General features: G+C 43.6%; 1 protein-coding gene across 2 annotated transcripts; it reads left to right on the forward strand.

Moving 5' to 3' along the window:
• Window positions 1–35,059: 35,059 nt before the first annotated feature.
• Window positions 35,060–47,847, forward strand: LOC100273924 (Histone acetyltransferase HAC1). 2 transcript variants are annotated; one of them, NM_001360492.1, is made up of 18 exons: window positions 35,311–35,660; window positions 35,765–36,009; window positions 36,376–36,481; window positions 36,619–36,775; window positions 36,854–36,895; window positions 37,209–37,697; window positions 38,721–40,507; window positions 41,373–41,669; window positions 41,770–42,048; window positions 42,956–43,084; window positions 43,179–43,379; window positions 43,532–43,674; window positions 43,747–44,059; window positions 44,212–44,351; window positions 45,944–46,022; window positions 46,102–46,491; window positions 46,630–46,847; window positions 46,960–47,422. In NM_001360492.1, the coding sequence occupies exons 2-18, from the start codon at window positions 35,807–35,809 to the stop codon at window positions 47,069–47,071; spliced, it is 5,085 nt and encodes a 1,694-aa protein (NP_001347421.1). In that variant the 5' UTR covers window positions 35,311–35,660; window positions 35,765–35,806; the 3' UTR covers window positions 47,072–47,422. The 2 variants fall into 2 exon arrangements, with proteins under 2 accessions (XP_008681502.1, NP_001347421.1); XM_008683280.3 differs by having other exon boundaries at window positions 35,060–35,660; window positions 36,619–36,895; window positions 46,960–47,847.
• Window positions 47,848–61,892: the final 14,045 nt, after the last annotated feature.

Below are 61,892 nucleotides of genomic sequence, written 5' to 3' on the forward strand. Positions count from 1 at the left end.
CTGATCGCTCCGTTAGTGTGGTTTAGTGGCCACCCCGAGTTAAGCAAGCGCGAGCATGTTGCACCGTCTTAAGTCATCGCCGACTTAAGTCGATTGCTCTGTTAGTAGGGTATAGTGGTCACCCTAAGTTAAGTAAGCGCGAGCATGTTGCACCGTCTTAAGTCATCGCCAACTTAAGCTGATTGCTCTGTTAGTAGGGTATAGTGGTCACCCTGAGTTAAGTAAGCGCGAGCATGTTGCACCGTCTTAAGTCATCGCTGACTTAAGCCGATTGCTCCGTTAGTAGGGTATAGTGGTCACCCTGAGTTAAGTAAGCGCGAGCATGTTGCACCGTCTTAAGTCATCACTGACTTAAGCCGATTGCTCCGTTAGTAGGGTATAGTGGTCACCCTGAGTTAAGTAAGCGCGAGCATGTTGCACCATCTTAAGTCATCGCCGACTTAAGTCGATTGCTCCGTTAGTAGGGTATACTGGTCACCCTGAGTTAAGTAAGCGCGAGCATGTTGCACCGTCTTAAGTCATCGCTGACTTAAGCTGATTGCTCCGTTAGTAGGGTATAGTGGTCACCCTAAGTTAAGTAAGCGCGAGCATGTTGCACCGTCTTAAGTCATCGCCGACTTAAGCCGATTGCTCCGTTAGTAGGATATAGTGGTCACTCCGAGTTAAGTAAGAATGCAGGTCGACAATGAATAATTTGAGCGCTCTTGAAGTCTTTTTATTGATGATATATTTCCCAGTTTACAGAGTACATTGTCGTCCCAATAGCTTTTGAAATACGGCTAGGGGTAAAACTTCCTGAGGTGTTCTATGTTCCATGAGTTCCCAATTTCCGTGCCGTCCATCTGAGTGAGGCGATATGATCCCGACCGAGTGACTTCTGCTACTATGAACGGTCCTTCCCATAGAGGTGACAACTTGTGTCATCCTTCCCCCGTTAGAATTCGGCGGAGGACGAGATCTCCTACTGTGAAGGATCGATGTCGCATGGTCTTATCGTGATAGCGCCTCAGAGTTTGTTGGTACCGTGCTGATTGAATTACCGTGTTCAGCCGTTCTTCTTCGAGTACATAAACATCCTCCAGCCTAGTAGCCTCGGCTTCTGCTATGTTTTCAAAGATCAACCTTGGCGCCCCAAACTTGAGATCAGCAGGTAGTACTGCTTCTGAACCGTAGACCATGAAGAAAGGAGTATTTCCATGCAGAGCTCGACTAGGTTGAGTTCTTAGGCTCCAAACGATGTAGGGCAACTCCCTTATCTATTTTCCTACGAACTTTTCATTTTTATCGAAGACTTTTTTCCTGAGTGCCTCCAATATCATCCTGTTAGCTCTTTCAACCTGCCCGTTGGCTCTTGGGTGTGCCACTGAAGCATATTTGATCTGAATGCTCTTTTGCTCACAGAAATCGAAGAACTCTGAACTTGTGAAGTTGGATCCTAGGTCAGTTATGATACTATTCGGTATTCCGAACCTGAATATTATGTCTTGTATGAATTCCATGGCCTTAGCTGAAGTTAAAGAAGCAATGGTTTGAACTCTATCCATTTAGTGAATTTGTCAATTGCTACCAGTATATGAGTGTATCCTCCTTGAGCTTTCTTGAAAGGTCCAATCATATCCAGTCCCCAGCATGTGAACGACCAAGTTACTGGTATGACCTGCAGTTGCTGCGCTGGTAGATGTTGTTTTGACAAGTACTGGCAGGCTTCGCACCTCTGAACTAACTCGACTGCATCATTTTTTGCTGTTGGCCAGTAGAATCCCGACCTGAAGACTTTCCCGACCAGTGTCCTGGATGCTGCGTGCACTCCACATTGTCCCGCATGGACCTCATTCAGAAGTTGCTTTCCAGTAGTTGAGAGAATACATTTCATGAGGACTCCTGATGCGCCTCTTCTGTATAGTGTTTCCCCGACGAGTGTGTAGTGAGCTGACGGTCTAGCAATGCGCTTGGCTGCATTTTTGTCATCTGGTTCCTCTTCATTCTTTATATATCTGATGATCGACTTCCTCCAGTCATCAGAATCTGACTCTGGTTGGCTCAAGGTATTACATTCTTCTGCCTGATCCAGTGAGATGCTTGGGTGTGGTATTTCTTGAACAAAGACTCTAGGTGGGACCTGAGTTCGACTGGATCCTAGCTTGGACAATACATCAGCTGCCGTGTTTCGATCTCTCTCTACATGGTGAAATTCCAGACCTTCAAATCTATCTTCTAGTTTCCGGACGGCAGTGCAGTATTTTCCCATTGAATCACCCGAACAATCTCATTCTTTGTTTATCTGACTTATGACTACCAGAGAATCTCCGTATACCATCAGTCTCTTGATGCCCAGTGATATAGCAATGTTCAGTCCATGAATCAGAGCTTCATATTCGGCCGCGTTGTTAGATGCCGGAAATAATAGTTGAAGAGCATACTTGAGTTGTTCACCTCCAGGTGCGATAAAGAGAATCCTTGCGCCTGCTCCCTGCAGCTTTAACGAGCCATCAAAATACATTTGCCATACTTCTGCAATTTCTGGGTTATCTGGTACTTGCTGTTCGGTCCACTCTGATATGAAGTCAACCAGTGCTTGAGTTTTAATGGCAGTGCGAGGTCGAAATTCAATGTCATGAGATCCCAGCTCGCAGGCCCACTTGGCTATTCTCCCGATGGCTTCTTTGTTGTGAAGAATATCTCCTATCGGAAATCTCGTGACTACTATGACTTTGTGGTCGTCAAACTAGTGACGGAGCTTGCGTGCAGTTAGAAGTACTGCATATAATAGCTTCTGAACTTGAGGGTATTTCTTTTCGAGGGACCTAGAACTTCACTGATGAAATAAACAGGATGCTGCACTGGGTATGCATGTCCTTCTTCTGCTCACTCGACTACCAACGCGATGCTCACCACGTGAGTCGTGCAAGAGATATATATAGCAGCAACTCTTTAGCTGGTTGAGTTGGTGTGGCTCGGTGTGGTGGTTTCAGTACTGGTGGTGTTGTCAAGGACTTTTTCAATGCGTCTAGGGCTTCTTGTGCCTCTGAAGTCCACTAAAACTTGTCCACCTTCTTGAGTAACTTATAAAATGGTAAGCCTTTTTCTCCCAGCCTGGATATGAATCTGCTCAGGGCTGCCATACATCCGGTAAGTCTTTGAACTTTCTTCTGTGATCGCGGTGCCTCCATCCTCATGATAGCTTCGATCTTTTTTGGATTAGCTTCAATTCCCCGGTGACTGACAATAAACCCGAGTAACTTTCCTGCTGGTACCCCGAAGACACATTTTTCGGGATTAAGCTTCCATCAATATCGCCGTAGGCTGTTGAAAACCAACTGTAAATCTTCAATGAAATTTTCTGAATTTTCTGTCTTGATTACCACATCATCCACATAAGCTTTCACACGCTTGCCCCAGTGATCAGCTAAGCATGTTTGAATAACTCTCTGATAAGTCGCTCCAGCATTTTTGAGGCCGAACGGTATGGAGGTATAGCAGAAAGCACTGAATGGAGTGATGAACGTTGTTTTTTCCTCGTCTTTTTTCGCCAGGCTAATCTGATGATACCCAGAGTAGCAATCCAAGAAGGACAGCACAGAGCATCCAGCGGTGGAATCTACCACTTGATCTATCCTAGGGAGCCCGAAGGGATCCTTTGGATAGTGTTTGTTGAGATCCGTATAGTCAACGCACATGCGCCAATCCACTTTATTCTTTTTGAGTACAAGAACAGGGTTGGCTAACCACTCGGGATGTAACACCTCTCTAATAAATCCAGCCGCGACCAAGCGAGCCAGCTCGGCGCGAATGGCCTCTCTCTTGTCGAGCGTGAAACGACGTAATTTTTGCCGAATCGGCCTCGCCTGGGGGTAGACCTTAAATTTGTGCTCGGCCAGTTCTCTCAGGACTCCCGGCATATCCGCAGGTTGCCATGCGAATACGTCTCGGTTATCTTGCAGGAACTGGACGAGCGCGCTTTCCTATTTATCATCCAGGCTGGAGCTAATGATGGCGGTCTTGCGTTCATCAGCGAACCCGAGGTTGATCCTTTTGGTTTCTTTAGTCGGCCGCATAGAGGTCGCAGCTTGAGCCTCGTTCGCGGGTACCGTGAGGTCTTCCTCAGGCTTAGAGTTTGCCTGTACAGAAGAAGTCGCCGATGGTTTGGTGGTGAGGGACGCCTGGATGGCCACTCTCAAACATTCTGCGGCGCCTTGGAAGTCAGCGCGCACAGTTATGATCCCTTGCGGCCCTGGCATCTTCAATATCATGTATTTGTAATGCGGAATGGCCATGAATTTCACCAATCCAGGCTTCCCGATGATGGCGTTGTACCCACAGTCGAAGTTTACCACTTCGAACCTTAGGAACTCGGTTCTGTAGTTCTCCGGAGTTCCGAAAGTGACCGGCATGTAGATGTGGCCCAGCGGGTATTCTCCTTCAGTTGGCACGATGCCGAAGAAAGGAGTATCTGACTCGTGGAGCTCTTTGAGGTGAACTCCCAAGCCTTGGAGTGTACGGGGGAAGGTGACGTTGATGCTGCTCCCCCCGTCCACTAATACCTTCTTCACCCTGCTCTCTCGGATCACCGAATCGACGAGGAGCGGGTATTTGCCTGGGTGGTCGAAGTTGAGCCACTGATCTGCCCGAGTGAAGGTGATCGGGTGCTCTGACCATCGGTATGGGGCGGGAGGACCGGTGGTCGCCACCAGTATTTGGTGATCATTGAGCTTTTGTTGTCTCTTGTTCTCCTGCGATCCATGTCCGCCGAAGATGACGTTGACCTCTCTGTCGACACGCGGGAAGGCTCCACCTCCTCCCTCCTCCTGTTGCTGGGGTTGTCGTGGTTCTCCTGGTCCTCCCCGCAGTGGAGGAGGAGGTAGAGGTTGGAAGGGTCGGCCGTGCCCGACGGAGTGCTTGAAGTCTCTGCAGCTCCGAAGGGTGTGGCGCATGTCCTTGTGGTACGGGCACTGGGCGTCGAGGATATCGTCCAGCGTGCGTTCGCCTCCACGAAGTCCTCTCCGGGCGCGAGAAGCAGGTGGTCCGGCGGCGTGGACTTCTTCGCGAGGTCTCTTCTCCCAACGCTTGTCAGGATGCTGATTCGTGTCGTGTCGCGGTGCCGCTGGTACTGGTTTTACTCCTCCAATGAGGTCCTGAGCTCGCTCGTCGGCGGTGATGTAGAGGTCGGCTTCCCGGAACAGTTGCTCGGAGGTAGTCGGTGCCTTCTGTAATATGGTGCAGACGAAGGCTGAGTCATTGGATCCTCTGTAGAAGTCCTCGATCACTGCCGCCTCCGTGACCTCGGGGATACGATTTCTCATGGTCTGGAACCTTTTGAGGTACGACCGGAGAGTTTCGTCCCCTCGACGCTTGATGGATTTGAGGTCCCATGGTTGCGCCGGTTTGTTGGAAAGGGACTGAAAGTTGGCGGCGAAGCGCTGACTGAAGTCGCTCCAGTCGTCGATGCAGTGTCGAGGTAGATGTCGCAGCCATTGCAGCGCGTCTTGCCCAAGGACAATGGGTAAGTACTCGGTCATTACGTCCTCGGTCGCCCCAGTAGCTTGAGCAGCGGTGGTGTAGACGGCCAACCAGCCTCCTGGATCCTGCTTAGGTTCATATTTGTCGACATTGGATACCTTGAAGTTAGGGGGCCACTAAATGGCCCTGAGGCGTGGAGTAAGTGCCGATACTCCACACGTTTCCTCCTGGCGTCGATGATGTTGTCTGTCCCGGGGAGAGGAGTGGTTGTCGTGGTGCCTCGACCGTCCTCGAGTGGTACCGCCAGTCGAAGCCGTTGTTGATTCAGTTCTGGTGGCCTGACTCCGGGCTAGGATGTCATGGTCCCTGTCGTACTCTTCCTGGCGGCGGATCTCGTTCTCGTATCTGCAATTAGCTGATGTTTGTATGCGGTCAACTTGATTAACCATTTGTTTTCAGTATGATATAGATTATTACAGAGAGCTTCGGATTCAGAATGAAAGTTTCTCTCCATAATAAAGGCATACGAGGTGAAGATATATTCGAAGGCGATAAGAATAAACGCTGAAGCTATGGCCAGAGAATAATAGCTTCGGCTTACAATGGTGATGAAGACTGAACATGATGCCGATCGAAAGGAGAAAAAGACTAGCTAGTCCTTAATGATTTATGTTATGATCATAAGTAAATGTCAGGGACATAAATGTACTTTTACCCGGGCTGCGTCCCGTGCCTATAAATAGGTGAACAGTATCATCGTACTATTCACGATGATTTGTAATCGCTCTCACGTCATCACCTTCGAGCAAGCCAAAGATATTAGTGTAATACAGATTCTATTAATACTTATGTACGTTCTATGGAATGCAAATATGAATGAGTTACATTCACTATCTTCATTTCCTTGTATTCTTGTTTATCTATAAGATGACGAGGACATATTTTTATGACATTCGTCTAATGATCATTATATCCTTGGGGAGATAATGTTTCGAAGGACGAAGGTCCTTAATACTTAACAATTGTGTTGCATTATTCTTGATTCAGAGTATTTGAGAACAAGTGATCAATATTGGCGCCCGTTGTCGGTGTTTTGGGTCCGACCGCGCACCCAGGGTAGCCCCTCGAGGTGCTTTTAGGAGTAGGACGGTGTTATCGACTGTAGCTCAATGGTTCGTGCCAGATGCACGAGAAACAGTGGACAACGGTTTACAAGTTCGGGCCGCTTTGAAATGCGTAACACCCTACGTCCTGGCGAGAGTGCTTTATGTGGCGGGTTACAAGAGGGTTCTCTAGCACCGAGAGCACAGAGAATTGGGTGGATGGCTAAGTACTGAGCATGTGTTCTGAAGGGGTGCCCCCTAGGCCTTATATATTCGACCATGGGGCAATACATCCAGGTATGATAACAATGTGCACCCAAGAAATAGTGAACTGATTGAGTCTATCTTCATACAGTTCCGCCGACCCATCCTCGCTCGGTTCCGTTGTACGGGGCTCCAGCGCGGGAAGGTCGGGTCACTGTTGTGATTACTTGCTCGAAGTCATTGGGTCGTCTGGGCTTGCACCGATCTGCCTTATGTCGATCTGCTTCACTGGTTGTCTCTCCCAGGCCCACAAGGGGATGACCTTACGAATTATGGGGCCCTTGGGCCTTTCGTGAGGTCTTTTATCCTTCTGGTGGACCCGGGGGATATCTGTCCCCCACACCCACCTCCGGTGAACTCACTTCCATAATCTTCAGCAAGCATTCGCCTTCGTCATACCACCGAAGAAGGCAACAGCGCCAGGGGCTGTCCTGTAGCCACTGGACACCAACCAAGAGACGCTCTCACTGAGAGAAGCTCGGAGCCAGAAAAGGAAGGCTACTAGCCCAACACTACAGGAAGAGAAGTTAGACCAGGAAATCAGAGACCTGGAAGCTATACATCAACATGTACAGAGGAAGACAGAGAAGATGTTTCGGCTAGCCGAACTTTAGAGGAAGATCGATGAAGCTGCTGAAGAAATGTGCCACATCACCCAAGATGATTAAGGACGAAGGCCTCAACATAGAGAGCTTCATCAAGAAAGTCCAACCAACGATGATGGATAGTATGATGACTTTTACCATGGTAACTTTGCTTTCAATGATGCTTCTCCTCTAGTAGCAGAGTTGCAGGCTACCCCATGGCCACTGAAAGTCGCCTAGAGGGGGTGAATAGGTGAAACCTGAAATTTATAAACTTAAACACACACTAATGTCAGGGTTAGCATTAGAGTTAAATCTGAGGCGGAAGATTGTTTCTCTTGCCATGAGTTGCTCAAATGATGCAGATGACGTTTGGGAGTAAACTCAAATTAATATTGGCAAGGAAACTTTAGAGAGAGGAAAGAGGGCAAACAAATCAAATGGAAATCAAGACAAGTGAATGCGGTGATTTGTTTTACTGAGGTTCGGTTCTAAATAACCTAGTCCCCGTTGAGGAGGCCACAAAGGTCGGGTCTATTCCAACCCTTTCCCTCTCTCAAACGGTCACTTAGACCGGATGATCCTTCTCCTTAATCAATCTGGTCACTAAGACCCCGCAAGGACCACCACACACTTAGGTGTCTCTTGCTAGCTTTACAAAGCACTTAAGAATTAGAATGGGAAAGAAAGAAGGCAATCCAAGCAACAAGAGCACAAATGAACACAAGTGATCCTCTCTCAAGTTTCTAAGCACTAGAGTTGATTTTGGAAACTTGGAGTGGATTGAATGCTTTGAATGTGTCTTTGAGTGGTTGGCTTTGCTCTTGTATTGGATGGGAAGTTCAGAATGCTTGGATGGCTTTGAATGAGGTGGTTGGGGGGTATTTATAGCCTCCAACCATTTTCTAGTCGTTGGCTGTTTCTGCTGGCGATGGGCACACCGGACAGTCCGGTGCCACACCGGACAACCACTGTTCATTGTCCGGTGCGCGCCACATCAGCACGCCCCTTGGGGTTTGGAGCTATTGACAGTTGGAACCCTTTGTCCTTTTGCTGCACCCGGTGCCACACCGGACATGTCCGGTGATGTCTGACTTCTGCGTGGCACTGTTCATCACTGTTCCTTTTGCAGTCGACCATTGACGCGCAATAGCCATTGCTCCGCTGGCTCACCGGACATGTTCGGTGCACACCGGACTGTCCGGTGCACACCGGACTGTCCGGTAAATTATAGTGGAGGGTGCCCAGAGAATTCCCGAGAGTGGTCTGTTCGTTCGCTCGCTGGCCTGGTGGTGCACACCGGATTGTCCGGTGAATTATAGCGGAGGGTGCCCAGAGAATTCCCGAGAGTGGCATGTTCGTTCGCTCGCTAGCCTGGTGCACCGGACAGTGTCCGGTGCGCCAAAGACACCACACTCTCATTTCTTGCTCCAATTTTTGATTGTGTCCCTAACTGAATTTCTTTCTTGGTTTGTGTTGAACCTTATGCATCAGAGATAATTGACATCTAGACAAACTAGTTAGTCCATGTGGTTTGTGTTGGTCGTCAACCACCAAAATTGATTATAGGAAATGTTTAAGCCCATTTCCCTTTCAATCTCCCCCTTTTTGGTGATTGATGTTGTTGGGGACTTGTTCTCAAGTGCTATGAATTAAGAACAAGGCAACACAAAATATTAAATGTTAATGCCCTTCGTCCTTCGAAGCATTATTTCCCTTAGGACATAATGATCTTCAGACGAAGGTTATGAAGGACATACCTTCATCAATGTGATATATGTTAATAAAAGAAGAAGCATATGAAATATAAAAGGCAAGATAAACAATCATGTAACATTATTAATTCATTATATTATTCTGGAAAGACAGAAACAATATTAAATTACAAATGTACCTTCGGCTTGATAGAAGGCAAAAAGTACAAGTGTGACGCAAAAGCAATTACAGGTCAGCGTGAACAGTACGAGGGTATTGTTCATCTATTTATAGACACAGGACACAGCCTGTGAGAAATTACATTCATGCCCTTTACATTTATTATTAACTTATAGACAATCCTATGAGGACTAGATAGCATTTTCCCCTTTAAGTCGGTTCCTTTTTTCGCCATTTAGCCGAAGCTCCCCTGCACGTAGCTTCGGAGCAACTCCAACCTTTGTCACGATTATGCTTTTTACATCGTATATGCTTTTAGCCTGAGTCCAAAGGTACCTATTCATATGTCACACTTGGAAGATATTGTTAAATCACGTTTTTTAGGACCTTCGGAGGACGAAGGCCCCCAACAGTAGCCCCTCACAGTATTAATTTGTTTAAGATAACGAATTCAGACTGCAACATGGATGAAGGCCTTAAGCCGAAGGTCCAAAAAAACACCTTCCCTTTGCTAGAATAGCAACGGTCAATGACGGACGGGGCCCCCCAATTTGGAGCGTGCCGAGCGTATAAATAAGAACTCGCACCAGCCTCATTTGGTATGCTGCTTGTGCCATTTGCTTTATTTTCTCAATTTTATAGCTCTTGCTCACTAATGCTTGCTAGTTTCTCAAGCTTCCTGAGCTTCGGTTAGAAAGACAAAATTTCGTCATTTCTGAAGAAAAAATGTCTCAAGACAAGAAGGTTGCTGCTGAGACGAAGCTAACTGAAGAGGAGAAGCTTTTTGAGGAGAAGAAGGCTGTGAATCCTTACTGTAGGATTACGGGGATGCTACACTAGCGCAAAACAAAATTTTCAACCCCATAATACCAAGAACTACTGCGGTTATAGGTCATGGAATTACCACTAGACGCGCAGAGCAGCGGAAGACGTCTCGATGTAGACGAACGCGTCGAGCAGTGCCGTGCAGTCGCCGGCGTTCTTCACGTCCTCGCACGGTTCGTCCAAGTGCTCCAGATGCAGCACCTCCGAGGTATCCATACGTACAGGGAGGAAGCGCCGCGTACCGAACTGCTAGGTTCGCGACGGCGGCTTGGCGAGGGCGAGGGCGAGAGGCGAGCGGCGGCTGCTGGTTTTTAGGTGGCGAATTAGGTTATCTCTTAACTGCGCCCCGCCCCTCATTATATAGACGTTATGGTGGGCTTCTGACGCCGAGGCCCATCATTAACCCTAAAGCCTAGTCTAATTTCGGATCTAATCCGAATTAGGCTTCCTTCCCCTTAAGTGTGTGACCCTATAGGTTCACGTACAAATAGACATAGCCCGAGTACTCTTACTTGGTCCAATAATTGACAGCGGCCTCTAGCAAGACATGTCAACTCCTATGTGTACGTAAAGATCATATCAGACGAACCATTGCGACATTACGTACATGTTGTTCCCTTTGTCTCACGATATTTGGTCTGGCTCTAAGCTGACCTCTCTTTCTCGATACTGTGAATTGGAATCCTTTCAATGGTTAACTCTTAACCCTAGCACGGCCATGCATTTCTTGATCCAATCACTCGAGGGGCCCAGAGATATCTCTCTCACAAAGAGAGGGACAAATTTCATCTTGACTGACCATGCCTCAAAGCATGCTTCCTGACAAACCCAAAACTACCTTTATAACTACCCAGTTACGGGATAGCGTTTGATAGTCCCTAAGTAAGTCAATTCACATCTTGAGAACATGCGACAATCTCAGGTCTAAGGATACAGTATTCATGTTGCAAGAAGAGAACTATATTACAATATCTCACGTTGGGTCGGTCCAGCCTCATGTCATACATGCGCCCACATTATTAGTTTAACATCTCCATGTTCATGACTTGTGAAATGTAGTCATCAACTAATACATATGCTAGTCATCGACTCTGACTAGGGACATCATTTAGAATAACCATATAAGTAAAGAATCTCACAAACAATTCACATAATTGCTAATCAATACAAGGTGCCTTCCGTGGATATTCAATTAAGCAATATATATATCATGGATACAAAGAAATATGCTCATCTCTATGATTATCTCTAGGGCATATTTCTAACAGTCTCCCACTTGCACTAGAGTTAATCTAGAAGATATCTAATACCCATAGATCTCACGTGTGCCTCATGCTTAGGTTGTGGAAGAGGTTTTGTCAAAGGATCAGCAACATTCAAATCCGTATGTATTTTGCATATCTTTATCTCACCCCGCCTAATGAATTCCCGTATGAGGTGAAACTTCCGCAGTACGTGTTTGTTTTTCTGGTGGTTCCTTGGCTCCTTAGCTTGCGCAATAGCCCCATTGTTGTCACAGTAGAGGTTCAATGGGCTAGATGCATTAGGAAACACACCAAGCTCGATGAGGAACTTTCTTATCCAAACACCTTCCTTCGCAGATTCAGAAGCTGCAATGTACTCGGCTTCTGTTGTAGAATCAGTCACAGTCTCCTGTTTGGAACTCTTCCAACTAACAGCACCACCATTTATTGTGAACACAAAACCTGATTGCGATTTTAACTCGTCTGGGTCAGTTTGGAAGCTAGCATCGGTGTAACCAGTTACAACGAGCTCCTCCTTACCCCCATATACCAGGAACATATCTTTAGTCCTTCTTAAGTACTTAAGAATGCCTTTTACCGCTGTCCAGTGATCCTCACCTGGATCAGCCTGGTATCTACTCGTAGCACTTATAGCGTATGAAACATCTGGGCGTGTACTTATCATGGCATACATGATTGAACCAATTGCTGAGGCGTATGGTACCTTACTCATGCGCTCCCGCTCATTAGCCGTTGCAGGACATTGCATCTGGCTAAGGTGTTTACCATGTGACATAGGTATGAACCCTTTCTTGGACTGTTCCATGTTGAACCGTTTCAAAACCTTGTCAATGTACGTATCTTGACTTAATCCTATAAGCCTCTTCGACCTATCTCTATAGATCCTTATGCCCAAAATATATGCTGCTTCTCCTAAGTCCTTCATAGAAAAACTCTTTTTCAGTGAAGCCTTGACGGACTCCAGCATAGGAATGTCATTCCCAATCAATAATATGTCATCCACATACAAGATCAGAAATACAACAGCGCTCCCACTTTCCTTCTTGTAAACACAAGCTTCTTCTTCATTCTGATGAAAACCAAGCCCTTTGATCACTTCATCAAAACGAATGTTCCAACTCCGAGATGCTTGCTTCAACCCATAAATGGATTTCTGAAGTTTGCATATCTTTCCAGCATTGATCGGATCGACAAAACCCTCGGGCTGTATCATATACACGTCCTCATCTAGGTTTCCATTAAGGAAAGCTGTTTTGACAGCCATCTGCCAAATCTCATAATCGAAATATGCGGCAATAGCTAGAATGATCCGAATAGATTTAAGCATCGCTACTGGCGAGAATGTCTCGTCATAGTCAACTCCTTGAACTTGTCGAAAACCCTTTGCAACAAGTCGAGCCTTATAGATGTGAACATTTCCATCCATGTCTTTCTTCTTCTTATAGATCCATTTGCATTCTATAGGTCTAACACCATCAGGCGGGTCAACCAAGTTCCAAACTTGATTTTCTCCCATGGAATCTATCTCGGATCTCATGGTGACATGCCATTTCTCGGAATCTGGGTCCATCATCGCTTCTGAATATGTTGCAGGTTCGTCGTTGTCTAACAACAACACTTCCCCATTGCCCAACAATAGCACTTCTCCTCGTGCCTCGTGAAGCCTTGCTGACCTTCGTGGTTGTGGTGGTGTTTCTCTTGCCATAGACGTCTCAACTTGTTCTGCTACATTAGCATCACTTGTTGAATCTTGTCCCACTGGCTCATCCTGAACTTCTTCAAGATACACCTTTTGTTTACTTTTCTCTCTTTTGAGAAACTCTTTCTCTAAGAACACACCGTTCCGGGCGACAAACACTTTTCCCTCTGACCGGTGGTAAAAGTAATATCCTAAAGTTTCCTTTGGATATCCCACGAACATGCACTTGTCCGATTTTGGAGTGAGTTTATCCGACTGTAGTCGCTTGATGTAAACCTCACAACCCCAAATCTTCAGAAAAGACAAGCTGGGAGTCTTCCCAGTCCACATCTCATATGGTGTCTTAACTACGGACTTAGACGGTACCCTATTTAGTGTGAAAGCTGTTGTTTCTAGAGCGTATCCCCAAAACGACAAAGGTAGGTCCGACTGGCTCATCATTGATCGAACCATATCCAATAAAGTCCGATTACATCGCTTAGACACGCCATTCCTCTGAGGCATTCCAGGCGGCGTAAGCTGTGGAACAATTCCACAACTCTTTAGATGATTGCTAAACTCATGACTCAAATATTCACCACCACGATCTGATCGCAGTGCTTTAATTTTCTTGCCACGCTGATTTTCTACTTCATTCTGAAACTCTTTGAACTTTTCTAAGGATTCAGACTTGTGTTTCATTAAGTAGACATACCCATATCTACTAAAATCATCAGTGAAGGTTATGAAGTATTGGAATCCTCCCCTAGCTGTCGTACTCATTGGTCCGCACACATCAGTATGTATGAGTTCCAATAAATCTAACGTCCTCTCCGGTAAACCCGTGAAGGGCGCCTTGGTCATCTTAATAAGTAAGCAAGCTTCACATGTCTCGTATGATTCAAAATCAAACGAAGTTAAAAGCCCATCAGAATGAAGCTTCTTCATGCGATTCTCACTTATATAACCCAAACGACAGTGCCACATGTAGGTAGGACTTAAATCATTAGGCCGAGGCCTTTTAGCACTAATATTACAGATAGGTGCATCATCAAGATTTAAAATGAATAACCCATTCATAATGGATGCAAAAGCCACAAACATGCCATTCTTAGAGATCACACAACCATTGTTTTCACTCGCAAATGAATAACCATCCTTCATCAAACATGAAGGAGACATAATGTTTCGACTCATACTAGGAACTAGATAACAATTATTTAACTCCAAAATAAATCCTGATGGGAGGTGGAGTTGCATCGTCCCGACGGTCAACGCAGCAACTCTTGCATTATTGCCTACTCGGAAATCAACTTCTCCTCTTTTCACGCTTCTACTTCTTATCATTCCCTGCATCGAATTGCAAATATGGGCAACCGATCCGGTATCAAATACCCAAGAATTAATATAAGAATCAACAAGAAAAATTTCTGTAATGTGAATAGCAAGTGTACCTGCTGTGGCTGTACCCTTACCGCCGCGATCCTTAATAGAGGCCAAGTACTGCTTGCAATTCCTTTTCCAGTGACCAAGTTCTTTGCAATAAAAGCACTCTGCATCTGCAGCTGGTCCAGCCTTGGGCTTTTGATTTGGCTTGGATACTGTATCCTTTGCCTTGCCCTTCTTCTTTTGAGATTTACCCTTCTTCTTAAAGTTGGGTTTGTTTTGGACCGCCATCACATGGCCGCTGCTGCCAGCGCTTTTCTTTATGTCCCCCTCTGCTGTTTTTAGCATGCCACATAGTTCATTGAGGCCCCTCTCTGCCCCATGCATATGGTAGTTCGTGATGAAGTTTCCATAGCTGGGCGGAAGAGATGCCAAAATGAAGTCAGTGGCCAACTCTTGGCTTATTGGGAAGCCTAGCTTCTCCAACCTCTGACTGTAACCAACCATTTTGATTACGTGTGGCCCAACTGCTGCGCCTTCTGCTAGCTTGCATTCCAGAAAGGCTTTGGACACATTGAACCTTTCAGTCCTAGCCTGAGTCTGGAACATATCCTTGAGCGCCACGATCATATCGTGTACCTCATGGTTTGTCTCAAACTGCATCTGCAGCTCAGGCTCCATGCAAGCAAGCATTAGGCAACTCACTTCAAGATTAGTATCCATTGCTTTCTTGTAAGCGGTTTTAGCTGCAGCAGTTGCATTTTCACCAGGATCCTCTGGTAGTGGGGTGTCTAGAACGTCTTCCTTTTTTTCAGCCCTGAGAACAATTCTCAGGTTACGGATCCAATCCGTATAGTTTGTTCCATTTAACTTATCCTTTTCAAGAATTGATCGCAAAGTAAATGTTGGTGTGCTAGGTGCCATTTATCTACAACAAAATAATGCAAAATACTAAGACAAAAATATCCATGACAGAGTAAATCATATTAAACATTTAATAGTCTACTCCCACTAAAATCAATATCCCTCTATTGATACTTAGTGATTCAGAACCCACAACTAACAAGTCTACTAGTGAGCTTTAGCATCACCGCTAGAAGACAAGGTAGATCGGTAAGCAACTCCTTGCTAATCATATCATATATATGACTTCTGTTGTTGGGTGACATCTCTATGTCTCGGCTCCCAACCTTATGCCTCAAAGTCCTTAACCATTAAGCTGACTTTGTTTAAGTTAACCAACCCTTTCTGCAGTTCGTATCCGATACAAACCTATCTAGTCAAGGAAAACTGGTGGCACCCTAATTTCATAGACCCACCACCAATTGTACAAGACTTATGATAGTGCAAGGTTTGGAGAGGCATTAAAGCTTAAACATTTATGAGGGATCGTCCTACTTATAACATCGCACGCAAGGACATATATGCAATATAAACAAGTAGAACAATAAGAATGGCATTCACACAACAGTTGTGATTCGGTATGGCTTGCTGTCACATGGTGATCCCCATCTCCAATAATCTGTCCATCACGATGATCTCCATCTCCATGATATATGTATGCCATCCTCCAGGTGATGAGTCCTTCAAGACCTATCTAACGTATGCTGGTAAACAAATTACATATACGCTTTGGATCATCACATGTTGACACGCAGGTCATTACATTAAATTTGGACAATACATGTGGCTCCAGCCGTATTGCCCTGGTCACGACACGCAAGTCATGAATAATTTATTAACATGCATCATATACACAATAGCCATACCAATCACAAGATGTCCTGCAAAAACAGGTTAGACAACACGTTTCTATACGTTCGCCACTTCAGCAGATAGCCACGGCGGTCCATGCATCGTATGTATGGAAATTCCACTGGAAATCTCATGCGGTTGATCAAATCAACCCAAATCCGAGACTTTCGACCCGAAGAAGATTACACTCATGACGTTGATCTGTTACGTCAATCTGCTGGTTGTGTACGCAGTTAGCCCCGATGGTGATTCCAGCCGGTAGGGGCAAGTCGCGCATACAACAGAGAAGGACGAACTGATCTCTCCAGTCATATCCGATGTAATCTACTTCAACCCTTTATTACCAATTGATCTAATCAAACCGTGCATCAAGTAGATCCATCTCATGAACCTAGATCCAGACCTAAAACTACGCAGAACCTGCCTCTGATACCACTGTAGGATTACGGGGATGCTACACTAGCGCAAAACAAAATTTTCAACCCCATAATACCAAGAACTACTGCGGTTATAGGTCATGGAATTACCACTAGACGCGCAGAGCAGCGGAAGACGTCTCGATGTAGACGAACGCGTCGAGCAGTGTCGTGCAGTCGCCGGCGTTCTTCACGTCCTCGCACGGTTCGTCCAAGTGCTCCAGATGCAGCACCTCCGAGGTATCCACACGTACAGGGAGGAAGTGCCGCGTACCGAACTGCTAGGTTCGCGACGGCGGTTGGCGAGGGCGAGGGCGAGAGGCGAGCGGCGGCTGCTGGTTTTTAGGTGGCGAATTAGGTTATCTCTTAACCGCACCCCGCCCCTCATTATATAGGCGTTATGGTGGGCTTCTGACGCCGAGGCCCATCATTAACCCTAAAGCCCAGTCTAATTTCGGATCTAATCTGAATTAGGCTTCCTTCCCCTTAAGTGTGTGACCCTATAGGTTCACGTACAAATAGACATAGCCCGAGTACTCTTACTTGGTCCAATAATTGACAGCGGCCTCTAGCAAGACATGTCAACTCCTATGTGTACGTAAAGATCATATCAGACGAACCATTGCGACATTACGTACATGTTGTTCCCTTTGTCTCACGATATTTGGTCTGGCTCTAAGCTGACCTCTCTTTCTCGATACTGTGAATTGGAATCCTTTCAATGGTTAACTCTTAACCCTAGCATGGCCATGCATTTCTTGATCCAATCACTCGAGGGGCCCAGAGATATCTCTCTCACAAAGAGAGGGACAAATTTCATCTTGACTGACCATGCCTCAAAGCATGCTTCCTGACAAACCCAAAACTACCTTTTATAACTACCCAGTTACGGGATAGCGTTTGATAGTCCCTAAGTAAGTCAATTCACATCTTGAGAACATGCGACAATCTCAGGTCTAAGGATACAGTATTCATGTTGCAAGAAGAGAACTATATTACAATATCTCACGTTGGGTCGGTCCAGCCTCATGTCATACATGCGCCCACATTATTAGTTTAACATCTCCATGTTCATGACTTGTGAAATGTAGTCATCAACTAATACATATGCTAGTCATCGACTCTGACTAGGGACATCATTTAGAATAACCATATAAGTAAAGAATCTCACAAATAATTCACATAATTGCTAATCAATACAAGGTGCCTTCCGTGGATATTCAATTAAGCAATATATATATCATGGATACAAAGAAATATGCTCATCTCTATGATTATCTCTAGGGCATATTTCTAACACTTACATAGCTGGGTTTATCGAGTCAATGGCAAAATCAAATACAGAGAAGATTACTAAGGAGATACTGGAGGGCCTGTCTGAAGATACTGGTGATAGTGGCACTTATGATGCCGAAAGTGGAGGCGAAGATTCCGAGGATCGACCCTGGAGACCAAGTCATGCAATTTTCGAAAAATCGACCATCAAGCAAAGTCACCTCGAAAATATGAGGGGAAGGTACTTTCGGGATATCTATTGTGAGGGCTGGCGGAGACAACAATGTTCCTGCGCCTGAGGAGAACGAGGTTGTGATTTTCCGAAGCTTCTTCAAAGCTAGGCTTCGGTTCCCACTAAGCAGGTTTGTAGTTGAAGTGTTGAAAACCTTCCGAATTTTCCTTCATCATTTGACCCCCGAAGCCATATTGAGGATGGGAGTCTTCGTCTAGGCAGTAAGAAGCCAAGGGATAGAGCCAAACGCAAAATGCTTGTGAAGCATGCATGAACTTCTATATGAGACGAAGGCCACAGGGAAAGAACAGTATCACAACAACTTCGGTTGTTACGGATTTATCGCCCATCCCAACGCAAGCCACCCAGTGCCAACATTTCGGAAGAGATGACCGGGAAATTGGATGGAAGAATGGTTTTATGTGAAGAACGACTTGATAGCGAGGGAAGACATCAAGGAAGTTATTATGCGCCCCATATGGTCCCGCTTCGGCCTCCGAAGGCCGAAGGTTGAAATCGATGAAGCCGCCGAAGCATGCCAGAAGGCATTTGGTACTGTCTACTTTTTTATTGGTACGAGAGATTTAATTCAAGTGCACATAGCATTTAGAGTATGGCCGCTTGTAGAGAGCTTGGAAATGCCGAAGGAGACCATCACCAATTCTAGCGAAGGTGAACTGGTCCGGCTGAAGTATACATTCAGATATGGGGATAAATTCGATGAACCAAATGATGACTGGCTAAAATGCATCGAAGTTACAAGTGATGAATTGCTTGGATCATATTCCAAGGCAGAAAATAATGCATTATCGACAGCCTTCGGAAGTTGAGGAAAGAAGAGATTCAACAGAGTTTTTGACACTATTGACTTCGTCTACCCCGACTACCGCTACCCGCTGCGGAGGCAAGGGAAGAAGAGGAAAGCTACTGCTCTAGCCGCATCGGCTGAACCTGTGCCGAAGGCTGCGGGCAAAAAGATGAAGGTACTTACCCATCGGCCACGTTATATTGAACCGGCCGTGGTGCCTAAGTTTGGCGAGGAGGCCTCTTCAGCTGCTGAATCAAGAGAAACTGCTCCTCCTGCGCAAAGGACTGAAGAGCCAACTATAATGCCGAAGCTACCCTCAGCTGAGCTAGCTGGGACGAAGACTAATAAGGGTAAGGCTGAAGAGTCAAATATTGGAGAAACAAAAGTGTTAGAAATTTTAAGCCTTTCGTCAGAGGTAACAGCGCCGAAGGCACAAAAAAGTTCTGCCTCAACTCCCAAGAGGAGAAGGATGGCAAATGTACTAGATGTGCTAGAAACAGTAAAGACTTTGAACTCGACTCCTTCAATGAAAATTGCCGAAGCTTCAAAAGCGCAAACTAAAGCTGAAACAGAGCAGGCCGAAATTGAAACTGCAGTAATTCAAGCTGATAACGAAGCTGGGCCTTTAGAGCCTTCTGAGATAGAGCCTGTCGTAATTGAAGAAAAGGCGAGAGAACAAATTACGCCTAAAAGGGTTGAAGTCCTGCTTACAAAGCTTCAAAAGAAAGCACTGATTACATCATTCGCCATGCTTCGGGGAAGAGACTTTCTCAAGCAGAAAAGTTGGAAGCACTACACTATGCCCAAAAATTAAAATACCCGAAGGGGGCATTAGTGTTTAATGGCAGTGGGGAGGAAGATTTTTTTGTACTGTCTCCCAGATAGTAAAGAGATATCCGTATGCCGGGAGATAGGGAGAAGCATCGGATTTCCGACGCTGGAAGATGGCCTTTCAGTTTTATCGAAGGATGAGCTTGCTGACAGCTTAGCGTATAACAGCATAAAGGTATAAAGGCTAATTTAGTATTTTGAAAACAAAATGTTTTATTTGTTTATACTTAATTCTATCTCCCTTTTGCAGGGCTTAATTCTTAGCAATGCCCTTAGGGCACAGAAAAATATTGAAGATGAAGGATATACAATAGCTCTGAACAACCTTCGTTCAGAGGTAATCGAGCTAAGGAACGAAGGTCTTGAAAAAGACAAAATTTTGATTTTGTTGGTGAACAAAGTGAAAGAAGATGAAGTCAGCTTCAAGGCTCAAGCTGATATCCAAAAGAATGAGATCGAGGACCTTCGGAAACAATTGGCAGAGGCCAAAGAAAAATGCGCTCTCGCAGAAGCTAACCGAGAGGCCAGCGAATATTGGAAAAACTATTTAGAAAAAACAGTTGAAGAACTTCGCGCATCCAAGGAAAGATGTTTTGAAAAATCTTTGGGTTGCGTGGAGAAGATAAAGGCTACCTTCGCCAACGTGGGCGCCTATTCAAACGAAGATAACTTCATACGAGGCGACCCTAAGGGTGTTATCGAGTGGATAAGCGGAGAAGCCAAAGCTTTTGAGGAAATTTTAAGTGATCGCAGGGATGTCTGCGCGTTCTCTGGTGCGAGAGGAGTTTCAGCCATCTTGAAGAAGGCGGGTTGCAATCATGTTAAAACCTTGGCCCAGGCCGAAGCTGCCCTCTCCGTGGATGACACAAAGGATCCCTCAGCCGAAGCAAGTTTAATGGGCGGAAAATTTTACACGGACATCTGGGAAAATGGCGGCCGAGAAATGGCTCATGAAATAATGAAGAAAAGTGAAAAAGATATTCATGACGCCCGAGAAGCAACGGAAAAAGCTGAGGAAGCTGCAAAACGCGAGAGACGGATAGGTATCGTTTAATGGCCTTTAGCTTCGTCGTTTGTTTTCGTGACTTCGAACTGATTGATTTTTTCTACCGCAACTGAACTATCTCCTCCACCGGAGCCGTTCGACCCCCTGGCCGACCCAGAAACGAAGAAAGCAATAGAAATCATCAACATAGCCGAATCTATTGTTGACGAAGTTGTTAACAAATTGTTGAATGAAATTGCGGAAAAGGTCCTGAAAGAAGATTGATATTGTAAAAACATTTTTAGACAATAAATGTAGCTTCGCTGTATGAAGACTGTAATATTCGATGTGCATATTTTTGAATTTAATGTGTAAATTATTTGTAATTCAGTTCTTTGTGATGCATGAAACTTTATATACATACCGTTTTTGAGCCTTCGACGAAAAAACACCTTCCCTTCTTTTCATGCTTCACAAAGAAGAAAATCTGTGCTTCGTAAAAATATCCATGCTTCGTAAAAACTTCCCAGTTTCGTAAACAAAGGATCCCTTCTTCTGCAATAGAGCTGACGAAGTTGTATTTCTTAGCTAACTTTGTGCCCTAGCACATTTTCATTTTTTATAAAGCAGTCTCCGAAGGTCGACTTCGTTTCCAATTCGTGTCATCAGTGCGATATGATGTATGATGTGATGCTATGCGAGATGATGCGATGATATGATGCAAAGAATGATGCTAATGCCGAAGACACACACCCACGCTAAAATAGACAATATCTGCGTTCCCTTAGGAACGATCAAAATCTCTTTGTCGTTTATTTTTTGGCTTCATCGCTTATTTTTCGGTGTAAGTTCTACATCCCCTTAGGAACGTCTTTTGAACTTCTTCGCCTTCTATTTTGGCGGTATTTTTCGCGTTGACTTTTCGCGCTTCGCCTTATATTTCGACGGTATTTTTCGCGTTGACTTTTCGTGCTTCGCCTTATATTTCGGCAGTATTTGGCTCTGCATTCCCTTAGGAATGACTTTTGAGCAGAAAACTTACACTGCGCTCCCTTGGGAACGAATTTTTTTAGCTTCGGCAAAACTTATGCTGCGCTCCCTTAGGAACAACATTTTGAGCTTCGGTAATTTTCGAGCTTCGTAACTCTATGAAGAAGATAAATTTCATTTTAACAGAAGCAAAACTATTACAAGGAATTAAAACTGGATTTGCATTACTTGTCCCTTATTAAAAAACAAACTGGCATAAAATAAAAAATGTTTTAGAAGGTAGGATATCTCTCAATAGATGTGCTTTGATTTCGGCACAGTACTGTTGACTGTGCGAGCTTCGGATTCCTCCCTGAATTCCCGTTGCTGTTGAGAGTGCTGGCGCCCTTCTGGCTGCTGGTTTCGGGAATAGGTCGGTTGTAGTGGTGGTGGAGGCGGGAGTTGTGGCCAGGAAGCCTGTGAATGGCTAGCCGAAGCGATAGAAGCTGCAGGATGATTGTCCACATACTCTGGTATGTAAGGAGAGTGACACGAAGCAGCGTGTAAGACCTGCTTCGGCTGGTTCTGTCGAGCTTCGGCTTCTGCTATTTCCTTTTGCTTCTGAATGGTGACATGACACATTCTTGTAGCATGGCCCTTGTCCTCACCACAAAATAAGCAGTAAATCTTTCTAGGTTGATCCCCAAATCTTCCTCTGAAGCCCCTAGCGCCTCTGCCCCTTGGAGCTGGTGGCCTGAAAGAGCTTTGTTGTTGCCCCAAAGATTGTGAGGTATATTGTGACCTCTGAGACTGACTTCATTTGTCGTCACTCTGAGTGGAGTTATGGATTGACCTCACGTGCCTCGAATGGATTCTTCCTCCGAAGCCCCTGGTCATTTCGGAGAATCTGTAAGCTTCCTCCCTTCTTTGGCAAAAATCATTGTCAGCATGGATGTACTCATCCATCTTCTGAAGCAGCTTCTCCAGAGTTTGTGGGGGCTTCCTGGCAAAATATTGGGCAGTAGGTCCTGGGCGAAGACCCTTGATCATGGCCTCAATGACAATCTCATTGGGCACCGTAGGCGCTTGTGCCCTCAATCGCAAGAACCTTCGTACATATGCCTGAAGGTATTCTTCGTGGTCTTGCGTGCATTGGAACATGGCCTGAGCAGTGACTGGCTTCGTCTGAAAGCCTTGGAAACTGGTCACCAGCATGTCCTTGAGCTTCTACCACGACGTAATTGTCCCTGGCTGAAGGGAAGAATACCAAGTTTGGGCCACGTTCCGGACAGCCATGACGAAGGACTTAGCCATGACAGCCGCATTGCCTCCGTATGAGGATATTGTTGCCTCATAACTCATCAGAAATTGTTTTGGGTCTGAATGCCCATCATACATTGGTAGCTGAGGTGGCTTGTAAGATTGTGGCCATGGGATAGCCTGCAGGTCTGCTGCCAAGGGAGAAGCATCATCAAAAGTAAAGGCACCATGATTAAAATCATCATACCATCCATCTTCGTTGAATAAGCCTTCTTGACGAAGCTCCCTGTGTTGAGGCCTTCGATCTTGTTCATCTTGAGCCAGATGACGCACTTCTTCAGTGGCTTCGTCGATCTTCCTTTGAAGATCAGCCAGTCGCGCCATCTTCTCCTTCTTTCTTTGTACTTGCTGATGGATGATCTCCATGTCTCTGATCTCTTGGTCTAACTCTTCCTCCTGGAGTGTTGGACTGGTAGCCTTCCTTTTCTGGCTCTGAGCTTCTCGGAGATAAAGAGTTTCCTGGTTTGGGTCCAGTGGCTGCAGTGCAGTAGCCCCTGTCGCTGAAGCTTTCTTCGGCGGCATGACGAAGGTCAGTGCTTGCCGAAGGTGGTCGAAAAAAGGTTCACTGGAGGTGGGCGCCAATGTTGGGGACTTGTTCTCAAGTGCTATGAATTAAGAACAAGGCAACACAAAATATTAAATGTTAATGCCCTTCGTCCTTCGAAGCATTATTTCCCTTAGGACATAATGATCTTCAGACGAAGGTTATGAATGACATACCTTCATCAATGTGATATATGTTAATAAAAGAAGAAGCATATGAAATATAAAAGGCAAGATAAACAATCATGTAACATTATTAATTCATTATATTATTCTGGAAAGACAGAAACAATATTAAATTACAAATGTACCTTCGGCTTGATAGAAGGGAAAAAGTACAAGCGTGACGCAAAAGCAAGTACAGGTCAGCGTGAACAGTACGGGGGTACTGTTCATCTATTTATAGGCACAGGACACAGCCTGTGAGAAATTACATTCATGCCCTTTACATTTATTATTAACTTATAGACAATCCTATGAGGACTAGATAGCATTTTCCCCTTTAAGTCGGTTCCTTTTTCCGCCATTTAGCCGAAGCTCCCCTGCACGTAGCTTCGGAGCAACTCCAACCTTCGTCACGATCATGCTTTTTACATTGTATATGCTTTTAGCCCGAGTCCGAAGGTACCTATTCACATGTCACACTTGGAAGATATTGTTAAATCACGTTTTTGAGGACCTTCAGAGGACGAAGGCCCCCAACATATGCCAACACTTAACCAAAGCAAATATGAAGTGTAGAAATGTAAATAGTTTGCAATTATGATAGATGTGCATAGGTTACTTAGAATTAAACCAATGAAAGACTTTATACATATGTCTAAGAATGAATGGATTGTTTTTTCTCTTATTTAACATTTTGGACCACATTTGCACCACTTGTTTGTTTTTGCAAATCTTTTGGGAAAATCTTTTCAAAATCTTTTGCAAATAGTCAAAGGTATAGGAATATGATTGCAAGAAACATTTTTAAGATTTGAAATTTCTCCCCCTATTTTAAATGCTTTTCCTTTGACTAAATGAAAGCTCCCCTTGAAGAAATTCTCCCCTTAGCTTTCAAGAGGGTTTTTGAAACGATTTTCCCTTTTTAGAAATAGATGCTAAAAGAAATTATATTAATTGAAATCTCTATACTTATTGAAATTTTGAAGTCAAATGAGATACCAATTGAAAATCCATTATGAGGCTAATTGAAATACCAATTGAAAATTTATAAGATACCAATTGAAATAAACACTTCTTTTGGGGGGTTTTTTGAAATTTTTTAAAATGGTGGTGCGGTCCTTTTGCTTTGGGCTTAATACTTTCTCCCACTTTGGCATTAATAGCCAAAAACGGATAACTTGAGAGCCCTTTACAATTCTACCCCTTTAGGGCCTAATACTTTCTCCCAAATGATAAAATAAATATGAGTGAAGGGTCATACCAAATGAGAGTTACATGAGTAACGACAAATGATAAATAATATCGTCAGAGTTGGAGTGGAAGCCTTTTCTTTGCCGAATACTCCATTTCCCTTTCAATCTAAGACTAAGCATGGAAGTATACTTGAAAACACATTAGTCTTAATCTTGGTACAAGAAGAATAAGAAATATGCATTTGTACCAAATGAAAGAGACACGATCAAAGGTATATGAAATAGCTATGTGTGCAATGTTTCAATCAAAATTCCGAGAATCAAGTATATTTAGCTCATTCCTAAGTTTGCTAAAAGACTTTTCATCTAGTGGCTTGGTAAAGATATCGGCTAATTGGTTGTGGGTATTGACATAAGCAATTTCGTTATTCCCCTTTTGTTGTTGATCTCTCAAAAAGTGATATCGGATGTCTATGTGCTTAGTGCGGCTGTGTTCAATGGGATTATCCGCCATGCGGATTGCACTCTCATTATCACATAGGAGAGGAACTTTGCACAACTTGTAGCCATAGTCCCTAAGGGTTTGCCTCATCCAAAGTAAATGTGCACAGCAATGTCCTGCGGCAATGTACTCGGCTTCAACGGTAGAAAGAGCTACTGTTTTTGTTTCTTTGAAGCCCAAGACACCAGGGATCTCCCTAGAAACTGACAAGTCCCTGATGTGCTCTTCCTATCAATCTTACATCCGGCATAATCGACATCGGAATACCCAATTAAATCAAAGGTAGATCCCTTGGGGTACCAAAGCCCAAACTCAGGAGTGTAAACTAAATATCCCATGATTCTTTTCACGATCCTAAGGTGAACTTCCTTAGGATTTGCCTGGAACCTTGCACACATGCATACATAAAGCATAATGTCCGGTCGAGATGCACATAAGTAGAGTAAAGAACCTATCATCGACCGATATACCTTTTGATCTACGGATTTACCTCCCGTGTCGAGGTCGAGATGCCCATTTGTTCCCATGGGGTGTCTTGATGGGTTTGGCCTTCTTCATTCCAAACTTCTTAAGAATATCTTGAATGTAATTAGTTTGACTGATGAAGGTGCCTTCTTGGAGTTGCTTGATTTGAAATCCAAGGAAATACTTCAACTCCCCCATCATCGACATCTCGAATTTATGTATCATAATCCTACTAAATTCTTCACAAGTTGACTTGTTAGTAGACCCGAATATAATATCATCAACATAAATTTGACATATAAACAAGTCTTTAGCAATTGTTTTAGTGAAGAGAGTAGGGTCAACTTTTCCAACTTTGAAGCCATTAGTGATAAGAAAGTCTCTTAGGCATTCATACCATGCTCTTGGGGCTTGCTTAAGCTCATAAAAGCGCCTTTGAGAGCTTATAAACATGGTTAGGATACTCACTATCTTCAAAGCTGGGAGGTTGCTCACAATAGACCTTTTCCTTGACAGGGCCATTGAGGAAGGCACTCTTCACGTCCATTTGTTATAACTTAAAGCCATGGTAAGTACCATAGACAAGTAATATACGAATTGACTCAAGCCTAGCTACGGGTGCATAGGTTTCATCAAAATCCAAACCTTCGACTTGTGAATAACCTTTTGCAACAAGTCGGGCTTTGTTCCTTATCACCACACCATGCTCATCTTGTTTGTTGCGTAATACTCACTTGGTACCTACAACATTTTGGTTAGGACGTGGAACTAAATGCCATACCTCATTTCTCGTGAAGTTGTTGAGCTCCTCTTGCATTGCCACCACCCAATTCGGATCTCTTAGTGCATCCTCTATCCTGTATGGCTCAATAGAAGACACAAAAGAGTAATGTTCACAGAAATGAGCAAATCGAGATCTAGTGGTTACCCCCTTATGAATGTCATCAAGTATGGAGTTGATGGGGTGATCTCTTTGAATTGCTTGGTGGACTCTTGGGTGTGGCGGTCTTTGATTCCATATCTCTTGTTCATCTTTCTTGTCTTCATTATCATCTCCCCCTTGATCAATGTCCTCCTCTTGAGGTGGCTCATCGTCTTGATCTTCATCCTCTTCTTCTTGAGCTTGATCCTCATCTTGAGTTGGTGGTGATGCTTGCATGGAAGAGGATGGTTGAACTTGTGCTCGTGGAGGCTCTTCAGATTCCTTAGGACACACATCCCCAATGGACATGTTCCTTAGTGCGACACATGGAGCCTCTTCATCATCTAATTCATCAAGATCAACTTGCTCTACTTGAGAGCCATTAGTCTCATCAAACACAATTTCACAAGAAACTTCATCTAATCCAGTGGACTTGTTGAAGACTCTATATGCCCTTGTGTTTGAGTCATAACCTAGTAAAAAGCCTTCTACTGCTTTAGGAGTAAATTTAGAACTTCTACCTCTCTTAATAAGAATAAAGCATTTGCTCCCAAAGACTCTAAAATAAGAAACATTGGGCTTTTTACCAGTAAGGAGTTCATACGATGTTTTCTTGAGGATTCGGTGAAGGTATAGCCGGTTGATGGAGTAGCAAGCGATGTTAATCGCCTCAGCCCAAAACCGGTCCGGTGTCTTGTACTCATCAAGCATGGTCCTTGCCATATCCAGTAGAGTTCTATTCTTCCTCTCCACTACACCATTTTATTGAAGTGTGTAGGGAGAAGAGAACTCATGCTTGATGCCTTCCTCCTTAAGAAATCCTTCGATTTGTGAGTTCTTGAACTCCGTACCATTGTCGCTTCTAATCTTTTTTTATTATCAATCCGAACTCATTTTGAGCTCGTCTTAAGAATCTCTTTAGAGTCTCTTGGGTTTGAGATTTTTCCTGCAAAAAGAATACCCAAGTGAAGCGAGAATAATCATCCACAATAACTAGATAGTACTTACTCCCGTCGATGCTTATATAAGCGATCGGGCCGAATAGGTCCATGTGGAGCAGCTCAAGCGGCCTGTCGGTCATCATGATGTTCTTGTGTGGATGATGCACTCCAACTTGCTTCCTTGCTTGACATGCGTTACAAATCCTGTCTTTCTCAAAATGAACATTGGTTAGTCCTAAAATATGTTCTCCTTTTAGAAGTTTGTGAAGATTCTTCATCCCAACGTGGGCGAGTCGGCGATGCCAGAGCTAGCCCATGTTAGTCTTAGCAATTAAGCAAGTGCCTAGTTTAGCTTGATTATCATTAAAATCAACTAAATATAGCTGACCATCTAGCACTCCCTTAAATGTTATTGAATCATCACTTCTTCTAAAGACAGTAACACCCGTATCAGTAAAAAGACAATTGTAGCCTATTTTGCATAATTGAGAAACAGAAAGCAAATTGTAATCTAAAGAATCTACAAGAAAAACGTTAGAAATGCAATGGTCAGGAGATATAGCAATTTTACCCAAACCTTTGACCAAACCTTGATTTCCATCCCCGAATGTAATAGCTCGTTGGAGATCTTCATTTTTCTCATATGAGGATAACATCCTTTTCTCCCCTGTCATGTGGTTTGTGCACCCGCTATCGATTATCCAACTTGATCCACCGGATGCATAAACCTACAAAACAAATTTATGCCTTGTTCTTAGGTACCTAAACGGTCTTGGGTCCTTTGACATTAGAAACAAGCACCTTGGGTACCCAAACACAAGTTTTTGGACTCTTGTGTTTGCCCCCAACATATTTGGCAACTACTTTGCCTGTTTTGTTAGTTAGTACATAAGAAGCATCAAAAGTCTTAAATGAAATATTATGCTCATTTGATGCATTTGGAATTTTCTTCTTAGGCATTTTGATATGAGTGGTATGCCTAGAACTAGAAGCCTCATTTCTATACATAAAAGTATGATGAGAAACGTTGTGGGGTTTTCTAGCATGAATTTTCCTAATCTTTTGTTCAGGATAGTTTGTAGGATATAAAATACAGCCTTCTCTATCCTAAACCATGGGAGCCTTGCCCTTTACAAAATTAGACAATTTCTTAGGGGTATTAAGTTTGGTGTTGTTTTGGCTCCCTTGTTGGAAACTGTCGGTGGGAAGAATTCCACCGGCCGGGTGGCGGAACGCACCCAACCAAAATCCTAAGATGAGGAGGGGCCTAAGCGGTTTGCCTGTCTGTTGGAAGGTGGAAGAACACACGAGGACACGAGGGTTTAGAGTGGTTCAGGCCGCCGGAGCGTAATACCCTACATCCACTGTGTGTAAGCTGTATTGAGAGAGTTATTGAGTTGAACTTGTCATGTAACGTTGTGTGCCTTCCCTTTTATAGTTTAAGGGAGGCACATACAAGGATGTTGAGCCCCGACATGTGGGCCTAGGGACATAATGGAAAGAAAGCATTATGTGGATAATTAATACTAATAACACCTGAGTAATCACCGGGCGCCATGATGTCCGCAATCCATGCTGCATTGATGGGCAGTTACCATATGAGTAATGCGGGAGTAATGGTGAGTAACTGTGTGGCCCACGTATCGTGGACTGAGCATGCCGCCTGTCAACAGAATGGACAGGCGCATGTGTTATCTGTAATGAATGTAGTAGCGCGCGTAGCCCAGAGGCGTCACGCCGGGTTCCACCCGTTGGCTTATGCCGCGCGCAGTATGCCACGTGGCAGCATCGGGGTTCTGCCTGAGCGGGGAGCAGGAGTGTATGCGAATAGGTCCGGAGCACACCAGAACAGGTCTGGACACGTGTCAGCTCCGGACCCCCGCCTGGGCCTTAAGTAAGGTCTTGGGACCCCATTGTGGGCGGTCCGGATCCCATACGGAGGGGTTCGGATCCCATCGGTCCGTACACGTGGGGGTCCTGGACCATCTTGGAGGTCCGGACTGTATATCCAGGGGCCCGACACTTTCCCATGGGGGTCCGGACTCACTGTTGATGCCTTGGAGTATATCACTTTCTCTGGCCACGTGGCGGCCCCAGAGCCGCCCATGTGGTGGGGCCAGGCGCTATTGTTGACCCAGAGTAGTCGTATGAGGCTGGGGCGAGTCATGGTCTGGTCCCACGTACAGCTCCTTTACCACGTGACTAAAGATAATCGCGTGGGTACTGGGCCTTCATACAGTAGTAAGGGGTACCCTAGTTTCAGGGTACCGACAGTGGCCCCTGGGGCCCACCTCAGGGGAGGATGCGGGCCTGCAGGTGGGGCCAAAACTTGTACTTTGTTTCGACATGGTGTGATTGACGATTGGCGCGCCGTTTCAGCGCGTCTGCTGACGCACCCACCGTCAATCTACCTTAGGTCATGCCAACTGCCATATATGTCCTCGCGGTGACTGACCCGCGGCCCCCACGCCGTGTGGTTTCGTCGGGCCACGCGCGGGACGCCTCGATACCGCTGCACGGGTTTTTTTTAAAAAATACCTTCTCTGTCTTCTGCCGCGGCCCTGAGGAGGCGCACTCCCTGTGCGTGCGGCGGTTCGCTCTTTCTGCACCCGAGAACCGGCACTCAAGGAGTATGACCCGTGGGCCTGGGCCCCCCGTGTCATAGACTGGGCTGTTGTCTTTTGCGGCGAAAATGAAGAGGCGCGCTACCGTGTGCGACGGTTTGCTCTTCAAGCGCGTGCGGTGGTTCGTTCCTTCTGCACCCGAAATCCGACTCGCAAAGTGTATGACTTGTGGACCCAGGCCCCCGTGTCATAGACTGAGCTGCCTGGATCTAGGTGCCCGTCGCGCGTGATCAATTGGTGTATTTTTCAATTGGCGTGTGAAAGTAAAATTTCAAATTGGCATCTTCAAAACTTCACATTTAGTAGGAAAGAATTTCAATTGGTATAATTTCACTCATATCTATTTCAAAACCCTCTTGAAAAGCTAAGGGGAGAATTTCATTCAGGGGAGCTTTTAATAGTCAAAGGAAAAACATTTGAAACAGGGGGAGGGATTTCAAATTCTAAAAATGCTTCTTGCAATCACATTCTTATACCTTTGACTATTTGCAAAAGAATTTGAAAAGATTTTCCAAAAGATTTGCAAAAACAAACAAGTGGTGCAAATGTGGTCCAAAATATTAAATAAAAGAAAGGCAATACATTCACTCTTATTCTTAGTGATACTTTCAATTGGTTTAACTCCATGTAACTTATGCACACTTATCATAAATGCAAACTTGTTACATTTCTGCACTTTATATTTGCTTTGGTTTGTGTTGGCATCAATCACCAAAAATGGGGAGATTGAAAGGGAAATATGGTTAACCATTTCCTATTATTAATTTTGGTGGTTGATGACCAACACAAACACATAGACTAACAAATTTGTCTAGAATTCATGTATTACAGGTGCATAAGGTTTAACACAAACCAAGAAAGAAATAAGTTAGGGGTCATGATTCATTTGGAGCAAAAGAACTTGAGTGTGCTGAAAAATGGCGCACCGGATTGTCCGGTGCGCCAGGACCGTACGACTCTAGACCAGCCACTCTCGAGAATTCCAGGGTGCGCTCCACTATAATTCACCGGACTGTCCGGTGTGCCACCAGACTGTCCGGTGAACCAGCGGAGCAACGGCTCCCTGCGCGCCAAAGGACGACTGCAGCGATAAACAGTGCTTGTCAGAAGTCATAGCGCAGAAGTTAGAGAGCACCGGACTATCCGGTGCAACAAGACGACAAAGCCTCCAACGGTCGACCAGCTTCGAACCCTAACGGTTGCGCTGACGTGGTGCGCACTGGATAGTGCACAGTGGTTGTCCGGTGGCGCACCGGACTGTCCGGTGCGCCCATCGCCAGTAGCCTCCACCAACGGCTATGGAAGTGGTTGAGGGCTATAATACCCCTCAACCACCTCATTCATATCAATCCAAGTGTTCTGAACATCACATTCAATACAACAGCAAAAGACTCCACTCCAAGACAGATTCAATAGATCAAATCCTCTCCAAGCCACCAAATCAACTCAATTCCATTAGGGACTTGAGAGAGGGTGTTTTTGTGTTCTTTTGTTGCTCTTGTCGCTTGGATTGGCCTTTTTCTTTTCCCTTCTATTTCTCAAGTGACTTGTAATCGAAGCAAGAGACACCTAAGTGTGTGGTGGTCCTTGCGGGGTCTAAGTGACCCGTGAGATTAAGGAAAGGCTCACTCGGTCTAAGTGACCGTTTGAGAGAGGGAAAGGGTTGAAATAGACCCGGTCTTTGTGACCTCCTCAACGGGGACTATGTTCTTTGGAACCGAACCTCGGTAAAACAAATCACCCTGTTCACTCGCCTTGATTATTGTTTGATTTGTTTTTCCCTCTCTAACGTTTCCTTGCTAGTGTGAATTTGAGTTGGCTCCCATACGTCATCCGCAATCCTTGAGGAACTCCTAGCAAGAGAGATATTCTTTTGGACTTGAATTTAATTCTAACGCTAACCCCCGACCTTATTGTGTGTTTAAGTTTATAAATTTCAGGTTTTGCCTATTCACCCCCTCTAGGCGACTTTCAGTGTCCATCATGTGAAGAACCCTCCCAACCAGGTAGCAAATATATAAACTGCATATCTGGTGCACAAACCTCTAATACATTTGTCATAGTGTATACCTTTCTAGACCTATACCTCCCCTTGAACCTAGTTGGCACGATAACCTTCACATGTGTTCTATCCAATGGGCCCAAATAATTCTTAAAATGCTTCCACCTAAAATCTATGTAATCCTCGGGTATTGGTTTAGCCTTAATGTTGCTACAATCTCAAGTATAAATATACTCCTAGTGCCCTTCAAACCAGCCACATCTCTAAGCATCTCACATAATACATCAAACTTTCTCCTATACATGTGAAGCTTGCTTATACAAGGAATATCACTCTCGCGAATAGGTGCGATTCCAGCGCCACTTTTACCATGGTGCACACCAAGTATACACAAGATCTTAGAAATACATGGTCAAAAATGTTTTTGTAGTGGAAAAAATATTACTTTGCACTGGTGCCAATGCACCAGGCAAACTAAACATGGTGTCACCCCTACTCACAAATAAGATGGTATAGACGTCCGCTTCTAAGTTCTGCGACTCTTCCTAATTTTCAACACTTCCGCTTATACAAGATGAGTAGTAGTACCCAAATGTAATATAAAAATGAAATAAGACGTCATATTTTAGAACAATTTTTCACCTTCGTGTTTGGGTACTTAAAGGAAGACAAAATATTTGTTGTACAAAGATAGCATAGGGTTTATTTAATGACGAGAACCACACATATGTGAATTAATAAGAAAAAACTTCTATGCTAGCAGGATAGTTTAAAAGAAGGGCAATATTCACTAATGAGTGAATATGCATTGTGACCAAGACATGCAAGTAGGAGCAGGTAGCAACACTAAATTTAAGCTAGCAATTCCTCCTTATTTTTAAGGTAGTATGGATTTCTAAAACACCAATGATGGCACCACCATACATACTAATTGCAAAAAAAACTCTTCTTTTGTCTAGAGACATAGGGAAAACAACGAATTGCAAAGTTGTCGAAGCACATTTTCTAGCCACCGTATCCATTAGTTGGCCCAGGAAAATGTTTGCATGCTCTACTATCGGAGTTAGTCAGGAAAAATATATGTGTTTAGGACCAACAAAAGTTGTCCTTGATATATGAGATGAGAGCATACAATAATAATTTCCTATAATGAGAAGTTATCTCCAAACACTCAACAACAACTTGATTGGGCCTGAAAGCCTTGGTTGTTGTAACAAGCATAGTAGTGATTTAATTTGATGGTCATCTTATCTCATGAGAAAGTAACCCGGACTCACAAATAGAGCGCTCAAGGGCATATGCACGATCACACTGATTGACAAATGCATGTAACAAGAGCAAGTACCATACAAAATTAAATTCGTATATCGATCTACAAGCAACACCAATCATAGATAAGTAGACACCTACTATTATTGAAGACTTAAAAGCCCAGTGACCATTTGTTGTCCAATAGAGAAGATGTTGAAAGTAACCTGAGTTGGTGTGGGAAGAAGCGATGGCCAGTGCTTGTGTTCCTTCTCGGGTCTTTCTCCTTGCTTTCCCTTTCCTCCAATAGATCTTACCGCACCCATCTCCTCCTAGAGATCACCTACTATATCCTTCACTTTCTTCCCTTCCCCTAGCATAGATATTCTATTCACAGATCTTGTGGTGCCACCACAATAGTGATTAATGTTTGGGAAAAATGGGCTGGATATGGAGAAAGAGATGAGCGAGGATGAGGGTGCCTTACCCACGATAAGTGTCGCGACAGATCTTATGATACCATTGAGGTAGCAAGAGGTTGCTCCATGACCGACACCCCTAGTGGTCAGCGAAGCTACCATGGTCGATGGACCCCTTCGTCTTCTCTCCCCTGGTAGAATAGCCGATCTATTAATCCTCCTCAGCCTTGCCCATTGGCCTTCGCTAATAACCAAATCAAGAACAAAGGTGCACATTAGGGTTTGACTAGAGTAAGATTAGAGAAGTATTGGGTGATGGAGGAGGATAGAGTAGTCCACACCGACGAAGTGGAACATGGGTGGTTGGGTAGCATCATTGATTAGACCTTGCAGCTTGGCGTCCAAGACCTCGATGCCCGCGAGGAAAGCAACTCGCGAAGTCGCGTGAGAGGAGCGCTACATGATGTGTCATGCTAGATGGGAGCGATAATGAGATCACGTGGCCTGAACCCTAAACCATAAATGCCTAAACCCTATAATTCAACATGGGCCGGTCGAACCAAACATGCAACAACGATAACATGTGACACTATAAATGGATCACGGGACAAAAACGTCCAACCAAACAGCTTCTTAGCTGAAATTTACTGAGACTAAAGGCACACAAAACTTTGTAACTCAAACATCAACGATTAATAAAGCGAAAATAAGCTATCCTACACAAACACGGCTTGAAACAGTATCTTACATTACACATGGTGGTGTGCCCAGAGCTGGTTATGGCTAACCACAACCGAAGTAGCAGCAGTGACGATCTCTTTCCTACAAAAAGATGGTATTTGTCCACCCAGGACCATCGCCTGCATTTTCGCTGCAGTGGTATAAAGCGATTCGGCTGACGTATCTGCTGCATCTCCTCAGCTGAGACACCCTGAACGCGACGAGCGACGACCGCGCACGTGTGTAATGTAATGTAATGAAACGAAACCCAGCAGCGAGTCCGGAGTCCGGACTGCTGTTCGTCTGCTGCGCTTGCCATTTTTGCACCCAATCATTTACCCCCCGCGGCCGCGCTGCACCAGAGCCTAGAGCCGCCACTCCCCGGGCCCACCCGCAGCGACCGAACCCGCGCAGATCCGCGATTGGTCGACGTCTCCTCCTCCTTCCCGTTCCCCTCCCCCTCCCCCTCCCCCCCTCCCCGCGTCGCTCGCAGCAGCCCCGCCCCGACAAATCCCCCATTCCCAAATCCCCCCTGCCCCCCGCCGAAATCAACGCCGCCGGCTCCGCATCCTCGACCCGCTCCCGCCTCCGTTCGGCTGCCGTACGGAATCTCAGGTACCCCGTCGCCGAGGCCGCCCCCTGTCTCTCGCGGCCCCGCCGGGATTCTAGGGTTTCGGTCGGGCCGGCCCAAGGGAGTCTGCAAACAGCGCGGGTCAGGCTCCCCCGCGCCGATCGCCGCGAGCTGCCCCCGCGCGGGCGGCCGTGGGCACCGCTTCCACTCGCTAGCCTTCCTGGTACATGCGGCCGCTGCCACACTGGTGCTCCTGCTCAATCGGGAAGCCCCGCGCCTCGGATTCCGTGCAGGGTAGACAATTTCCTGCTACCGCGGTGCGTGCTGCCACAAAGCTTGCTCCTTTCATGTCTGTTTGCTTCTCTTCCTGCTTCCACGTGTGGCTTCACTCTCTTAGCTCACATGTGTGCCCTGCTTCCAGCTGCTGCGTGTGGGATGACCTGAGCCTCCGCCTGCCGCCAAGATGAATGTGGGGCAGGCTGCCCACCTGTCCGGGCAGATGTCTGGGCAGACAGCGCAGATGAATCAGGTCCCTGCCACCGGTGTCGGCATTGGCGTTGGCACTGCCGATGGGCTACCGCAGCACCAGCCAATGCAGGAGATGGCGGCGTTCTCGGGAACGGACCAGCAGTTTGTCATGTTTCGGACCACAATGCGCGAAAAGATGTATGCTTTTTACTACTGCTGACTTGAACTAAGTAGTCCATTCGTAGTCATGTATTTATTGCACTGAGTTAGTAAGCCTCAGCTAGCGGAATGGCCGCATATGTCCTGATACCAACTGGAAGATCCAAATTATCTACATGCCCGACAAAAATATTACCTTATCGAACTTCATGCTTACATAAATTTATCTCCTTGTCATAATTACGAATGCGACAATGGATGCATTACTTATGTTGTTAGCTTTACTTAAACCTTCCGAGACTTACTGATTTTCCTTCCTATAAGCGAGCAAAATTTAGGTTAGTGACGGATTTTTTCTTCGACCCGATAGAAGGTATATGACAGCCTTTAGTACTATTCTTGCAGATTTAACTATATAGGAAGGAAACAGTCATCGGCTGAGTGGCGGAAGCGGTTGCCAGAACTGGCAAAGCGACTTGAGGAGATCTTGTACAGAAAATTCCCAAACAAGGTATCGCTATCGCATTCCCTTCATCGTTTGCAAGGCTTTGTTGGTGTACTAGAGATCAAGTATATTTTTGGGGAGCAAAAATAAAATCTTGCTGCTTCATCACCATTTTATTTTTGGTTCCTGTATTGTTTGAGCAGACTGACTACTACAATATGATGAAGGGACCAGTTGAGCCGCAATTGCAGTTTGCTATTAAGACCTTGAGCGCTCAGAACCAACACAATCAACAAAACCCACAAATGGCAAGGCAAATAGCATCATCCTCTAGCTATGGTACTATGATTCCTACCCCTGGTATGACGCAAGGCACCAATGCAAGTTCTAGGATTCCTTATGTCACAGAAAACAATGGCCTTTCATCGTCTGGTGCAGGCATGGTTCCTCAGAATGCTAACATGGGTGCCTCGATGCAAGGTGCATATATTTTTACTAGTCCTTTGGCCTGTTTTCTATTAGCTGAAGATCTCTCTAGCCATGATCTAGTGCCTGTGTGCTGAAAAAGGACTTACCTCTTTGAGGATCTCACTTACACTAAAATTTATGTTGGTTACATATGTAAAGAGGAAGCATGCCTTTTGGTGTCTGTGTTGTTTGAAATTAATTTGATCTTTTTACAAAGTCAATAAGCTGAAATTTATGCACTGCCTAACTGGTCCACCATACATTTTTAGCTTTGTTTGGGCAGTCTCTTTATATGCCCCTGCTCACTCTTAATTCCTCCACACAGGTCCAATGTCTAATGGCTTCCAACATTTAAATGCCAGCATTCCACAAAATTCTACCACAAATAACATACAATCTACAATGGGTTCAGTTGGTGTCCAGCGACAACTACCTCATATGATTCCAACTCCAGGATTTAGTAATCAACAGAATGTACCTTCAAATCCTGACTATTCAAATGGAACTGGATATTTCAATGGTGAGCCAGCTGTGGCATCACATATGCAGCACCAGAACCAATTTCCTAGCAACCAAATTCAGCATATTGGGGGCCACAATAATTCTGGAATACATTCAAGCATGCTGGACAGCTCATCTGCATACGGTTTATCAGATGGACACATGAATGGTGGAATAGGAGTGCATGGGTCAAATATGCAGCTAACAAACAGGACCACGGCACCACAAACATATATGAACATATCCCCTTACGGCAATTCGTCCAAACCGATGCAGCAGCAATTCAATCAGCATCCTCAGCAGAGAATACCAAGTAAGCTTGCTGCCTTTTGGTTTAGTGTCCTCTCTTTCACACCATCTTATGTTCTGTCTTATAAGCCATAACATGAGGTTATATTTGCAAAGGACACCAATTAGAAAGTATCAATGGTTCTATAGTTGAAGTTTGATATATATGGTGCATTTTTCCTACTCCCAGGTGTAGTTACTCCCATCTTTAATAAACCACATTGTGTATGGGTGCATACTCATTTACTGGTTCGAATATGTTCATATACTCGTTTTACGGTGCTCTAAATATTACTATATGGAAAAATTTAAAGGAGACTATGTTTTAGTATATTATTATAATGCTATGTACAACCATATACTCTTTGTATCATACTTAACATATATACTACCCTGAATTGTTTAGTATGATCACATACTTTGTATACGTACACTTCATCGGGCCATATACATCCTAAATTTTGAAATATACATGTGGGAGTAGCTATTGCCGGGAGTAGAAAGGAATTTTCATATGTATATAAATATAATCAATTGTCACCCAAACTAACTAGTTCGATTATCATTTGATAAGTAGCAAACATAGAAAAATAAAACCTTCAGCTTCTTATAGTTCCTTGCTGCTGGAATTGCCAGCCTTATAAGTAATGCATTGCCTGTCCTGAGGGAGGAAGGTGGTGATGATGCTTTTTACCAATCTAGTATCTTAGCACCACTTTGGATATCTTCAGATGGAGTCTTGTAGGCTTGTTTAGTTTTGCTGTTGATAGTTCAACAATTGTAGATGAAATGCTATTAATGAATAATGATCCTAAATAGTGGTAGCATGACACCCTTCTTTCCGTAGTACATAATTGAGGGGTCTAAAGTTTTCTTAAGCATACACCTATATAATCTTTGCTTGGGGAGGTGGTACAGCTCATTTTGTTAAAGTTGGCATGTTACTGTTTCTAATTGACTGATTTCTCATGCATTTAGTTTTCTTCATAGATTTGGAGAAAAAATGTGGCATTGCAATGAAATAAATTGAATTTCTTTTTGTGTGCAGCATCAGTTGAAATGACTGGTTCTGGCAGCTTCTATGCTACTGGCTCTACCCCTTTAACCACAGCAAATAGTCAGAGCATGAATGTTGCAAATTTGCAGTCTAGATCAAGAATGAATCAGATGTTGGTTTCCAATCAGTTAAACATTCAGTCCATTCAGCAACAGCCCCAGATAAAAAATGAGGTTTTGGATCAAACAGAAAAGGTGAATTTTCAGTCACCACAGTTGACTCATGATCAACTACTACGCCAACACCCAATGCCGCAACATCAGGTGCAACCTAATTCCCAGTTTGTTCAAAATCAGTATCATATAAATCAACAGCAGCCAAATTCACAGCATCAGCAGGCTATGCTAAGGAACAATTCCTTTAAACAGTCTCAAATGGCTTCCACCCATTCAATGCAACTGGCAGAACAGGGGTCACTGCTACACACTGAACTGGTATCTTCACAAACTAGTGATCCTGCTGATCTTCCAAGCTTCCAGGGTCAATACCAGCAAAGAAATGCTCTTGACAATGTTAAAGGAGGGCAGATGCTTGGTCATCTATCTAGCTCTCAAAATTTTCATCCTTCTGTCTCACATGGTTCTCAGCAATTGTTGCCCTCTAACCAGCAGCTTGATGACGGTTCTAATGCTGTAAGCTATGTGCTGAAAGGATCGCAGGCAGAGCAAATGCTGCGTCCTCAATGGCAGCCACAAACAATGGAAAAGGCTCCTGTTACTACTAATTCAACACTCGAAAAGCAAATACAAGAAGATTTTTGTCAAAGAGCAATGTCGCAAGATGGAGCACAGCAACCATTTTCATCAGATTGGCGTCTTTCTAATTGCACTGCAGCTTCTATTGATCCTGCATTGCCGAAGCCTGCAGCTGGAGGGTTTGAACAGGTCAATGGAAATATACATTACCTCCGTCAGATAAAGTGGTTGCTGCTACTGTTTCATGCAAAAACATGCACATACCCTGTTGGAAGTTGTAAGTTCCATGGTTGTGTTCAGGTGCAGGAGCTTTTGAAGCATTTTCAGAACTGCCAAAGTAAAGATTGTTCATACAGGAGCTGCAGTAAGTCAAAAATGATGTCTCACCATTATAAAACTTGTGTCGATGAACAATGTCCTGTGTGCAGCGTTGTAAGGAAGTTTTTGCGCCAATCAACTGAACAGGCATCTAAGCAAAAAGCTCTCGAGTCTAGAAAACTTGCTCAACAAAATGTGCCTCAGAGAATCATGAACGGGATAGAAGGTGATAGAATGGATGTTGACCCAATGTCAGTTGAAGCATTTGATGATCAACCATTCGTTCCAAAACGCTTGAAGACGCATCCTCCATCACCCAGTGGCCTAGAGAATGATATCTCTGTAGTCTCCAATTATCATGTAAACTCAGGCTTTGCATTGCAGGAAACACAGCCTGAGCAGCTTGACCACAATAACAGGACATCATATCTGAAACGAGAGGTAGATGCAAAGGCTGACATGCGAGCTCCTCAAAAGCCCATAAAAATTAGTTATGGTATTGATGGAAATGTGACTGCATCAAGGCATAATGTGATTCCTGGTGTTCCCAGTGAGATTAATTCTCATATCAAGCAAGAAAACTTGTTGGTTGACAAAGAGACAAGTGAAACCGCCCTTGAGGTTAAGAATGAAACAAATGATCCAACTGATGCGACTGTGTCTAAATCAGGAAAACCAAAAATAAAAGGTGTTTCAATGACGGAATTATTCACTCCAGAACAAATAATGGAACATATTGACAGTCTAAGGCTGTGGGTTGGTCAGGTATGATTTTCTTAACTGAAAGGCCTCACTTGCATTTCATTTCTTTTAAAAAAATTGCTGGACCAATGATAAACTATAGGCTATAGGGCTGTAGATAACTGCGCATTGCCATTAAGGTGCTGTTTGGTTCAGATGTTGTTAAGTGAATGGTAATGGGATCTCTTACCGGCGGTAATGGTTACTAGTTATAATTGGATTGGATAGTAGTACCTAGTATTACTAGAAAGAGCTCAACCAAACAAAAGTATCGGTATCCATTACCCCATGTAATCCATTTACGTTACATTTCGGCGAGCCAAACACCACCTAAAAAGATGTGGTTCATGGTTGACTGTTAGCAATTTGGTAGGCTAGAGATCAAACTCAACATGATCATTGGTTATGAAAGGCTTTAACCAATGCGTAGCGAATCCGTCTCCCCCTTGTGGCTATGGTACTTTATTAACTAGACTATAATATAATATAAGTAAAGAATGGGGTTACAATATAGTTTTTTGCCAAGCTGGCAAGCTGTATTTAGTAACTTTAGATAAAGCTCTTTCCATCCAGGGACTAAATGAGATTTTAGTCGACTCCTTGTTTTCTGAGATGGATGGGACTTGCAGGAATTTATTCTTAGCTTGTAAATAAACATTGTAGTTTGTGTTACTATGTCTTAACAAATAAAGTATTTTACCGTCTCTTTGTCAGAAATTAGGTATGGTCTTTTTCCTGTACAGTTTTGCAAATACAACAATTTTTTCTTAGCTAAAACCACTGTTCATAGTTCATACTTCTATCTTCTAATGCTTCTGGTGGAACTTGTGCCTTTATCATACATTGTATTTTTTGAGAGGAGCTAACTTTTACATGTTCCATTTGACAGAGCAAGGCTAAAGCTGAAAAGAATCAAGCTATTGGTCATTCTGAGAACGAGAACTCTTGCCAGCTCTGTAGAGTAGAGAAACTTACTTTTGAACCTCCACCAATATATTGTTCTCCTTGTGGAGCTCGGATAAAGCGAAACGCGCCATACTACACTGTGGGTACTGGTGATACACGTCATTATTTCTGTATCCCTTGTTACAATGAGTCTCGTGGTGAGACTATTGAGGTTGAAGGTCAAACATTTCCGAAGGCAAGGTTAGAGAAAAAAAGAAATGATGAGGAAACGGAAGAATGGGTAAGTACTGCAGTTCCATTGATATGTGGTTTCATAAAAGCTCAAGAGTTTCTGATATTTTTCTTTTGTGCTAAACATTTTCAAACCACACATTCTGCAGTGGGTTCAATGTGACAAATGTGAATGTTGGCAACATCAAATTTGTGCTTTATTTAATGGAAGAAGGAACGATGGAGGACAAGCTGAATATACTTGCCCCAATTGCTATGTTGAGGAGGTCAAATGTGGGCTACGCAAACCTTTACCACAGAGTGCTGTTCTTGGGGCAAAAGATTTGCCGAGAACTGTTCTTAGTGATCATATAGAAGATCGGCTATTTAAACGACTTAAGCAGGAGAAACAGGACCGTGCAGCTGCTGCTGGCAAAAATATTGATGAGGTTAGTGAGACTAGATCTTTGAGGAAACGTTGCCAAATAATCAATCTGAACGCATGACCCACATATTTATGATAATTCTGCCAAAAAAACTCAGATTTGCCTTAAGAGGATGTGCTGGGATTCGAACGCGGACCGACAAGGGGAGAACCCCCCTGAGCACATTGCTCTTACCAGTATAACTCGCGAGATGTTGGTGTTTATTCTGTGAGTTGTCCTGATTTGTAATGTGAAGCATTACAAGATGGACACTAAATCAACAAGCAGTTCCTTTGTTGCAGTTTGGATACTCAAGCACAATGAGCTTTGTTTATTTACCTGAGTTTTTTAGTTTTTGACAAAACATAATATGGCAAGGGCAAAAGGCAGTTTCTTTAGTGTAGTTGGGAGACTCAAGCACAGTGGACTTTGATCATTAAGATACAAGTTTTATGAATCAAGAAAACATTAGTTTTATATTTTGTCGGTACATTCTTTCTCATTTATTTACAAAGATAGTAATAACCTTTGGTTGGGAGGTGGGATTGCTACCTATCAATAAGAGAATATAAGTGAACTGCAGATAACAAATAGGCTGGTGGGTTCCAGCATCACCATAGGTGAAGTGGACAAGAACTATTGTACATAACTGGTTTTCCTCTGTATTGATGCAGAGCATGCTTTTGTGAAGTGGTTGGGTTTCTTATTTGGGCCAAATAGGATGACACAGTAGATAGCAGGCAAAGTTACCTTGGTATACAGTTATTTATTTACTTCTGTGCTAGTTTTCCTTGTATACATACTGTCAGGTATTTTTTTTCCATGCATGAAGCATTATGGCGCACTTATTCTTTTTGCCATCAAGTTTGACTCCTGGTATGATGTCCTTTCACTCCATCAAGTTTACTTCTAATTATGCTTTATTTGTTAGATTCCTGGAGCGGAAGGACTTGTTGTCAGAGTTGTTTCATCAGTGGATAAGAAGCTGGAGGTTAAACCACGTTTTTTAGAAATTTTTCAAGAAGACAACTACCCTACAGAGTTCCCTTACAAGTCCAAGGTAAGAATTCATTCTTGTCATTTGAAGCATGAATTGTAGTCACAACTCACACGTACTAATTTCTGCAACCGTATATTTATGAAATGTTGGACAGGCTGTTCTCTTGTTCCAGAAAATAGAAGGTGTGGAAGTATGTCTATTTGGAATGTATGTTCAAGAATTTGGTGCTGAATGCTCTTTCCCGAACCAGCGTCGTGTTTATTTGTCATACTTGGATTCTGTTAAGTACTTCAGACCTGAGATTAAAACAGTATCTGGAGAAGCCTTGCGTACATTTGTGTATCATGAAATTCTGGTAATTTGCCATCCATGCTGACTTTTTGTGACTAATACAAATTTATTGCCTTACCAGGTTTGGCCAAAACTGTTTGGGGGGACCATATGACTGGAAACTGTTTTTTTTAGCTAGGATTTGTTCTTGGTCTAATCTGTTCTCATTGTGTACAGATAGGATATCTTGAATACTGTAAACTGCGGGGATTCACAAGTTGTTACATATGGGCTTGTCCACCTTTGAAGGGTGAAGATTACATCTTATATTGCCATCCTGAGATTCAAAAGACTCCGAAATCTGATAAACTGCGTGAGTGGTAAGCCTTAGAGACACAATTGATCTTGTTGCTTTTAGATCCTCCACCAGTTCTAATGTCTTTTACACCCAGGTATCTATCTATGCTTCGGAAAGCTTCTAAGGAGGAAATTGTTGTTGAGCTCACAAATCTATATGACCATTTCTTCCTTACTATGGGGGAATGCAAGGCTAAGGTGACTGCTTCTCGCTTGCCATATTTCGATGGAGATTATTGGCCAGGAGCTGCAGAAGATATGATCAATCAACTCCGACAAGAAGAAGACGACCGCAAACTCCAGAAAAAGAGTAAAACAAAGAAGATTATTACAAAAAGAGCTCTTAAAGCTGCTGGCCACACCGATCTCAGCGGGAATGCTTCCAAGGATGCTATGTTGATGCAAAAGGTAAGCTTCTTTGATTTCTGTGTACTTCCTGCTCTCATAAATAAATACTCAAAAAAAGTATACTCCTGCTTCTCTCTCCCACCCTGTCTCTTTTTTACTTGAATTTTGTATATTGGGCGACACATTTACCGTGCTCTATTTTGTGTATGCAGCTTGGTGAAACCATATATCCTATGAAGGAAGATTTCATTATGGTCCATTTACAGTATTCGTGTAGTCACTGTTGTACCCTTATGGTGTCTGGAAGACGTTGGGTTTGTCATCAATGCAGAAGCTTTTACATCTGCGACAAGTATGTTGATTTCTTTGACAAAATTGGACCATGCTGCACTGCATGATTTATGATTTATCCATCCTGCTATATGATTTCCAACCAGTTTATAGTTATCTTCTTTTGACACATATGATCACTACATATGTGAGTTGGTTCCAATAATTTAACCATGATTCTGTGGAACATTTTGTTTTCATCTGGACACTTCTGTCCTGCTCATATTTTTTTATTTGCTTGTAAATTTACTATTGTTGCTCAAATAATCTTTATTTCATCAAAACGTTTTTCCTTGATCAGTTATGGTGATTAGAACAATTTCTTTTTTTTGTTATAAATTTTTTCTTTCTGAGAACATTTTTCTTTGCTTGGAGCATTGTCCCTAGTGTTTAGAACAATTACTTTTTTTTATCAAAACAGTTTTTCCCCCTTTGCTCAGATCAATTTCTTGGTGCTTAGAACAATTTCTGCTTCGGTTATACAATTTTTTGTTTGAGGTGTAAAAAGTTTCTTGTTCACATGTACAAACTTCAATCCAATATATTACTTGTTCTGCTAGCAAAATGTTCTTGTTTCAGGTGTATAATTTGTTGTGCATCTGTAATTTTTTTTAGTTTCACGAGTTTATATATTTTCCCAGGTGTACAAACATTTTATTTCAGCTGCAGAGTTTTTTGTTCCACAAACGCGTATTATTTGTTTGAAATTCAAAGTGTACAAACTTTGTTTCAGATATCAACTATTCTTCACAATGTCGGAATGACTGACCTTTCACAAACAGCTTGACATTGAACCATGTGTTTTTTAAAATTATATATTTTATAGAGTTTTTAGTGTTCATTATTTTGTTACTTTTTGTAGACACGAAGTCTTAGCAAATAGAGTGAATGACAAGACACCCAAAGTTAAAGTCTTCCAAAAATTGGGCCGCAACTGTATTTAGGGCTGGATAACGAGCCAACTTGGCTCGGTTCATTTAGCTCACGAGCCAGGCAATAAAAATCACAGAACATGTAAAATGTACGTTTACCAACTTAGGAATAATAACAATGCAAAAACAACTTATCCATAAGCCTTAAATCAAACAAATAGACTAAAACATACCGGCATACATAAATACAACAATGCACTAAAGCACCACACCATACAATCATGGTTCATGCTCCATACCATACATGATGCATCCATTAATGATTATCCATATATCCTTTTAAAACAAAGTGATAGCATCATAGACCATAGTAAGTGCATACCTCCAAGGTCCAGGTCCAACTATCAATCAATTGCAGAGTGCAAGACATGAAGTTGTAAGAATTGATTTAAGTTCAAGGTCAATAACTTTGGTTAGCTAGGCTCATGAGCCAGCTCGCGTTAACTACACGAGCTGAATTGCTAGCTGAGCTCATTAAAAAATATAAACGAGCTGAGTTTAACCGAGCCACTGAGTCAAGCTGGTAGCTTTTCGTCCAACCCTAACTGTATTCCTCTTGTCCTCACCATTTAGTTTTATTATTTCACTATAATCTTGTCTTGTATACAGTTTTTCAAGATGGATAAACTATATAATTCTTGTTTGATATCTTTTGGTGAAATTGAGTATTTTGTTGGTCCAGGTGTTATGATGCAGAACAGCAACTTGACGACAGGGAGAGGCACCCGAGTAATAATAGAGACACACATATGCTCCATCCGGTACTATACCCTTTTCATTCTCAGTATAGAACTAGAGCAAATAGACTCTCAAGATATGACTCGATTCTCTCTGTTTTAGGTTGATATTCTTGGGGTGCCCAAAGATACCAAAGATAGAGATGACATCTTGGAAAGTGAGTTCTTTGACACCAGACAGGCATTCCTTAGTCTTTGCCAAGGAAATCATTATCAGTATGACACACTTCGACGCGCAAAGCATTCATCAATGATGGTGTTGTACCACCTACACAATCCAACTGCACCAGCATTTGTCACTACGTGCAATGTCTGCAGTCATGATATTGAAACTGGTCAAGGCTGGCGGTGCGAGATTTGTCCAGATTTTGATGTGTGCAACTCTTGTTTCCAAAAAGGAGTGGTTACTCATCCTCACAAGTTAACGAACCATCCATCAGCTGCTGACCGTGATGCTCAAAACGCAGAAGCTCGGCAAATGCGTGTCCAGCAGGTAGGCCTTCTTTTAGTTGTTGTTACCATGCCCTTGTTCCACCATTGCTGAAAAGATGTGATTTAAGTTTGGTTATGTGTCGCAATTCCATTTTTTAGAATCGCAATACCTAAATCTATTTTTTCCATGACGCTGCAGCTAAGAAAGATGCTTGATCTTCTGGTACATGCGTCGACATGCCGCTCTGGTAGTTGCCAGTATCCCAACTGCCGAAAAGTCAAGGGGCTATTCCGTCATGGGATGCAGTGCAAAACGCGTGCTTCAGGAGGGTGTGTCCTTTGCAAGAAAATGTGGTACATGCTTCAACTCCATGCCCGAGCTTGCAAGGATTCAGACTGCAATGTGCCGCGGTGCAGGTTTGTTGTCGTCCCTCCTCTTTTGTGCACATACATATGGTTTCTGTGTTCACTTGTATAGCATTGCCGTCTGCGATAGACCTGATTTACCTGTGTGGTAAACTATGCACAGGGATCTGAAGGAGCATCTTAGAAGGTTGCAACAGCAGTCTGATTCCAGGAGGAGGGCTGCTGTGAATGAAATGATGAGGCAAAGAGCGGCGGAGGTCGCTGCAAACGAATAGTTGCCTCTGTACAGGTATACTTTGTGGAAAGAGGATAGGAAGAAGTATGCATGCAGGGTTGCACTCCTCACCCCCACACCAAGGAGAAAGCTTGGGATGGTTGATAAATTATAGGATTGGTAGGTAAAGATCAGCCGCTTCACATGGATTTCTTACGACGAAGATCTCGGCCATCCTTCGCCTATGGTTAACAACATATAGGCTCGCTGAAGCAGCAGGGTGCGCCACCGTAGGCTGTCTGTAACTGTCGCTTGCACCCCCTCCAGTGCTGACCAGCTACACCCTGCGTGCCGCACCGATGCTGTCGTCGACTGGGGCGCATTGCAACTCCTGGGTGTGGTGAATTCTTTGATTTGACCTGTACTAGCTGAACTGATCTTCTCTGTTGCTGCTTGCTGATGATGGTGTATAATAGGTGTCTCTGGACAGTTGTCAGTCGTGCATTGCTGAAGATTTGGTGTAGCTGTTGTTTGTCCCCCCCCTCTCCATTGTCTTCTTGTCTCCAGGCCAGGAGAGGGGTATAGGTTAAAAAAGGGTAAAAAGGGATGGGCGTTATTGGACAAGTATTTCTTTTATTTCTGCCCCCCATTTTGTAGGACTCATCTTTGTTAAAGTATAAAGCAAAGTAAATCCTCCATGTCTTCTCTTGTAGCACTGTTGCTCCATAGATTTTCTTTCTAGTGCGGGTGGCACAGGAGGGCGACAAGTTGTGGTATGTATACTCTTCTGCTATCAGTTTTTCTGGTTTTTTTGACGAAACGAATGGATTTTGGTTCGGTCGTCCGGAGGATGGAGGATGCAGTTGAAAGGGATGTGTTGATCCTGTTTGTATTAGGGGAGGATAAGAGGATCCATAGAATATTGGTCAAAACATGCGCGGTCTAACTCTCATGCTATTTGGTAGGATATAATTGTTGTGATAAACTATCCTAATTTATCTCTCTTGGACATCTATCCTTTCAATTAGTATTGGAGTCTCGTACTAACTTATTTATGCTTCACCGCCTAGAGAAAGATATCTAGTGGGGATGGACCCCCCTTTTGTATGAGGGAGAAGAATTTTCTTACGGGCTGTTTGGCTCCCAAGAATTGATCTGAATTGAATCACTTTCTAAGAATTGGTCTGTTTGACTGTCTGTGGAATTGAATTGACCATTTCAACCTAATTTCAATCCCTGCAAATGTGGCCTCCTCTCAATTTAGACCCTCCACCATCAGAAAAGGCTAGAAAGGCAACTAGGGTTTGCTACGTCGCCCACACCATCTCCACCAAGGACCGCCGCCCTCATCCATCTCCCGTCTCCCCATCTTCCTCGCCCTCGTCTACCTCGCCCTCGTCAGAAAAAGCAGCTCAGGTGAGTCATCTACATCGCCCTCATCCATCTCGTATCTTCCTCACCCTCTTCCTCTGCTCATCTCCTTAATTGAAGCAGCTCAGGCGACGCCTCCGGGGCCCTTGTCAGGCGAGTTGTCCTGTCCTATCCTTTGGTTCTTCCCTCGCGCGCACCGCCGGCTCGCGGTCCGTCCTTGCTCGTGCTCGGTGCTCGTCGAGCATTGCAACAGCTGTGAGCCTGCGTGCCTGCCGATGCGCTTCTGTCTGGTGGGTTGGGTTGGGTTGCGACGCTGCGTTTGGGACTTTGGGTAGCGTTGACGAGTCTCCTGCTGCTGACCTGGAGCTTCTCCCTCTTGCTGCTGTGATGTGCTCGTTTGGCGGCTGATTCGTTAGGACTAACCTTCCACGGCTAGGAGAATTTTGTTCACAACACTATTTTTTCATCCGATCTTCATTTCTAAATACAGTTTTGATAGACACAATGCAGTTTTGATTCGCACTAGACTAGACTACATTAGCACCTGTTGTTAAAAAAATATTGTGAAGTAGCAACTGTAGTGGTACTCACATCACAAGTTTGTTATTACAAAGTGAAAGCATTGTGAAGTAGCTCGTAGTCATTATAGATTACAGGATTCCAAAATCCTTGTTCTCACTTATAGAAGAATATTATTTTGTTTTTGTTTTTGCAGTTTCATCACAAGTTTGTTTTGGGATCTGTCGCCTCAAGTTTCATCTAGCTACCTCCAACAAATCCTTCAATCTCCATGGCTACATCGGTACTTCTCCTATTTCACCTTGTGCCACTACTAGTAGTGTTTTTATTCTTGAGTAGAGCATTTTGCTTTCAACTAGCATGTCTAATTGCATATAAATTACATATTCTAGATATCAAATCAATATACTAACGAGGAGGAAATTAAAAGGAAGAGAAAGAAGCGAAAGAGAGTTGTTGTATTAGTTGTGTCTATTATGGCTATAATTGCAAATCGGTATAAACGGAGGAGACCTAGACACATCGTAGATGTTAACGAAGTTCAAGAGAGAAATGTCGAGTGCAGAAAACAAATGCTACGTAATATGTACCAGGGTTCAAATGTCTATTGCTATGACAGTTTGCGCCTAACTAAGAGATCTTTTAGTGACTTGAGTGCTATCTTACGGGAAAAGAGTGGCCTACAGGATACCCTAAATGTGTCGGTAGGAGAAAAGCTTGCAATTTTTCTGCTTATAGTAGGTTATAACACCAAAATGAGGCTGATCCGTAGCACTTATGGGTGGTCCCTTGAACCAATCAGTCGACACTTCAACGAAGTGCTTAGAGGGATTCTATCTTTAAGTCATGAGTTCATCAACCTTCCTAATCTAGAAACCACTCTACCTGAGGATCCAAAGTGGAAATGGTTTGAGGACTGCCTAGGTGCACTAGCTGGCACACATATCGATGTGAATGTTCCATTGACTGACCAAGGTAGGTACAGAAATAGGAAGCAACGAATCACCACTAATGTATTAGGGATTTGTGATCGACAAATGAAGTTTCTGTATGTCTTGGCTGGATGGGAAGGGTCGGCTTCAGATTCACACATACTACGTGATGCCATGTCACAGGAGGACTCATTTGTTGTTCCTAGTGGTAAATACTATCTAGTGGATGCTGGATATACAAATGGTCCAGGATTTCTTGCCCCGTACCGATCTACACGGTACCACTTGAATGAATGGGCCATTGGTATTAGGGTATTTAGAGCTACTACACGAGGCCTTTCAAAACCCAAGTATCCCATCAATCTAGTTAGTGATGAGATACACTATAAAAAGTGAAATGTTAAGGCCAAAAACACCCTTTTAAAAGGTTTTTGTAAGGATGCTTTTGACCGTGTGTGGAACCACAAGAACACCCGTGCACTACAGTTAGATATTTGTGAGCTTAATGACGCAGCAAAGAATGAGAATAAGCACTACAGTTAGACATTTGTGCGCTCCATGAGATAACAAAAGATGAGAATGAAGAACGATGTCACCTTATGATGAAAAAGTTAAATTCTTTTGAGATGTGTTCTCGCGAAAGTGCTAATGACATGTGTTCTTGCTTGAACGTGCTTGTAGAGGAAGTCAATGGGCTTGAAGGGTCTCAATTGTCACAACCCAATGTCGTGAGAAGGAAATCTAAATGTCCTCCCACTTGAGAAGTATGGCACATTGTCACCATGCTCCATCAAGTTGATCTCTTGAAAGGGAAATAGGGTCAAACCTTTTCCTAAATGATTTTGGTGGTTGAATTGCCCAACACAAATAATTGGACTAACTAGTTTGCTCTAGATTATAAGTTCTACATGTGCCAAAGGTTCAACACAAACCAATATAAAGTCCAAGAAAGGGTTCAAATAGAAAGGAGCAAAATCAACCGAAGGCTACCCTGGTCTGGCGCACCGGACTATCCGGTGCACCAGGGAGATCAAGTCTGATCTGCTCAGCTTCGGGTTTTTGGAATGCCACTCCGCTATAATTCACCGGACTGTCCGGTGTAGCACCGGACTGTCCGGTGTGCCATGCGGAGTAACGGCTACAGCGCCAATGGTCGTCTGCAAAAGTGAACAGTGAAGCTACAGTGTGCGGACAGCGCACGCAGGGTCAGAGCAGGCGCACCGGACAGTGAACAGTGACTGTCTGGTGCACCACCGGACTGTCCGGTGGCCCCACCTATCAGAGCTCCAACGGTCGAACCCTAACGGTTGGGTGACGTGGTTGGCGCACTAGACAGTGTCTGGTGGCGCACCGGACTGTCCGGTGCGCCCATCGACAGCAGCCCCTCCCAACGGCCACTTTGGTGGTTGGGGCTATAAATACCCCCAACCACCACACTTCAAGGAATCCAAGTTTTCAGCCAACACATTCAATACAAGAGCTAGTGCATTCAATACAAGACACAATTAGATTGAACCAAAGCCTCTCCAAGTCCCAATTCCACTCAAAGCAATTAGTGACTAGAAGAGAGAATTTTGTCCGTGTTCTTTGAGCTCTTGCGCTTGGATCGCTTTTCTTCTTCCCATTTATTGTTCCTAAGTCATTTGTAATCAAGGCAAGAGACACCAATTGTGTGGTGGTTCTTGTGGGGACTAAGTGTCCTAATTGTTTGAGGAGAAAAGCTCACTCGGTCTAAGTGACCGTTTGAGAGAGAGAAAGGGTTGAAAGAGACCCGGTCTTTGTGACCACCTCAACGGAGAGTAGGTTTGCAAGAACCGAACCTCGGTAAAACAAATCACTGTGTCATCTGCTTTCATTTGCTTGTGATTTGTTTTTCGCCCTCTCTTTCGGACTCGATTATATTTCTAACTCTAACCCCGACTTGTAGTTGTGCTTAAAGTTTATAAATTTCAGATTTGCCTATTTACCCCCCTCTAGGAAACTTTCATTGGTATCAAAGCCCTGTACTTCATTAGAGCCTAACCACTCGAAGTGATGTCGGGAGATCACGCCAAGAAGGAGATGGTGACCGGCGAAAAGCCTGCCACAAGCCACGGGAAAGCTCCATCGGGGGAGTCCGGTAACAAGGTGAAGGGATCCCCTTCACACAACAAGTCGCAACGGAGCGGCGAGAAGAAAAAGAAGATGAAAAAGTGGTCTACTACGAGACCGACTCTTCGTCGCCATCTACCTTCGGCTCCGACACGTCGTCCGTTACTTCTAAGAGCCATGAGCGCAAGAAGTTTAGTAAGATCCCCCTACGCTACCCTCGCATTTCTAAACGTACTCCATTACTTTCCGTCCCATTAGGCAAACCACCAGTTTTTGACGGTGAAGATTATTGTATGTGGAGTGATAAAATGAGGCATCATCTAACCTCACTCCACACTAGTATTTAGGATGTTGTTGAGTTTGGAGCACATGTACCATCCGTAGGGGATGAAGGATATGATTCGGACGAAGTTGCCCAAATTCGGCACTTCAACTCCCAAGCTACAACTATACTCCTCGCCTCTCTAAGTCGAGAGGAGTATAATAAGGTGCAAGGGTTGAAGAGTGCCAAAGAGATTTGGGACGTTCTCAAGACCGCGCACGAAGGAGATGAGGTGACCAAGATCACCAAGCGGGAAACGATCGAGGGGGAGCTCGGTCGATTCATGCTCAACCAAGGGGAGGAGCCACAAGCCATGTACAACCGGCTCAAGACCTTGGTGAACCAAGTGCGCAACCTCGGGAGCACTAAATGGGATGACCATGAAATGGTCAAGGTTATTCTAAGATCACTCGTTTTTCTTAACCCTACACAAGTTTAATTAATTCGTGGTGATCCTAGATACAAGCTAATGTCTCCCGAGGAAGTTATAGGAAAGTTTGTGAGCTTTGAATTGATGATCAAAGGCTCCAAACAAATCATCGAGCGAGGCGCCACCTCCACACCCGAGGTGCAACCTGCCGCATTCAAAGCGACGGAAGAAAAGAAAGAAGAGTCTACATCAAGTAGGCTTCCCATCGACGCCTCCAAGATTGACAACGAGGAGATGACGCTCATCATCAAGAGCTTCCGCCAAATCCTCAAGCAAAGGAGGGGGAAGATTACAAGCCCCGCTCCAAGAAAGTTTGCTACAAATGTGGTAAGCCCGGTCATTTTATTGCTAAGTGTCCATTGTCTAGTGATAGTGACAGGGGCGACGACAAGAAGGGAAAGAAGAAGGAAAAGAAGAGATACTACAAGAAGAAGGACGATGATGCCCACGTGTGTCGGGAATGGGACTCGGATGAGAGCTCCACCGACTTCTCCTCCGACGAGGACGCCGCCAACATCACCGTCAACAAGGGACTCCTCTTCCCCAATATCGCCCACAAGTGCCTCATGGAAAAGGACGACAAAAAGAAGGTAAAATCTAGAGCTTCCACTAAATATGCAACATCTAGTGATGAGGCTAGCTCTAGTGATGATGAGGATGATTTGCTCACACTTTTTGCCAACCTTAACATGCAACAAAAGGAAAAATTAAATGAATTGATTAGTGCTATTCATGAGAAGGATGAACTCTTGGATAGCCAAGAGGACTTCCTTATTAAATAAAATAAGAAGCATGTTAAAGTTAAAAATGCTTATGCTCATGAAGTAGAAAAATGTGAAAAATTAACTAGTGAGCTAAGCACTTGCCATGACACTATTTCCAACCTTAGATTTGAGAATGCTAAATTGATTGATAAGGTTGAGAAATTAAATGTTAGTGATGATTCTCTTGTCAACCTAAAAAATGATAATGCTAGTTTAATTGCTAAGATTGACAAGTTGAATGAATCACTCTCTAGCCTTAAGATTGAGAATGACAAATTAATGTCTAACGCTAAAGATTTAAATGTTTGCAATGTTTCTATTTCCAATCTTAGAAATGAGAATGACATGTTACATGCTAAGATTGATGAATTAAATGTTTGCGAACCCTCTACATCCAGTGTTGATCATGTTACAATTTGTACTAGATGTAGAGACATTAATGTTGATGCTATCCATGATCACCTAGCTTTAATTAAACAATAAAATGATCATATAGCTCAACTTAGTGCTAAAATTAATGAGCATGAGATAGAAAATGAAAAATTTAAATTTGCTAGAAGCATGCTCTATAATGGGAGATGCCCTGCATTAAGGATGATATTGGCTTCCAACAGGGAGACAATATCAAGCTTAATGCCCCTAAGAAATTGTCTAACTTTGTTAAGGGCAAAGCTCCCATGGTTCTGGATAACGAGGGTTACATTTTATATCCTGCTGGTTATCCCGAGCACAAAATTAGGAGAATTCATTTAGGAAGTCTCACTCTGGCTCTCATCATGCTTTTATGTATAAGAGTGATGCATCTAGTTCTAGGCAATCCACTCATGTTAAATTGCCTAAAAAGAAATCTTCTAGTGCATCAAATGAACCTAACATTTCATTTAAGACTTTTGATGCTTCTTATGTTTTAACTAACAAATCAGGCAAAGTAATTGCCAAATATATTGGGGGCAAACACAAGGGCTCCAAGACTTGTGTTTGGGTACCCAAGGTGCTTGTTTCTAATGTTAAAGGACCCAAGACCATTTGGGTACCTAAGAACAAGGCCTAAGTTTGTTTTGTAGGTTTATGCATTTGGGGGCTCAAGTTGGATCATTGATAGCGGATGCACAAACCACATGACAGGGGAGAAAAGGATCTTCTCCTCCTATGGGAAAAACGAAGATCCCCAAAGAGCTATCACATTCGGGGAAGAAAATCAAGGTTTGGTCAAAGGACTTGGTAAAATTGCTATATCACCTGACCATTTTATTTCCAATGTTTTTCTTGTAGATTCTTTAGATTACAATTTGCTTTCTGTTTCACAATTATGCAAAATGGGCTACAATTGTCTTTTTACGGATATAGGTGTTACTGTCTTTAGAAGAATTGATGATTCAGTAGCATTTAAGGGAGTATTAGATGATCAGCTATATTAGTTGATTTTAATAGAGATGAACTCGATACTTGCTTAATTGCTAAGACTAACATGGGTTGGCTCTGGCACCGCCGACTAGCCCACGTTGGAATGAAGAATCTTCACAAGCTTCTAAAGGGAGAGCACATTTTGGGACTAACCAATGTTCATTTTGAGAAAGACAGGGTTTGTAGTGCATGCCAAGTAGGAAAGCAAGTTGGTGTTCATCATCCACACAAGAACATCATGACGACTGACATGTCACTTGAGCTACTCCACATGGACCTATTCGGCCCGATATCTTACATAAGCATCGGTGGGAGTAAGTATTGTCTAGTTATTGTGGATGATTATTCTCGTTTCACTTGGGTGTTCTTCTTGCAGGATAAATCTCAAACCCAAGAAACTTTAAAGGGATTCTTCAGACAGGCTCAAAATGAGTTCGGCTTAAGGATAAAAAAGATTAGAAGCGACAATGGGACGGAGTTCAAGAACTCACAAATAGAAGGCTTTCTTGAGGAGGAGGGCATCAAGCATGAGTTCTCTTTCCCTACACACCACAACAAAATGGTGTAGTGGAGAGGAATAATAGAACTCTACTTGACATGGCGAGGACCATGCTTGATGAGTACAAGACTTCGGACCGGTTTTGGGCGGAAGCAATCAACACCGCTTGCTACGCCATCAACCGTCTCTACCTTCACCGAATTCTCAAGGTGACATCATATGAACTCCTCACCGGTAAAAAGCCCAATGTTTCATATTTTAGAGTCTTTGGTAGCAAATGTTTTATTCTTGTTAAAAGAGGAAGAAAATCTAAATTTGCTCATATGGATGTAGAAGGCTTTTTACTTGGTTATGACTCAAACACAAGGGCATATAGAGTCTTTAACAAGTCCACTGGACTAGTTGAAGTCTCTTGTGACATTGTGTTTGATGAAACTAACGGCTCTCAAGTAGAGCAAGTTGATCTTGATGAATTAGATGATGAAGAGGCTCCATGCATCGCGCTAAGGAACACGTCCATTGGAGATGTGTGTCCTAAGGAATCCGAAGAGCCCACACAAGCACAAGATCAACCATCTTCCTCCATGCAAGCATCTCCACCAACTCAAGATGAGGATCAAGCTCAAGATGATGAAAATGAAGATCAAGAGGAGCCACCTCAAGAGGAGGACAATGATCAAGGGGGAGATGCTAATGATCAAGACAAGGAAGATGATCAGGGTCCAAGACTGCCACACCCAAGAGTTCACCAAGCAATACAACGAGATCACCTCGTGAACACCATCCTCGGCGATATTCATAAGAGGGTAACCACTCGATCTCGTGTTGCTCATTTTTGTGAACATTACTCCTTTGTGTCTTCTATTGAGCCATACATGGTGGAAGACGCATTAAGGGATTCAGATTGGGTGTTGGCAATGCAAGAGGAGCTCAACAACTTCACGAGGAATAAGGTATGACATCTTGTTCCACGTCCTAACCAAAATGTTGTAGGAACCAAATGGGTCTTCCACAACAAGCAAGATGAGCATGGTGTGGTGACAAGGAACAAAGCCCGACTTGTGGCCAAGGGATATTCACAAGTCGAAGGTTTGGATTTCGGTGAAACCTATGCACCCGTAGCTAGGCTTGAGTCAATTTATATATTACTTGTCTATGCTACTTACCATGGCTTTAAGCTCTATCAAATGGACGTGAAAAGTGTCTTCCTCAATGGACCAATCAAGGAGGACATCTATGTTGAGCAACCTCCCGGCTTTGAAGATAGTGAGTACCCTAACCATGTGTATAAACTCTCTAAGACGCTTTATGGGCTCAAGCAAGCCCCAAGAGAATGGTATGAATGCCTAAGAGATTTTCTTATCACTAATGGTTTCAAAGTCGGAAAAGCCGATCCTACTCTCTTTACTAAACCTATTGCAAATGATTTGTTTGTATGCCAAATTTATGTTGATGATATCATATTTGGGTCTACTAACAAATCTACATGTGAAGAGTTTAGTAGGATAATGATTCAAAAATTCGAGATGTCTATGATGGGGGAGTTGAAGTATTTCTTAGGATTTCAAGTGAAACAACTCCAAGAGGGCACCTTCATCAGCCAAACTAAGTACATTCAAGACATACTCACCAAGTTTGGAATAAAGGATGCCAAGCCTATCAAGACACCCATGGGAACCAATGGGCATCTCGACCTCGACACGGGAGGTAAATCCGTAGATCAAAAGTTATACCGGTCGATGATAGGATCACTACTCTATTTATGTGCATCTCGACCGGGTATTATGCTTTCCGTATGCATGTGTGCAAGATTCTAAGCCGATCCTAAGGAAGTTCACCTTAGGGCCGTAAAACGAATCTTGATATATTTAGTTCATACACCTAAGTTTGGTCTTTGGTACCCAGGGGATCCACTTTTGATTTAATAGGTTATTCAGATGCTGATTGGGCAGGGTGTAAAATTGATAGAAAGAGCACATCAGGGACTTGTCAGTTCTTGGGAAGATCCTTGGTGTCTTGGGCTTCAAAGAAACAAAACTCAGTAGCTCTTTCCACCGCCGAAGCCGAGTACATTGTCGCAGGCCATTGTTGCGCGCAATTGCTTTGGATGAGGCAAACCCTTAGAGACTATGGCTACAAATTAACCAAAGTCCCTCTCCTATGTGATAATGAGAGTGCAATCCGCATGGCGGATAATCCCGTTGAGCACAGCCGCACTAAGCACATAGCCATTCGGTATCACTTTTTAAGGGATCACCAACAAAGGGGGGATATCGAGATTGCTTATGTTAGCACCAAAGAACAATTAGCCGATATCTTTACCAAACCACTAGATGAGAAAACTTTTACCAAACTTAGGCATGAGCTAAACATTCTTGATTCTAGAAACTTTTATTGATACTTTGCACACATAACTCATTTATGTACCTTTGATCATATCCCTTTCATGTGCTATGACTAATGTGTTTTCAAGTGTATTTCATGCTAAGTCATAGATTGAAAGGGAAATGGAGTCTTCGACGAAGACAAGGCTTCTACTCCACTCTATCGTATTATTTCTCCTTCGCCATCACTCCGCATCACTCTCCAACTTTGGTATAATCCTTCACTCATATATTATTTACCAAAGGGGGAGAAAATTTCAAAAGGGCTCTAAAAACTCCATTTTTGGCGATTAATGCCAAAGGGGGAGAGAGTATTAGCCCAAAGCAAAAGGACCGCAACCGCACCACCACGCCAATTTCAAAATTTTTCGAAACAAGTCTAAGTTTTAAATTTTGTTTTCAATTGGTATCTTTGAAATTAGTATTCCTCTAAGAAATTCTATCTCATTTGATATCTATATCCTAAGGAGGAGTTTTTTAAAATTGGTATCCAAAATATTTGATCCTCTTTCAAATTTTAAAACCCTCTTGAACACTAAGGGGAGAATTTCATTAAGGGGGAGTTTTGTTAAGTCAAAGGAAAAGCATTTGAAACAGAGGGAGAAAATTTCAAATCTTGAAAATGCTTCTCGAAATCTTATTCATATACCTTTGGCTATTTGCAAAGAGTCTTTGAAAAGAATTTCCAAAAACATTTGCAAAAACAAAACAAGTGGTGCAAGTATGGTCCAAAATGTTAAAATGAAGAAAGCAATACATGCATATCTTATGAAAATATAAATTGGTTTAATTCCAAGCAACATTTGCACTTACCTTATGCAAACTAGTTCAATTCTGCACTTATATATTTGCTTTGGTTTGTGTTGGCATCAATCACCAAAAAGGGGGAGATTGAAAGGGAAATAGGGTAAAACCTTTTCCTAAATGATTTTGGTGGTTGAATTGCCCAACACAAATAATTGGACTAAATAGTTTGCTCTAGATTATAAGTTCTACAGGTGCCAAAGGTTCAACACAAACCAATATAAAGTCCAAGAAAGGGTTCAAATAGAAAGGAGCAAAATCAACCGAAGGCTACCCTGGTCTGGCGCACCGGACAGTGTCCGGTGCACCAGGGAGATCAAGTCTGAACTGCTCACCTTCAGGTTTTTGGAATGCCACTCCGCTATAATTCACCGGACTGTCCGGTGTAGCACCGGACTATCCGGTGTGCCATGTGGAGTAACGGCTACAGCGCCAACTGAAAGTCGCCTAGAGGGGGGTGAATAGGCAAATCTGAAATTTATAAAGTTTAAGCACAACTACAAGCCGGGGTTAGGGTTAGAAATATAATCGAGTCTAAAAGAGAGGGCGAAAACAAATCATAAGCAAATAAGAGCGTATGAACATGGTGATTTGTTTTACCGAGGTTCGGTTCTTGCAAACCTACTCCCCGTTGAGGTGGTCACAAAGACCGGGTCTCTTTCAACCTTTTCCCTCTCTCAAACGGTCACTTAGACCAAGTGTGCCTTTCTCTTCAATCAAATGGGACACTTAGTCCACTACAAGGACCACCACAACTTGGTGTCTCTTGCTTTGATTACAAGTGAGTTAGAAACAAGAATAGAGGAAGAAGAAAAGCAATTCAAGCGCAAGAGCTCAAAAGAACACAAAAGTCTCTCTCTCTAGTCACTAATTTGTTTGGAGTGATTCCGGACTTGGGAGAGGATTTGATCTCTTTGTTTGTGTCTTGGAATGAAGTCTATAGCTCTTGTATGAGGTTTGATGGCTGAAAACTTGGATTTATTGAAGTGTGGTGGTTGGGGGGTATTTATAGCCCTAACCACCAAAAATGCCGTTGGGGAAGGCTCCTGTCGTATGGCGCACCGGACAGTACGGTGCGCCACCGGACACTGTCCGGTGCGCCAGCCACGTCACCCAACCGTTAGGGTTCGACCGTTGGAGCTTCTGACATGTGGGCCACCGGACAGTCCGGTGGTGCACTGGACAGGTCCTGTTCACTGTCCGGTGCGCCATCTGCGCCTGCTCTGACTTCTGCGCGCGCTGTCCGCGCATTGTTCACGCACTGTACACTTTTGCAGACGACCGTTGGCGCTGTAGCCGTTACTCCGCTTGGCACACCGGACAGTCCGATGAATTATAGCGGAGTGGCTTCCCAAATTCTCGAAGGTGACAAGTTCGGAGTTGATCTCCCTGGCTCACCGGACAGTCCGGTGCGCCAGACCAGGGCAGCCTTCGGTTGTCTTTTGCTCTTTTTATTTGAACCCTTTCTTGGACTTTTTATCGGTTTGTGTTGAACCTTTGGCACCTGTAGAACTCATAATCTAGAGCAAACTAGTTAGTCCAATTATTTATGTTGGGCAATTCAACCACCAAAATCATTTAGAAAAAGGTGTGAGCCTATTTCCCTTTCAATCTCCCCCTTTTTGGTGATTGATGCCAACACAAACCAAAGCAAATATATAAGTGCAGAATTGAACTAGTTTGCAGAAGGTAAGTGCAAAGGTTACTTAGAATTAAACTGAAGCGTCCCGATCCTCTGGGACTCAAATGTGATACAATTACTAGTCCCAGGAGGCTAGTAAACATATTTATACATCAGATGATTCCAGATCTGCTTAAACGAGACCAACCTATAAAGGTGGCGAACAACTTTAAGAGTTGGTCCACAACTCGGGACATATCATCAGAGTGGGGCTGAAGCAGCCCGATATACGCAGTGAAGCAAATCAGCGGTCCAACAGCCACAGGCAAGGTTGGGAACAGTCGTAACTCTTACTCGATCTCCTTTTTCTGAAAAACAACAAATAAGCAAGGGTGAGTACAAACGTACTCAGCAGCCCACCTTCACCCGCGGAATGGGGAAATCATATATAATGCATGGAATATGTGGAGCTCAGGATATTTTGCAGAAACAGCAATATTTTATGCAGAGTTGTTTTGAAAAACATTTTGTATTTTTGCAAAGCGCATCCTCTCCAAAAGGAGCAGGAAGTTTTTCAGTATTATAACAAAATCCCCTGGACTAAACCATCCAGGTATCTCAGCAGTTCCCACTGGTTTTCATTTTCAAAAACAGCTACTGGACTTCCCGTCCACCATAGCTCACGGTTCAACAGCCAGACCTTTAAAAACCACTTTTCAAAAGCATCTCTTTATTTGGAAAACAAAACATTAATTGCCATACCATACCAGACTCATCCATTCCTGTGGACACAGACTATTCGAATAGGTTTTCAAACTCTGCGCAGAGGTGTACACTTTACCCACTAGTCCGGCTCTGCGATCTCATGATCAATGAGATCCGAATCCGAATCTCTTTCTTTCCCCGCACGTCCTAACCTTAACGGTTATCCAGAAGGAGTCAGGCCACCACCATGTCCAAACCGGACAAAACTTTCCCCCTCCTTATCCTCCCGGTGCTCCCCAGCCTTCATAACCCTGGGGTTGGACCGTACGTAGAGATGGCAATGGGTGCCCGCGACCCGATACCCGATGGGTATTTACTCCATTAGGGTATGTATGTGGGCTAAATATTCTACCCGTGGGTCTGTTATTGGGCAAAAATCTTCACCCAATGGGTAAACGGGTATTAGAACGTTCCACCTTCACCCATACCCGTTAACCCACGGGTATAAAATACCCAATATAAACTTAGCCCAAGCATGATCTTGAACTTTAGTCATCCATCTTTTTTACTATTTAACAACCTTTTAGGCCATAATGTCATAGAAGGTTTAACGACAGTTTAATGACCATGTAATGGAACATGTAATGTGCTATGTAGTATTGTCCTAGTGTTACTACTTTATCCAATTATCTTTGGTGTGTTGAATGGATGGTTAAATGATGCTTGAAATTTTACAATGGTATTTAGATGGATATACTTGACATTTGTATAATATAATATTTTGATACATGTTTAATTTTTATGGGTACGGGTGACCCGATGGGTAACCCATACTCACGTGGGTATGGGTATGGGGGTAAATCCATACCCACCAGTGTATATGGGTGACCCGACGGGGTTATTTTTTTGTCGTGGGTATGGGTATGGGGTAGTAATACCCGGTGGGTATTTACCCATTGCCATCTCTAACCGTACGAGTTCAGATTGAGTGACTGCCCACACAGTCTCGAGTGGTTGTACTTATCATGAGTACAAG

This window comes from Zea mays, chromosome 5 (assembly GCF_902167145.1).
Source record: "Zea mays cultivar B73 chromosome 5, Zm-B73-REFERENCE-NAM-5.0, whole genome shotgun sequence".
In the NCBI taxonomy this organism is placed as follows: Eukaryota; Viridiplantae; Streptophyta; class Magnoliopsida; order Poales; family Poaceae; genus Zea; species Zea mays.

Bases quoted from the DNA above. Each gene is read 5' to 3' on its own strand.
- LOC100273924 (XM_008683280.3), top strand. From the start codon at position 35,807: ATGAATGTGGGGCAGGCTGCCCACCTGTCCGGGCAGATGTCTGGGCAG. The intron at 43,675-43,746 runs GTAAGCCTTAGA...TTTTACACCCAG, and splicing joins TCTGATAAACTGCGTGAGTG to GTATCTATCTATGCTTCGGA. The intron at 46,848-46,959 runs GTTTGTTGTCGT...AACTATGCACAG, and splicing joins TGCAATGTGCCGCGGTGCAG to GGATCTGAAGGAGCATCTTA.